The sequence below is a fragment of the Salvelinus alpinus genome, chromosome 3 (assembly GCF_045679555.1).
Source record: "Salvelinus alpinus chromosome 3, SLU_Salpinus.1, whole genome shotgun sequence".
In the NCBI taxonomy this organism is placed as follows: domain Eukaryota; kingdom Metazoa; phylum Chordata; class Actinopteri; order Salmoniformes; family Salmonidae; genus Salvelinus; species Salvelinus alpinus.
This window is the reverse complement of record NC_092088.1, coordinates 52,815,753-52,887,841: the sequence shown is the minus strand read 5'-3', so window position 1 is coordinate 52,887,841 and position 72,089 is coordinate 52,815,753. Positions and strand designations below refer to the sequence as shown.

The 72,089-nt window shown below is 42.4% G+C and overlaps 1 protein-coding gene across 1 annotated transcript; it reads right to left on the bottom strand.

Annotated features, from left to right (window-relative positions):
- Positions 1-37,925: 37,925 nt before the first annotated feature.
- On the bottom strand, positions 37,926-67,809 carry LOC139570925 (wings apart-like protein homolog). Its single transcript, XM_071393259.1, has 20 exons — positions 67,485-67,809; positions 62,549-62,943; positions 58,565-59,300; positions 57,973-58,265; positions 57,639-57,760; positions 53,592-53,687; positions 50,046-50,210; positions 47,015-47,151; positions 45,354-45,465; positions 44,884-45,117; positions 44,673-44,784; positions 43,234-43,331; positions 43,000-43,076; positions 42,605-42,777; positions 42,245-42,360; positions 41,659-41,913; positions 41,324-41,537; positions 41,130-41,218; positions 40,043-40,138; positions 37,926-39,924 (listed from the first exon to the last, which is right to left on the bottom strand). Exons 2-20 carry the CDS (start codon positions 62,919-62,921, stop codon positions 39,859-39,861), a joined length of 3,564 nt encoding a protein of 1,187 aa, XP_071249360.1. The 5' UTR covers positions 62,922-62,943; positions 67,485-67,809; the 3' UTR covers positions 37,926-39,858.
- Positions 67,810-72,089: the final 4,280 nt, after the last annotated feature.

Sequence of the window (72,089 nt, the reverse complement as noted above, 5' to 3'; positions counted from 1 at the left end):
TCTCTCCATCAGAAATTGTTGCAGCTCCGTAAGTTTATGCCATATCTGAGAATCATCTATCTATGCACCCATACAGGCACATATTATACTATTGTGCAGCACCAGCTATACCATTATACCCAAAGCTTTGACCACAAACATCATTCAAATGTTTTTTTTTGCACTAATGCTAAATAACACTCTCTTCCCTTTCCCTTTATTAAAAACTGAAATTATATTATGCAAATAGTTACAGAAAGGAGCGTTATGAATAATTTGTAGTATTTAGATGGTCTTAGGAGACCATTAGCATGAATTGTTTCCTTCCTTGGCAGGGGGAGTCAGAGGAATTCGTTTCAGGGCCTTACCGTGAATTGACGAGTTCTGCTTGGGTTTCAGATTTTCCGATCGGACTGCAGGGTCAGGCGAGACAGCGGAAACGGCCTGTGAATTGTGAGGAAGTGGGGAAGGCGGGTTGTCCTCTGATTCTCTGAAATACATTTGTGAAGAAATCCAGACCATTGCACTCCTATATAATGATGTTTTCTGTTCTGGACCAATTTGATCAAGTGTACCATGACCAGGGCATTCAACCATGAAACCTGACAGGTGTACTTTCTGATGTCTTACATTAGTACACAAAAGAACATAAACAAGGACTCTGTTATACATGATGTGTGACTAGCACATACAGTGCATTCAGAAAGTATTCAGAACCCTTCACTTTTTCCACATTCTGTTACGTTACAGACTTATTCTAAAATAAAAAATACAATAGAAATCCTCATCAATCTATACACAATATAATGACGAAGCCAATACCGGTTTTCATTTTTCTCTGCAGATCCCCTCAAGCTCTGTTAGGTTGGATGGGGAGCGTCGCTGCACAGCTATTTTCATGTCTCGCCAGAGATGTTCGATGGGGTTCAAGTCCCGGCTCTGGCTGGGCCACTCAAGGACATTCAGAGACTTGTGACGAAGTCACTCTTGCGTTCTCTTGGCTGTGTGCTTTGGGTCGTTGTCCTGATGGAAGGGGAACCTTCGCCCCAGGTTCTGAACAGTCTGGAGCAGGTTTTCATCAAGGATGTCTCTGTACTTTGCCCCGTTCAACTTTCCCTCGATCCCGTACAGATGGTATTGGCCAAGTGATGAGCGGTGCCAGGTTTCCTCCAAACGTGACGCTTGACATTCGGGCCAAAGAATTCAATCTTGGTTTCATTAGACCGGAGAATCTTGTTTCTCATGGTCTGAGAATCCTTCAGGTGCCTTTTGGCAAACTCCAAGCAGGCTGTCATGTGCCTTTTACTGAGGAGTGGCTACCGTCTGGCCACCCTACCATAAAGGCCTGATTGGTGGAGCGCTGTAGAGATGGTTGTCTTTCTGGAAGGTTCTCCCATCTCCACACAGGAAATCTGGAGCTCTGTCAGAGTTCTTGGTCACCCTGACCAAGGTCCTTCTCCCGCAATTGCTCAGTTTGGCTGGGCGTTCAGCTCCAGGAATAGTCTTGGTGGTTCCAAACTTCTTCCATTTAAGAATGTTGGACGCCAGTGTGTTCTTGGAGACCTTCAACGCTGCAGAAATGTTTTGGTACCATTCCCCAGATCTGTGCCTCGACATAATCCTGTCTTGCTGCTCTACGGACAATTCCTTCAACCTCATGGCTTGGTTTCTGTTCTGGCATGCACCGTCAACTGTGGGACCTTATATAGACAGTTGTGTGCCTTTCCAAATCACGTCCAATCAATTGATTTTACCACAGGTGGACTCCAATTAAGTTGCAGACACATCTTAAGGATGATCAATGGTAATAGGATGCACCTGAGCTCAATTTCAAGTCTCATAGCAAAGGGTCTTAATACTTACAGAAATTAGGTATTTCTGTTTTTTATTTGTAATAAATTAAAAACCTGTTTTCGCTTTGTCATTATGGGGTATTGTGTGTCGATTTGATGAGAAAAAAAAAGATTTGATCAATTTTAGAATTAGACTGTAACGTAACAACATTTGGAAAAAGTGAAAGTGTCTGAATACATTCCGAACGCACTGTATACAGCACAAGGTTTTCTATAATGACTTTATCCACACAGGTGTTGCTGAAAACCTTTATTACCTCCATTAAATATCACTCTACATGCATGACATGTGAAGACATACTGTATACAATTACTGTAGTCTCTCCTCCTTCAGGCTGTTTCTTCTTCTTCGTTGGACTTTATATGGTGGTTGGCAACCAACTTTAAGGTGCATTACCACTACCGACTGGACTGGAGTGTGGACCTCAGTTAATCTTTCAAACACCCACATGGGTATATGCTCCTAAAAACCAATGAGGAGATGGTAGAGGTGGGACTTGCAGTGCATTAAGCATCACAAATAGAACCAAGTTCTATTTTAGCACCTGGCTACACAGACGCTGGTTGACGCGAGCAGTGTGGGTGCAATGATTGAATAACATGTATGTGTACATTTATTTTGCGACGTGAGCTGTGTGGTCAGCATGTCAGGTTACACTTCAACGTATCAAGGTGATCAATTATTTACTAGGACGTATCCCATGGGATTTGTGAGCAACATAATATGGCAAACCCGGAACTAAAATGTTGTGTAATTGCGTCAGATGCTTGATCAAATTTGGGTTACAAAAGATACTACAACGAGGAGCGGAAGTAGGGCGGTATCTCCAACCTCCTCTCTTTGCATGTTTCGGGCAAGTCTATTGGCGAAATGTTAGTCTGGGTTCTAGTCTTTTTAGCTGACATTCCACTCCTTGCCACGCCTTTCATTTGCCAAATGACAGGAGTGGCCAGGAGTGGAATGTAATAGATGAACAGAGACGACACCCAGGCTAGCAAAATATCTGCACCCCTTCCCAAATTCTAAAGATGCGAACATCTGCGAAATAGTGATTTATTCAATTAATCAGTGACAAAAAAATCTGCACACCAGAACAAAGTTCCTCGTTAGACCTCGCATTCCACAGTCTGTTGACAGATGCTACAATTTTCTTTTATGTTACGTGCATCTGTCCAAGGAGATTCAGAAAATAACTATCTACTTCCACCTGATGGATGCAACATACAGTGGGGCAAAAAAGTATTTAGTCAGCCACCAATTGTGCAAGTTCTCCCACTTAAAAAGATGCGAGAGGCCTGTAATTTTCATCATAGGTACACTTCAACTATGACAGACAAAATGAGAAAAGAATATCCAGAAAATCACATTGTAGGATTTTTTATGAATTTATTTGCAAATTATGGTGGAAAATAAGTATTTGGTCACCTACAAACAAGCAAGATTTCTGGCTCTCACAGACCTGTAACTTCTTCTTTAAGAGGCTCCTCTGTCCTCCACTCGTTACCTGTATTAATGGCACCTGTTTGAACTTGTTATCAGTATAAAAGACACCTGTCCACAACCTCAAACAGTCACACTCCAAACTCCACTATGGCCAAGACCAAAGAGCTGTCAAAGGACACCAGAAACGAAATTGTAGACATGCACCAGGCTGGGAAGACTGAATCTGCAATAGGTAAGCAGCTTGGTTTGAAGAAATCAACTGTGGGAGCAATTATTAGGAAATGGAAGACATACAAGACCACTGATACTCTCCCTCGATCTGGGGCTCCACGCAAGATCTCACCCCGTGGGGTCAAAATGATCACAAGAACGGTGAGCAAAAATCCCAGAACCACACGGGGGGACCTAGTGAATGACCTGCAGAGAGCTAGGACCAAAGTAACAAAGCCTACCATCAGTAACACACTACGCCGCCAGGGACTCAAATCCTGCAGTGCCAGACGTGTCCCCCTGCTTAAGCCAGTACATGTCCAGGCCCATCTGAAGTTTGCTAGAGAGCATTTGGATGATCCAGAAGAAGATTGGGAGAATGTCATATGGTCAGATGAAACCAAAATAGAACTTTTGGTAAAAACTCAACTCGTCGTGTTTGGAGGACAAAGAATGCTGAGTTGCATCCAAAGAACACCATACCTACTGTGAAGCATGGGGGTGGAAACATCATGATTTGGGGTTGTTTTTCTGCAAAGGGACCAGGACGACTGATCCGTGTAAATGACAGAATGAATGGGGCCATGTATCGTGAGATTTTGAGTGAAAACCTCCTTCCATCAGCAAGGGCATTGAAGATGAAACGTGGCTGGGTCTTTCAGCATGACAATGATCCCAAACACACCGCCCGGGCAACGAAGGAGTGGCTTCGTAAGATGCATTTCAAAGTCCTGGAGTGGCCTTGCCAGTCTCCAGATCTCAACCCCATAGAAAATCTTTGGAGGGAGTTGAAAGTCCGTGTTGCCCAGCAACAGCCCCAAAACATCACTGCTCTAGAGGAGATCTGCATGGAGGAATGGGCCAAAATACCAGCAACAGTGTGTGAAAACCTTGTGAAGACTTACAGAAAACGTTTGACCTCTGTCATTGCCAACAAGGGTATATAACAAAGTATTTAGATAAACTTTTGTTATTGACCAAATACTTATTTTCCACCATCATTTGCAAATAAATTCATAAAAAATCCTACAATGTGATTTTCTGGATTTTTCTTTCTCGTTTTGTCTGTCATAGTTGAAGTGTACCTATGATGAAAATTACAGGCCTCTCTCATCTTTTTAAGCGGGAGAACTTGGACAATTGGTAGCTGACTAAATACTTTTTTGCCCCACTGCAACTCTGACATGATACACCTACATGAAACCCAACAGCTTTTATAAAGCACACATGTGTTGTTCTGCCTACATCTCCCACTACAAAGTTGTTACCCAGCACTCCACAGCACATTGAGTGTAGAAACACTTTGACGGAGCAGAACAACTTGTTCTTACTGACACCTACTGTACTTTCCAGTTCACACTGAAAGCTTGATAATCATTACTAACACTTTGACCATATTGCAGCCTGTTACTTGTGGAAAAACATGGCTATTCCCTAGAGATGTTGATCATGTACCTCATTAACACACTGTTAACAGATTAAATAGACTTAAATTGCCCTGGCAAAGTTCAGGAGGATCCCTCTGTGTGTAGTTGACTGTTTTCTCCTTTCAATTGCCAACAGAACACACACAGGAAACAACAATGGCTTTGTCCAAATTCCATCTTGCCTACAAGGCTACTTACGAAAACGGCATAATGTGTAGGCCTACTAATCATATTACATACTATTTAGAACATATTGTAAAATGTATGCAGTAAGCAAAAAATATCAACTTATTAGAATCATACTGGAATTGGTCATCTAATGCGCAATTGCATTGTTCCATTTTGGTACAACGCGTCGCCTTACTTGATTATCGGCTCATTATCAGCTGTTGTCAAACATTTGTGGGTATGAAAAGACGATTCTCTTCCTCAATAGGATGCTACTGCTATTCTACTAGATGAAGAGCCAAAACAATTATGACATCCTGGCATTTAAAGTAAAAGCCTACTCAATTTTAAACATTTCCCATACTATAAAACTTTATATTTTTGCATACCCAAAATTACTACTATTAAGAATGCAAGTAAGGGTATTCAGACACGGCCACTGTGCTATTGCTCCCCTCACCTATAGCCCCTTTATCATTATGCTTAAAAATATGTCCTGTTCCAACAGCCTCCAGACTGCTCAGAGGGCTGCTCTGCTATGGAGATAAATCTGAATCTGTCAACAGATCAGAGGGAGGCCTTGTCCCAAGACTAGTACCTAAAAAATATATTGTACAGTACTTTAGATGAAACAGATAAATCACTGCATCCACTTCTTCTATTAACTTCTGTATTTGATCCCAGGTAGAGACCCAGCGGCATGTGTCTGCCATGGTAACCGCCTGATTTATACCACAGTAGTCTGACATACACCACAGTAGTCTAAATCAGGCTGTTACCATGCCAGACAGACACATCTGGGTCCCAGTCCACTCTCAGCTCTCAGGTGTGAGCGAGAGATTTGCTGTCACTGCTCGGAAATGAGGCGGCGCCTCAATTTTACATTTGCTAGGCCGATTCTTTCTGGAACAGAGGACACTGAGCGTGCCTGGCGCTAGGAATTCTTTAATTGCATCATCAAAATCTTCTCAATCTCCTGATGTACCCTCTTCACAACTGTGTGGGTGTGGACCATGTGTCGACAATTCCTTAGGTATGTGGACACCGAGGAACTTGACCCACTCCACTACAGCCCTGTCGATGTGGAATGGGGGCGTGCTCGCCCCTTCATTTCCTGTAGTCCCTGATCAGCTTCTTTGTGTTGCATACGTTGATGGAGAGGTTATTGTCCTGGCTACACTGCCAGATCTCTGACCTTCCCCTTATAGGCTGCTTCATTGTCGTCAGTGATAGGTCCTACCACTGTCATGTCATCAGCAAACTTGATGATGGTGTTGGAGTTGTGCACGGCCATGCAGTCATGCTGAACAGGAAGTACAGAAGGGGACTAAGCACACACCCTGTGGCGGGGGGTGGTCCACTGGGGGTGGTCCGTCAGTAAGTCCAGGATTCAGTTGCAGTGGGAGGTGTTCAGTCCCAGGGCCCTGAGGTTGGTTATGAGCTTGGAGGGGACTATGGTGTTGAATGCTGAGCAGTAGTCAATGAACAGCATTCTTACATACTGTAGGTATTCATTTTGTCCAGGTGGTTGCTGGCAGTGTGGAGTACAATAGATATTGTGTCATCTGTGGATCTGTTGGGGCTGTATACGAATTGGAGTGGTTCCAGGGTGTCTGGGATGATGGTGTTGATGTGAACCATGAGCATCCTTTCAAAGCATTTCATGGCTATAGAGTCTGTTTTACGGGGTGATAGTCATTTAGGGAGGTTCCCTTGACATTCTTGGGCATGGGGACTATGTTGGTCTGCTTGAAACAAGTTTAGATTACTGACCGGGTCAGGGAATGGTTGAAAATATCAGCGAAGACACTTGCCAGCTCGTCGGGAAATGCTGTGAGTACGTGTCTTGGAATTTCATCTGGCCCCACGGCCTTGCGAATGTTGACCTGTTTAAAGGTCTTACTCACATCTGCTACAGAGAGCAAGATCATACAGTTGTCCGGAACAGCTGGTGCTTTCATGCATGGTTTAGTGTTGCTTGCCTCAAAGCAAGCATAGAAGGCATTTAGCTCATCTGGTAGGCTCAAGTTGCTGGGCAGCTCACGGCTGGGTTTCCCTTTGTAATCCATGATAGTTTGCAAGCCCTGCAACATCCGTCGAGTGTCAGAGCCGCCATAGTAGGATTCGATCTTAGTCCTGTATTGACGCTTTGCCTGTTTGATGGCTCGTCGGAGGTCGTATCAGGATTTCTTAATGTCCCGCTCCTTGAAAGCGGCAGCTCTAGCCTTTAGCTAAGTGCGGATGTTGCCTGTAATCCATGGCTTCTGCTTGGGGTATGTACGTACGGTCACTGTGGGGATCACGTCGTTGATGCACTTATTAATGAAGCTGGTGACTGATGTGGTAAACTCCTCAATGTTATCGGATGAATCCCAGAACATATTCCAGTCTGTACTAGGGAAACAGTCCTGTAGCTTAGCAGCTTATTCATCGGACCACAACTGTATTTGGCAAGTCACTGGTACTCCCTATTTGTGTTTTTGCTTGTACGCAGAAAGCAGGAGGATAGAGTTATGGTCTGATTGAGGGAGGGCCTTATGCATTTCTGTGTGTGGAGTAAAAGTGATCTAGAGTTTGATGCCTTTAGTGGCACAGGTGACATGCTGGTAAATATGAGGTAAAACAGATTTCAGTATCCCTACATGAAAATCGGCAACCGTGATAAACGTTGCCTCTGGATGTGCATTTTCTTGTTTACTTATGGCCCTAAACAGCTCGTTGAGTGTCGTCTTAGTGCCAGCATCGGTTAGTGGTGGTAAATAGGCGAGCAAGACTTGAGACTTCCTTAACATTAGAGATTGTGCACCAGCTGTTGTTAACAAAGAGACACACCCCTACTCCCTTCGTCTTACCAGAGTCTGCTGTCTGGTCTTGACGATGCATAGAAAAACCAGCTAGATGTACATCCATGTCCTCGTTCAGGCATGACTCTGAGAAACATAGGATATTACAACCTTTCAGGTCCTGTTGATAGGATAGTCTCGAACTGAGCTCATCCAGTTTGTTCTCCAGTGACTGCACGTTCACCAATAGAACAGAGGGCAAATTTGCTCGCTGACAGAATTGGTCAGGAACCCGTAAGATGGCTGCTATCCAATACCTTATCGTTCTTTATAGAGATATTGAGATAAAGAGAAAGACGACAGACAGGCACCTACATAGAGAGGGAAACAGAGCTTTTCATAGAGGGTAGAGAAGAGAGGAAGATAATGTCCCACAAAAGCCTCCTCAACAGTATGAAGCCTGGCCATGTTCCAACACAGAGTCCTGGGTACCTGACTGTCATCATGCCAGCTCTGCTCTGGGTGTTCCATGGATGTTGATCCAGAAAGGCCAGGCAGCGAGCCCATACAGCCCAGTATGGAGCCCTCTGAGTGGGCCTGGAGCAGCTGCTCTGTGCCCAGGGACTGGTCTGGGTCAGCTAGCTCAGTGGCGCTAATGTGTCTTGACTATTATCACAATCCCCACGGCCCCACAGCCAATGAGCCCAGAGATTGCTGTGCCTCTTTCACTCTAGCAGCTTAGCATCTCAGGCTTCAGAATGGGAGCAAAGACAAATCTGCAGCATTTTATGTTGGAATATAGCTGTTTCTTCAAGCCTGCTATCCCCTGATCTGTATTCAACACCAGCATACCAACACAAAGGATTCCGTCTCCAACTGTTGGAATATTCTATTCTTTCTGCCATCATCCCCTAGGTAAATCTGAATATTAATTACGTTTTCTGCATGGGCCATGTGTATTTAGATTTTTCACAGGTACACTCCCCTACGTATTTTAAATTTGTCTCAATACTCCAGTATTTTGGATTTCAGATGAAATGTTTCATATGAGGCGACAGTATAGAATGTCAACTTTTATTTGAGGGGCACTTTACATATTCAGTCCCCCAATTTGAAGGTGTCATAAGTATTTGGACAAATCCCCTTATATGTGTATAAAAGTAGTCGAAAAGGTTAGTATTTGGTCCCATATTCCTAGCACGCAATGACTAAGTCAAGCTTGTGACTCTACAAACTTGTTGGATGCATTTGCAGTTTGTTTTGGTTGTGTTTCAGATTATGTTCTGCCCAGTAGAAATGAATTGTAAATAATAAATAGTGTCATTTTGGAGTCCCTTTTATTGTAATTAAGAATAGAATATGTTTCTAAACACCTCTACATTAATAACGGATAATTATGAACGAATCATGAATAAATGATGAGTGAGAAAGTTAGAGGCATTAATATCAGCATTACAATCGAACCCTCTTAATTGCTAACCTCCCCTGTTATTGGTAATGGTGAGAGGTTATAATGTCTTGGGGATCTTTGTGCCTCTGCAACTTTCTCACGTATAATTATTCTCGATTCATTCATGATTATCCATGTTCAAGTGTTCAGAAACATATTCTTATTTACAATAAAAGTGACTCCAAAAGGACACAATATACACTGAACAAAAATATAAACGCAACATGTAAAGTGTTGGTCCCATGTTTCAAGAGCTGAAATAAAAAATCCCAGACATTTTCTATATGCACAAAAAGCTTATTTCGCTCAAATTTTGTGCACAAATTTCTTTAAATCCCTATTAGTGAGCATTTCTCCTTTACCAAAATAATCCATCCACCTGACAGGTGTTGTCACGTTTGCTGGAATAAATGTTGGACCAAGGCGCAGCGGATGTTGAGTTCCACATTATTTATTAGAAAGTGAAACTAAGCAAAGACAAAAAACAAATAAACAATAAACTAACAACGAACCGTGACTACAGCGTTGCTACGTGCACTAACTCAAAACACAATATCCCATAAAACACAAGTGGAAAAAGGCTACCTAAATATGATCCCCAATTAGCGACAACGATTACCAGCTGCCTCTAATTGGGAATCATACCAATCACCAACATAGAAATAATAACCCAGAACCCCACATAGAAATAACTAACTAGAACAACCCCCAGTCACGCCCTGACCTACTATACCATAGAAAAACAAAGGCTCTCTATGGTCAGGGCGTGACAGGTGTGGCATATCAAGAAGCTGATTAAACAGCATGATCATTACACAGGTGCACCTTGTGCTGGGGACAATAAAAGGCCACTATAAAATGTGCAGTTTTATCACACAACACAATGCCACAGATGTCTCAAGTTTTGAGGGAGCATGCAATTGGCATAATAACTGCAGCAATGTCCACCAGAGCAGTTGCCAGAGTATGAAATGTTCGTTTCTCTACCATAAGCTGCCTCCAACGTAATTTTAGAGAATTTGGCAGTACGTCCAACCGGCCTCACAACCATAGACCACGTGTAACCACACCAGCCTAGCAGACACAACCAAAACAAACTGCAAATGCATCCAACTATTTTGTAGTCACAAGCCTGACATTGCGTGCTAGGAATATGGGACGAAATACTGAACCTTTTACTACTTTAATACGCATAAGTGAATTTGTCCAAATATTTATGACACTTTCAAATCGGGATCTTTTATTTTGTATTTTTTTACAAATATTATGTGTCCCTATTCTTAATGTCATTGTCATTGGCGTTACCGCCGTCAAAATCCCTCATTACAAACATATACAAGGACCTTGAGCATTCCCTCCAGTGGCAAACCGTTATTGGGGGAGGTGTCTATGTTAAAAAACATTAACCATAAATGATCAGACCTTTTAGTATGTCAGAAATATGAGGATTTATCACTCATCCAGAGTAGTGGAATGCTCTTTTCCTATGCCTATTCCACGACTATTGTTTTCTCATTATTTCCATTTAGCAGACCTGAAAGGAAGGGAAAGTAGAGGGATAAGAGATTATTGTGACTAAGTTAACGCTTTACATTACGTTGCCCCTATTACCATGTAACTACACAGTAATAACTGTAGTAACACATAGTAGTTACATAGGCGTTACTATGTAAGTACATGGTAATAAGGTTGCAGCTCTCTCAGTAAGTACACATCCACTTGCTGAAGGTTATTCCGCAAATGTAATTATTGACATTATTACACATTTTCTTGATATACTATGTTAGTAATGTTTTTGTAATTACACATTTGAAATTAAGCTGTGAATTACTATGTTTTGAATTACAAAATCAGACTTTCTTACATGTAACTAGGTGCCACTACCATCAAATCCACATGTAATACCAGGGTTAATAAATAGGTCAGGACTTGGTGACAACAATTGTAACAAGGCACACCCTGTTATGAACTACCCTTCATTTTCAATTAGTTTATTTCTATATTACGACCTCGAAGGCTATACCGAATGAGGAGTAATGTAAGAACAATGTAGTTACTTAGGATGTACTTGTAATGACCATGTACCTACCGACGAGCAAGCAACTTGTAAACCCAGTAGGTTCAACTTTATAATTACTATATTGTGACAATATAACAACCTCTGCAGACAATAGGCTGACCAGGAGAAATTAGTAGACAGGAGAACATTAGGTAGGACCCTTTCTCCCCTGTCCTCAGTGGTCCTCTCTCAGTTCTCTCTCCTGTGTTCTCTCCACAGGACAAAAGGACAGCATGTAGTTTTATGACCCAGCCCTAGCCTGTGGTTGACCAATTAGAATGCCTTGCAATAAAATTGGGCCAACGGCCAAATAACAAGTATCCAATTTCAGACTCAATATATAGACAAATTCCTCCCATCTCCCTGCATTAATCCCCTATTACAGAAATACCACTATTTCCATTGATAATTCCCTATTACAGAAATAACACTATTTTCATTGATCGTTATTACTCTATTGACCTCTCGTCCTCTGTCTCTCCGTTATGTATTTATCTTCAAAATATTCTTATACTCCCCCTAGACCATTTTAAAACGAGATATACTTAAAATGTATTTTTAGAAAACAATAGAAAACATGAAAAAATAGACAGTATAAAAAACATTAGCGGTAAGCATAAAATCATTTACATTAAACACCTTGCATTTCTATAAAACACAAAGCGCATATTGTACTTGCTGTTACAATAAGAAATAGATTTCAAGCAAAGTTATAGAAAATAAGTATTAACATCCTGTATTAGGAGGAAACTCACAAAAAAAGTATTGTCTACAAGACAATAATATCCAATCGTCCGATTGGGAAGGTAATCATTCACCAAGTCCTTTAAAAGTGACCAGCTCTTCCTCACTGGTATCAGTCCCACATAGATAACTATTAGACATGATGTTCTGACAGTCTGCCGGTAGTGAGGAATTCTTCTTCCGTTCCACTGGCTGCACTTTTCTAACGAACACTTCACCGGTGATCTTCACCGGTATCATTTCAGGTACTGTCCTTGGGTCAAGAAATATTGCTATTCTCATAACCTGTAACGAAGGAAACAAAAAAGTGAAAGTAACATGTCCTGGTTTCAAGAGAAATTGATATTTCACATAGATTTCCTAAGAAAGCATGTCCCACTTTTCAGGAAAAAGTTCGACATTTCACCTAGATATCCCTAATATGATGACTGTGGTGTACAACATAGAAGCTTACCAGGTTCTGATCATCTCACTATCATTCTTCACCTGAAATTGGCCCCCAATTGCTAATCAACCAGTTATTTATTCTGCGGGCTCTGCTTTGTCATCAAAATGGACAACCTTGCAATGCTTGAACCGTCTGTGTATAAGATATACTCCGGGTTTTCCAACGGACGAGTCTTAATTAACCCATCAGAGAGCTGATCCAAAACCAACTCACAACAGTCGTGTTCAAGTAATGTGGTATATGGAGGAAGCATCAGAGTAGCTGGATTACATGGTGTGCCACGTTGTAGGATGATGTTAGGAGCCTCCACTACTTTAGTAGCAGCCAAAGCTTTCTTTGCTAATGGGATATTGTTTTGTGCAAAGTGGGGCAACACCTGTCAAGCACACTGGTTCCATATCCAAAGTTCCACACTAATTATTCTTCATAGTCCAAATAGGATGGTTCTGAACTGTAGAGCCCTGCAGTTGTCTAATTGTCAGTTGTCACGTCACCTTCCCTTCAGAAATGTTTAGTCAGTCAAGTTGCATAATAACATCAAGGCCTAAAATAGGTTGTTCAAATGAGCCTATCCTCACCCCTGCATCAATCTTCATTGGACCAATATAAATTGATAATGGTTTGGTTTGTTTCATATCTGTCTTCCCCCCACTCCTGTTGCTCTCATCTTCTTGCCCGTGTACTGAGGAGATATATGTTTTGCATACTGAGGGCATACGTGTACTTAGGACATACGTGCACTACTACATGTTTTGTATCTACTAAAAAATCTACTGCAAAGTTATTAACCATCATGTTCACATTTATTCCATCCGATGTCAACAGTACACCAGCTGAGATGGGATGTAAGAAGGGGTCTATTAGTTTCCCTCCACAGCATCCAGCAAACTCTGCTGCTGAGCTGGAGAGAACTTCCAAAATGTATGCATCAGCATTGTATCATTGGGGCTGTTGTCCTGTTTCCATTTTCCCTTAGACGGACCCTGCTTCTCCTGGCCACTTCTCATAAAACCCTACTCAATAAATTGGATGCAGTCTATCACAGTGCCATCCGTTTTGTCACCAAAGCCCCATATACTACCCACCACTGCGACCTGTACACTCTCGTTGGCTGGCCCTCGCTTCATACTCGTCGCCAAACCCACTGGCTCCAGGTCATCTACAAGACCCTGCTAGGTAAAGTCCCCCCTTATCTCAGCTCGCTGGTCACCATAGCAGCACCTACCTGTAGCACGCGCTCCAGCAGGTATATCTCTCTGGTCACCCCCAAAACCAATTCTTCCTTTGGCCGCCTCTCCTTCCAGTTCTCTGCTGCCAATGACTGGAACGAACTACAAAAATCTCTGAAACTGGAAACACTTATCTCCCTCACTAGCTTTAAGCACCAGCTGTCAGAGCAGCTCATAGATTACTGCACCTGTACATAGCCCATCTATAATTTAGCCCAAACAACTACCTCTTTACCTACTGTATTTATTTATTTATTTTGCTCCTTTGCACCCCATTATTTCTATCTCTACTTTGCACATTCTTCCACTGCAAACCAACCATTCCAGTGTTTTTACTTGCTATATTGTATTTACTTCGCCACCATGGCCTTTTTTATATTTTTATTTATTTATATATATATTTTGTTTGCCTTCACCTCCCTTATCTCACCTCACTTGCTCACATTGTATATAGACTTATTTTTCACTGTATTATTGACTGTATGTTTGTTTTACTCCATGTGTAACTATGTGTTGTTGTATGTGTCGAACTGCTTTACTTTATCTTGGCCAGGTCGCAATTGTAAATGAGAACGTGTTCTTAACTTGCCTACCTGGTTAAATAAAGGTGAAAAAAATAAAAATAAAAATAAAATAATCTTTGCCGACATTCTATTTGCCAGTCACCAGAAATCCCGCAATAATGACATTCACCAGGTTTCTCTTCTACTGAACAAATAATGTTGTTGGTTTCACTTGGAACCTGCACGACTATGATAACAGCCGGTTAATTATGTTGATTGATGTGTCTGTTCAGTGGTGACAACCTGTCGATGATGTTGCTGTAGTTTTGTCTCTCCCAGTCATTCGTTGTGGAAACCATTTTTTTCTCGCAAATCATCATGTATGGATTGCATCAGCTGATGGGTGATTGGAGGAATTGAGTCTTCATCCTCCATGTCAGGTAACCCACTGTGTCTAACCACATCTGCTCTAAACCTTTCTTCAAATTCAACAAACTGTTCTTTCGGTTTTTGAACACATTTGGTTATCTCTCCCCACTTGGTGGTTGTATTGGTCAGACACTTAAGGAAAACATGTATGGCTCTCCATCCATCGGCCACATCTTGCTCTTCACCACCCACAGCTCTATAAACCATTTCTTCAAGTACACCATGTTCACGGTTGTTCAAAACAAAGGTTAGTAACTTAACCATCATAAGGATGTAGATTGTAGAGTTTCTTATAACGCTTCAAACGGTCCCATGTTTTCATACCCACTTCTCGCGGATGTTTCAACGTTTTTGACCATTCATCCAACTGTTTTGGAGATGCTGATTTATGTGTGATTACTGTCACCGGAGGTTTGTCTTTACTACCTTTTACAGTCTGTGTTCTGATTGGCCTAAGACATTGTTTTTCACCACTGTTAGCATCTGTTGACTCAAAGCCAGGCAATGCTGACCAGTTGCTTGAAACCCGATCATCCTTGCACAACTCAGCCTGAGGGTAAATTGAGGGAACAAATGGTCCACATGCTGGAGCCAAGTCTTTTTTTATGACCCTTTGTAATTGTTGAATCTCTGTTCACCAAGAGCTTTCAAACTTTCTTTATCTCTTTCAATGTCCTGTCATGATTCTCCAGAAATAATTGCTCATCCTGTTTTCTTACTTCAGCTAGAACAGTTAAAGACTTTCTTGTTTTTGTCAAGGATTTAGACATCCTCTGTATTTTTCCCCAAGCTTTTTGTATATCAGACAGAATCCATATTCCATCTTTGTCAACAATGATGGAATATTTATTTATTACCTCTTGCCTACACTTAGGCAAGAGAGTTCTTCATATCACTAGACAGTGAATTTAAAATCTCTTTCATGCTCACATCCGGAGGAGCTGTTCTGCCCTTTTCCAGAGTGGTTTTCTCACTTAACAATGGCATTATATTCACTTCAAAAGTTGTATAATATATATCTCTATGTTTATATATTTATTTAACCCCAAAATATAGCCCCTTTTAAGGACTCAAACGTCTTCTAGAACACAAATTGTTTCTGTAGGGCCTGGCTACCCATACAACTTATGTTCACTTCAAAAATCTTATTGGAGACTTACATTAACCACACGTGTAAAATTGCAACTCAACTAGCAACTCACTTCTATGCAACAAGAAGGTTTTAAAAAATGAAGGAATCTAACCTTTTAATAGAGGCCTTAAACCTATATAATAGAGAACAAAGACAAAGTCCTCAAACCTTTCAATAGAGAACAAAGCTGCAACAGAGGACTCAAACCCCTAACCGAGCAAACAAAGGAAGTCTGTAATAAAACAAAGGACCGGAACCCTTATACATCACAGATACATATCACTCATCGCATGCACTATTTTTTACCTAATTTGGTTATTTTAAAATGATATTGGTCTAGACTCACCGAGCAATCATGTCATCAATCAGGAGATTAAGAGTTGATTCCCAAAGTGTGGGTTGCGCTCAGCCTTCTCTCTTTCTTCTGGATCAACACAGTTTAGTTTTTCTTGTTGTTGTTCAGACCAATTCATCTGGGTCACGGAACCAAGTGTTAGCAGTTGATGTTATTCTTCAATAACACAGATCCCAAAGCAAATCAGGGGGAGGAAAGTAGGTTTATTCAAATAGGACAAATTATGCTTGGAAGTAGATGGTCATTCTCCCCTGTCCTCAGTGATGCTCTCTCAGTTCTCTCTCCTGTGTTCTCTCCACAGAACAAAGGGTCAGCATGTAGTTTTATAACCCATCCCTAGCCTGTGGTTGACCAATTAGAATTCCTTGCAATAAAACTGGGCCATTGGCCAAATAACAAGTATCCAATTTCAGACTCAATATATAGACTAATTCCTCCCATCTCCCTGCATTAATCCCCTATTACAGAAAAAACAGTATTTCCATTGATTGTTATTACTCTATTGACTTCTCGTCTTCAGTCTCTTTTAGTACTCTGTTGACCTCTCATCCTCTGTCCTTGCTCGCACATGCTTTTTCAGTTCTGCCCACAAATTCTCTATAGGATTGAGGTCAGGGCTTTGTGATGTCCACTCCAATACCTTGACTTTGTTGTCCTTAAGCCATTTTGCCACAACTTTGGAAGTATGCTTGGGTCATTCTCCCCTGGAGCACCTGTGGATATATTTCAATTACCAAATGCCCGAAGGTACCACGTTCATCTGTACAAACAATAGTATGCAAGTATAAACACCATGGGACCTTGCAAAAAGTGCTGTCTGGCTGTTTGTTTCATCAGACCAGAGGACATTTCTCCAAAAAGTACGATCTTTGTCCCCATGTGCAGTTGCAAAACGTAGTCTGGCTTTTCTTATGGAGGTTTTGGAACAGTGGCTTCTTCCTTGCTGAGTGGCCCTTCAGGTTATGTCGATATAGGACTCGTTTTACTGTGGATATAGATACTTTTGTACCTGTTTCCTCCAGCATCTTCACAAGGTCCTTTGCTGTTGTTCTGGGATTGATTTGCACTTTTCGCAAAGTACGTTCATCTCTAGGAGACAGAACGCATCTCCTTCCTGACCGGTAAGACTGCTGCGTGGTCCCATGGTGTTTATACTTGCATACTATTGTTTGTACAGATGAACGTGGTACCTTCGGGCATTTGGTAATTGCTCCCAAGGATGAATCAGACTTGTGGAGGTCTACAATTTTTTTCTGAGGTCTTGGCTGATATCTTTTGATTTTCCCATGATGTCAAGTAAAGAGGCACTGAGTTTGAAGGTAGGCATTGAAATATATCCACAGGTGCTCCTCTGATTGACTCAAATGATGGCTTCTAAAGCCATGACATCATTTTGCGGAATTTTCCAAGCTGTTTAAAGGCACAGTCAACTTAATGTATGTAAACTTCTGACCCACTGTAATTGTGATACAGTGAATTATAAGTTAAATAATCTGTCTGTAAACAATTGTTGGAAAAATGACTTGTGTCATGCACAAAGTAGATGTCCTAACTGACTTGCCAAAACCATAGTTTGTTAACAAGAAATTTGTGGAGTGGTTGAAAAACAAGTTTTAATGACCCCAACCTAAGTCTATGCAAACTTCCCACTTCAACTGCACATGAAATGAGTTGCAAAATGAATAGGAAATATAGTCAAGACGTTGACAAGGATATAAATAATGATTTTTAATTGAAATAATAATTGTGTCCTTCAAACTTTGCTTTCGTCAAAGAATCCTCCATTTGCAGCAATCACAACCTTGTAGACCTTTGACTTTCTTGTTAATCTGAAGAGATTTCACCCCATGCTTCCTGATGTACCTACCACAAATTGTATTGGCTTGATGGGTACTTCTTACGTACCATACGGTCAAGCTGCTCCCACAACATCTCAATAGGGTTGAGATCCGGTGACTGTGCTTGCTACTCCATTGTAGAGAGAATACCAGCTGACTGCTTCTTCCATAAATAGTTATTGCATAGTTTGGAGCTGTGCTTTAGGTTATTGTACTGTTGTATGAGGAAATTGGCAAAAAACTAAGCACCGTCCACAGGGTATGGCATGGCGTTGCAAAATGGAGTGATATCCTTTCCTTCTTCAAAATCCTTTTTACCCAGTACAAATCTCCCACTTTACCACCACCAAAGCACCCCCAGACCATCACATTGCCTCCACCATGATTGACAGGTGGCATCAAGTACTCCTCCAGCATCTTTCCATTTTTCTGCGTCTCACGAATGTTCTTCTTGTGATCCGAACACTTCAAACTTAGATTTGTATGTCCATAACACTTCTTTCCAATCTTTCTCTGTCCAGTGTCTGTGTTCTTCTGCCCATCTTAATCTTTTCTTTTTATTGGCCAGTCTGAGATATGACTTTTTCTTTGCAACTCTGACTAGAAGTCCAGCATCCCAGAGTCGCCTCTTCACCGTTGACGTCGAGACTGGTGTTTTGTGGGTACTATTTAAAAGGCAGTGTGTAGTGTGATTATGATTGCGTTGTCTGTCGACCTATTGGGGTGGTAAGCAAATTGGAGTGGGTCTAGGGTGTCAGGTAGGGTGGAGGTGATATGATCCTTGACTAGTCTCTCAAAGCACTTCATGATGACGGAAGTGAATGTTACGGGGCGATAGTCATTTAGCTCAGTTACCTTAGCTTTCTTGGGAACAGGAACAATGGTGGCCATCTTGAAGCATATGTGTACAGCAGACTGGGATAGGGATTGATTGAATATGTCCGTAAACACACCAGGCAGCTGCTCTGCACATGCTCTGAGGACGTGGCTAGGGATGCCATTTGGGCCGGCAGTCTTGAGAGGGTTAACCTTTCTAGGACACACGTTCCGCTAGCGGAACCCCCCCTCCCGGCTGTATGTAATAAGACTTAAGATTTCCTGGGGTAACAGTGTAAGAGATAATACATTTAAAAAAAATACTGCATAGTTTCCTAAGAACGCGAAGCGAAGCGACCATCTCTGTCAGCACCATTCCATTTACAATTAGCCTTTTAAAATGATATACTTGTATCAGCTAACACAGCGTGCCATTGGAACACAGGAGTGATCGTTGCTGATGAAAGGGCCTCTGTACGCCTATTAGATCAGCCGTTTCTAGCTACAATAGTCATTTACAACATTAACAATGTCTACACTGTATTTCTGATCAATTTTATGTTATTTTTGTGCATTTTCTTTGGGGCTTATCTTTCAAAAACAAGGACATTTCTAAGTGACCCCAAACTTTTGAATTGTCGTGTATTCTCCCTGCCATTTGTCTTTGTCGGTCATTGCAAATGTTACTGGTTTTCCTGAGAGGAATCTCTCCTACTATTTCCTGAGTACTTTATATTCTGCACTTTGGGTTCGCCCTGTGCCTTTTTGTTTATGAAGATATATTTTGAGCACAACAGCGTTTGGGTTTCGTCCCACTTTGATCTATGGTGCTTAAATAAATTCAGTAGTTCTAAACCTGCGACTGCCTCCTGCCTACTCTCTATACCAGTGACAGCTCTAGATAAAACCCAAGTAAAGACGCAAGCTTAAAGCACTGTAACTGGTAGCCTAGCAACAAGAATCACATGTTTTCTGTTGCAGAGTTCCAACTGTCATTTTTTAAGTTGGGGGTGTGCAACTTTTATTTTCTGTTAAATAAATTAAAACATGTTCGCAAAGATTAGCCTACGTTTCCATCTTTCCAGAAAACGAGTGTTGTGATTGGAGCTCAGGATTTGCCCTGCAGCACATTCACATATAATATAAAGACATCTATTGAACTGGTAATTTATTTAAAAATACGGATACATAAATGATCAGGTAATGACTACAGATATTATACACTTCTGAAAATATGTGGATTCATCCCTGAATATAAAGGCTTAGATATGTCAGCATGTTGACACATACCCTTTCCGGAGTTAGAATATTCAACAAATATGTAAGCGGGTGCACACTCATCAGGTGTGTGCCTTGTACGTATCTCACCCCAGATATGTCCCTGGAGACAGGGAGATTTTGGAGGTCCGGATTGGATGCATGTAGAAACTGTTCCATTACGGAGAGTATCTTAGCTCCGTATATGAAATTAAGCACATGCATAACTGGAGAATGTATACTCCTGTCACGCCCTGACCTTAGAGATCCTTATTTTTTCTCTAGTTTTGGTTAGGTCAGGGTGTGACTCGGGTGGGAGATTCTATGTTTTCAATTTCTTTGTTGTTTTTGCCATGTGTGGTTCGCAATAAGAGGCAGCTGTCTATCATTGTCTCTGATTCGGGATCATACATAAGTTGTGATTTTCCGTTTGGGTTGTGTGGGGAGTTATTTTCAGTTTAGCTGTTTTTGTGGCCTGACAGAACTGTGCGCTTTTGTTTTTTCTACTTTGTTATTTTGTTGCTGTGTTCAGTTTATTAAAAATCATGAACGCCTACCATGCTGCACCTTGGTCTCCTTCTTCAACCCACGAGAGTCGTTACAGAACTCCCCACCACAAAAAGACCAAGCAGCGTGGTCAGGAGGAATGGACGTGGGAGGACATCCTGAATGGTAAAGGATCCTGGACGTGGGAGGAGATCCTGGCTGGGAAAGATCGCCTCCCATGGGAGCAGCCGGAGGCAGCAAGGAGGGAGCAACTATACAAGGGGTCACGGCTAGCACGGAAGCCCGAGAGGCAGCTCCCCCCAAAAATGGTGGCTCAGCGCTCCTGGCCTCCGGTGCGTCTCTTCGGTCCAGGATATCCTGCGCCAGCTCTACGCACGGTATCCCCAGTTCGCCAGCACAGCCCAGTGCGGCCTGGGCTTATAAATTTATAATAACATCAGTAATTATACATGTGGAATAACCATTAGCAAGTGGATTTGTAATTACACATTGCTTGTTCCAATTGTGTAATAACTGATAGCGCTAAAATAGTATTACCATGTAATAACATAGTAACACCTATATAATGACTATGTTGTTAATACAGTTATTAATGTGTAGTCACATAGTAATAGACGCAACTTCATGTAAAGTGCTACCGTGACATCAAATGAATATCTACTACATACAGTGATACCAGGAAGCACATACATCAAAGTGGTCTGGCTCTGGCAGGGTCAAGAGCTTGCAAGTCAATTTCATAACCCGTCATTAGAGACAGAGATTTTGATTGAACACCCTTCACAGGACCATAGCTTCCTGATCATTCCACCACCCTTAAACCTGATTCTATCCCTGACACCATTTACATTGACATTTTGGTAATTTAGCAGATGCCCTTATACAGAGCGACTTACGAGTCGGGTTAAGTATCTTGTTCAAGGGCACACGTTGGGTCAGCGACCATTCGGTTACTGGCTCAACGAGCTTATCTGCTAGGCTACCTGCTCCCCCTATAGTACATGAGGATTGTTTGCAGTCCTTGGTTTCTGAATGTTTACTTTGCAAGACTAGCAAACTTGCTTCCAGTGGTTTTCTGGTACAGATGTGTGTCATGGCCAATCCTTCATACTTCACATTCCAAAGTAAGGACAACTACTATGCACCCCAAAAATCATAGCTGTAAACAAGTAGCATTAACCTAGGGAAAACCCAAGGCATCCCACCGAACAAGAGGAGACCCTAACTGATCCAGCCAAATGACACATTCACCACAGAAGTGCAACAAACACACAGAAGTGACTGATCCTTCTACATCACAATGTTAACCAAGCAGCTTTGGAATTGGTGTCTAAAAACAACACACACAGACACAAACACAACACACACAGACACAAACACGACACACAGAGCAAATCAGAGTGGATTTTCACTCAAACCCCAGTTTACTGGAGGCTGGAAATTACCACTGTCTCTGAAGAAACAACATGATAGATATATTTTCATCTTTGATGCCTATTGGATTTTGTAAGCGCAATGCATTTCAAAGGGTCTGCCTGGTGAAGGGCATATTTTGGTTATTTTCTGGAAAGGCTTCAGGAATGGACAGCACACCCACAATGGGAGTGCTATGATAGATAGAGAGATTGGGGATGGAGAGAGATGGAGAGTGAGAGATAGAGACAGAGGGAGAGAGATGGAGAAAAAGACGAGAGAGAGGAGGAAAGGGAGAGAAAGGCAGAGATACAGATGTAGGATCTTAATTTGATCACCCTGTTGCAGGAGAACTGTAAAAGGTTTAAAAAGTCTTCTAAAGTTTGTAATTTCCACTTAGAAATGTCAGACTTGATTTTTCCCTTATGAGAGAGAGAGAGAGAGAGAGAGAGAGAGAGAGAGAGAGAGAGAGAGAGAGAGATGAAGGCATACATAACGTACATGGTACAGAGCAACCAGCTTACATCACACAGGGTTTTACATTTCAATCAGCGATTCGACACCGCCATGGAATCAGAGAGAAGAGGTTTTCCATCATCCAGCTCTTTGGTCTTCTGGCTCCAGTCAATGATTCCTCATTTGGTTAACAGCAGGCTACTATTTTACAGAAACTCAGGATGATGTGGTTGGGATAGTAAACAGGATGAACGTAAAGAAAATAATTAGATGCTTTATATTGCTCTCCTATAATCATGGGTGAAAATAAGGCGGTCACGATCTGGTATTTTAAATATTTGCAAGGTCATAGTATTTCCAGGCACTATAAGAATGTGCCTGGGTGACTGGGCTTATCACCACATTAGGGCACCACTATGGCGCCACCAGGAGATGGCAGCTTGAGAACATTCATAACAATGGCATGACGCTACCGAGTGACGGAGTTGCAACCTATGAATAGGCTATTACACCATTATTACTGCATGTCAGCCGCATGAAAAATGTGAAAATTGACTGGAAATCTGGTGCTATACGCTCCAAATTGAGTTGTGGTTCGACGAGAACACTTACACAACAGTGGATTCAATTCAGTCTTTAAGTGTACTGTAGGCCTAATGACAATTGCAGAATGTCATTACAATACACATAGGTGTTTTGTAACAGATGTCTCTTTCCCTGCATCAAATTGCAGGTGCACAGTACATTGTTGGGGTTTGGGTTCTGAAATTATTTGTGGACGTGGAGTGCCTTTGTGAAGTGATTGTTTGACAACCAGATGAAAACATCATGACTGGTTGTGTTCATGCCACATTAAAAGGCGGCGTGTCCATAAGGATAGAGGAAGCATTCCCTAAAGTAAATTGAATTTAATAGCCCACATTATATAGCCTAATTAGCTTATTCCTATCTATACAGAAATACATCAAATCTTCACAAATAAGCTTCTACACCAGAAAACATAATTTGGCTACAGAGGATCATTAGCTTCTTTTTTGTTGTTAAAATGTGGATTGTTCTAAATCTCATTTACTATAGTCGGAAAAGCCCTCAATTTGGGTAGCCATATAGATTGTTGAGTTGCAACTGTCAGTGAAAATCAGAGAGACCCAGCCAGGCATATTGCAATATTTTAAAATACAATCGTGAAAAAACTGATTGGAAGCAAATGGCTGTTGCTGTAAACAGATGACACTGAAAAGACTCCAATCTGTCTATTAGTCATCAAAATGCTCAACTTAATTGAGCAAACAGTAGCCTTTCTTATTGGCACCATCGGAGAACATCGGCCATATCCCCGGTGAGTGTGCATATTCACTGTCTATATCATTGGATCAGTGTCACTTTTGTTTGTTTGTTTTTGAACAATAAGTTCCTCCTCCAGGTTAGATGGACGTCATATTATTGGCTATTTGTATCTCCCCTTTTCGTGGACGGATTATACGGATTTAGAAATTTTTATTTTTTGTATTTTTTGTGAAGAGTGATTGAGTTAGGACCCTATATTGCTCTTGCCTTTCTCTACATTTTACTTATTCTAAAATAATTTCATGTCTCTCCAGAGATGTTTGATTGGGTGCAAGTCCGGGCTCTGGCTGGGCCACTCAAGGACATTCAGAGACTTGCATTCTCTTGTCTGCGTTCTCTTGGTTGTGTGCTTAGGGTTGTTGTCCTGTTGGAAGCTGAACCTTCGCCCCAAGTCTGAGGTCCTGAGCGCTCTGGAGCAGGTTTTTATCAAGGACTCTCTGTACCTCGATCCTGACTAGTCTCCCAGTCCCTGCCGCTGAAAAACATCCCCACAGCATGATGCTGCCACCACCATGCTTCATTGTAAAGATTGTGCCAGGTTTCCTCCAGAGGTGACACTTGGCATTCAGGCCAAAGAGTTCAATCTGGATTCATCAGACCAGATAATCTTGTTTCTCATGGTCTGACAGTCCTTTAGGTGCCTTTTGGCAAACTCCAAGCGGGCTGTCATGTGCCTTTTACTGAGGGGTGGCTACCGTCTGGCCACTCTACCATAAAGGCCCTATTGGTGGAGTGCTGTAGAGATGGTTGTTCTTCTGGAAGGTTCTCCCATCTTCACAGAGGAACTCTGGAGCTCTGTCAAAGAGCATCGCGTTCTTGGTCACCTTCCTGACCAAGGCCCTTCTCCCCAGATTGCTCAGTTTGGCCGGGTAGCCAGCTCTAGGAAGTCTTTGTGGTTCCAAACTTCTTCCATTTAAGAATGATGGAGGCCACTGTGATCTTGGGGACCTTCTATGCTTCAGACATTTTTTGGTACCCTTCCCCAGATCTGTGCCTCGACACAATCCTATCTCAGAGCTCTACGGACAATTCCTTCAACCTCATGGCTTGGGTTTTGTGGTGTGTGCCCTTCCAAATAATGTCCAATCACTTGAATTTACCACAGGTGGACTCCAATCAAGTTGTAGAAACATATCGATGATCAATGGAAACAGAATGTACCTGAGCTCAATTTCGAGTCTCATAGCAAAGGGTCTGAATACTTACGTAAATAAGGTATTTCTATTTGAAAAAAATTCTAAATGTGCAAAAATTTATAAAAACCTGTTTTTGCTTTGTCATTAAGGGCTATTGTGTGTAGATTGATGAAGAAATCAATTAATTTAATACATTTTAGAACAAGGCTGTAACGTAACAAAGTGTGGAAAAAGGGAAGTCGTTTGAATACTTTCTGAATGCACTGTAATACGAATTTTAATTTGTAACATATCATACGAAATGGGTCATGGACATCAATAAATTAATACACACCATACGAAACAGAACACATCATACTACACTGAACAAAAATGTAAACGCAACATGCAACTGTTTCAAAGATTTGATTGACTTACAGTTCATGTAAGGAAATCAGTCAATTGAAATAAATTCATTACATTTACATTTTACATTTTAGTCATTTAGCAGACGCTCTTATCCAGAGCAACTTACAGTAGAGTGCATACATTTTATTACATTTTTACATACTGAGACAAGGATATCCCTACCGGCCAAGAGCAGACGCTCTTATCCAGAGCGACTTACAGTAGAGTGCATACATTTTATTATTTTTTATTTTTTTTACATACTGAGACAAGGATATCCCTAACGGCCAAACCCTCCCTACCGGCCAAACCCTCCCTAACCCGGACGACGCTATGCCAATTGTGCGTCGCCCCACGGATCTCCCGGTTGCGGCCGGCTGCGACAGAGCCTGGGCGCGAACCCAGCCCAGCCTGGGCGTGAACCCAGAGACTCTGGTGGCGCAGCTAGCACTGCGATGCAGTGCCCTAGACCACTGCGCCACCCGGGAGAGACATTAGTCCCTGATCTATGGATTTCACATGACTGGGAATACAGATATGCATCTGTTGGTAACAGATACCTTACAAAAAATGTAGGGGCATGGATCAGAAAACCAGTCAGTATCTGGTGTGACCACCATTTTCCTCATGCAGCGCGACACATCTCCTTCACATAGAGTTGATCAGGTTGTTGATTGTGGCCTGTGGAATGTTGTCCCACTCCTCTTCAATGGCTGTGTGAATTTGCTGGATATTGGCGGAAACTGGATCACGCTGTCGTTCATGTCAATCCAGAGCATCCCAAACATGCTCAATGGGTGAGAATGCAGGCCATGGTAGAACTGGGACATTTTCAGCTTCTAGGAATTGTGTACAAATCCTTGCGGCATGGGACCGCGCATTATCATGAGGTGATGGTTGCGGATGAATGGCACGACTATGGGCCTCAGGATCTCGTCACAATAACTCTATGCATTCAAATTGCCATTGATAAATTGCAATTGTATTCGTTGTCCGTAGCTTATGCCTGCCCATATCATTAATATCATTACCCCCCCGCCACTATGGGGCACTCTGTTCACAACGTTGACATCAGAAAAATGCTCACCCACACAACGGCATCTGCCCTGTACAGTTAAAATTGGTATTCATCAATGAAGAGCACACTTCTCCAGCGTGCCAGTGGCCATCGTAGGTAAGCATTTGCCCACTGAAGTCGGTTACGATGCCGAACTGCAGTCAGGTCAAGACCTTGGTGAGGAAGACGAGCACGTAGATGAGTTTCTTTGAGATGGTTTCTGACAGTTTGTACAGAAATCCTTCAGTTGTGCAAACCCACAGTTTCATCAGCTGTTTGGGTGGTGTCTCTCAGACGCTCTCAGATGGTCCTCGGCTGGCATGGTTACATGTGGGCTGCGTTTGTGAGGCCGGTTGGACGTACTGCCAAATTCTCAGAAATGAAGTTGGAGGCAGCTTATGGTAGAGAAATTAACATTCAATTATCTGCCAAAAGCTCTGGTGGAAATTCCTACAGTCAGCATGCCAATTTCACGATCCCTCAAAGCTTGACACATCTGTGGCATCATGTTGTGTGACAAAACTGCACATTTTAGTGGCCTTTTATTGTACCCAGCACAAGGTGCACCTGTATAATGATCATGCTGTTTATTTAGCTTCGTGATATGCGACACATGTCAGGTGGATGGATTATCTTGGCAAAGGAGAAATGCTCACTAACAGGGATGTTAACAAATTTGGGCATAAAATTTAAAATTTATAAAATTTAAAAGAAAAAAGCTTTTGTGCATATGGAACAAATATTTTATTTCAGCTCATGAAACACTTTACATGTTGCGTTTGTATTTTTGTTCAGTGTAAATGGAATGTCTCAGATTTACATATAGAATAATAAAAAATGCTCTGAGACCAGGTTGATATCTGGGTTGCATCCGGTTTACATGATCCAACTTTACATGCGCAATAGCACTCTGCGCACAGGGAGCTGTGACGACTTCATCACATCATCCAAAAACATGGCAGACATTGGATGAATATAAATGTTAATATCTTTGGCTGTAAGTGAATACAAAAAATCTATTCAATTTATGTTTTGTGCACAAAGGTGATGACTAAAGTGTCTTAGTAGGAATGTTCAAATCTGACTTCTCTATGTGGCCGTTTATGGAAATATTTTGGGGCGGAGTGACTTAAAAAATTGTGATGAGACAGATGTCATTTTTTGTTGAGCAAGAGTAGTGGCAACCAGGGAAAATTGTGACACATGAAATACAGGAAAAGGGTTACCCCGTTTGGCGGTGTACCCCAAGTTATCCTACAATTGACCCAATCTATATCATATTCACTGTGTTTTTGGGACATGTAATTCATCAATAGGATACTAACTAGTTAAAAGATCACATTTGGGTTCTAGCTAATGATTTGCCCAATAGGATAAATGCAGATAGGCCACCCCATGCTTCAGCCTATAGTTTTTCTAGAGCCATTATGCTGCATCAATTGGGCTACAGGTCATAATGTTTATTGCCAATAGCAAACTTGATAATATGGACCATGCATAGGCTACATGCATAATTAAAACAAATAATTTTACCAATATGTTACTGGCTCATATCTGGACATGGAAATTATATTTTAAATGGTGTCAGCAACATTTTTTACATTTCACTGAGCTTCTCAGTCCTTCTACAGAACGTAAGAAATAAATAACTACACTAACTGATCACTAGCTCAATGAAGAGTGCCAAGTCGTCTTTGCCATGTAGAGGAAAAAGCACCCCTCAGAATCCTGGGCTGGGGGGGTTTGACAGTGAACGCTGGAAACCTGTCATGCCATGGAATGGGGGAGCGGAATGGTTAGGGTTACCTTACCTTGTACAGAGTAGCAATGCCCTCTGGCGAGAGAACTGGAGCAGCACATACCCTAACTGGCTTTACTGTGATAGCTCTCGCCATATCAGTCAGAGGCAAAAGGCCATAGGCATGGGGAAAACAGGGATGGTGAAAGGCAGATTGCCATCCTACTCCGTGTGACGCTGAGACCGGAGGGAGGGCTGACATGTTGACTTCTGCCCCTGGCCATAAACCTGAGAAGGCGCCGGGGGGAGAGGCTGAGGGAGGGAGGCACTCCTGGGGAACAAAAAAACGAAAACTCGGAGAGGGGAAGGAGAAGCAACAATTACACCCAAAGAGAGAGTTTCTTACCTCCCCTAGGAGGGACAGCCGGGTCGATCCTTGCTGCGTGTATGACTGCTTCCCTACAGGTTTGGCCTGGATCAGGGGCCTAGCCTGAGTCTTGGTAGATTGCTGTGTCGCCGGGGACCTCAGTCCACCAAGGCCAGCTTGTTGCCCCCTACCAGCTGTGAGGCTGGGGAGAGATTCAGGAACCGACTGGCTGCCAAGGAGCCCGGGTCTGCGGGGCAAGCAGAAGTTGAAGGCTTCACCTTGCTTTTTGGCGGTGACAGAACAACTCATTGGGTATCACTGGGGCATCAAGGAGGAACACTTTTTCTTTGTCTGTTAAGCTGGATAAGCTCAGCCAAAGTGTCCTTTTTGGATGGCACTACGGGAGGCCCGGAGGCTCAGGTCTGTAATCATACAGATCTCCTCCCAAGGATCTGGGTCTTGGGTTTCCAAGTCCAGTTGCTTCCCCACCTCCTCTAGCAACTCAGTCTAATATGCCAACAACAAAGAGGTCACGTTGAGAGCTCTAATTTCTTGGGCTGTTGCCTTGTGCGTCTTCTGAAAAATGAAGGCAGTAAAGCGCTCCACCTTCCCAGGGAGTGAGGTGCTGGTGTCCTTAGTAACACGGCACAGGGGGCTGAGGTGGTAATCCAGTGACGTCTCCACCATGGGAGGGTTTCCAAACCCGTAATATTATATATGTCCAGGCTTGGGGTACCGTTAGCAAGAATCCTTCTAGTTAGTTTTTCACACAAGCTCTTAGCTTCCCTGAGGCAAGCTAGTACTGCAGGGAGCAGTTCTTTTAGGGGCTGTATGGGACTGCAGTCTCTTCCCATCGTATAGGTCCCTTGAAGGGCGCTGAGCCCCTACAGAAGACGGCCACTCAATGTCAAATATTAGCTTGTGCAAATGGCGTACCAAAATATATAGTTAAGAGCCTTGTGGCTAACATTTACTGTAACAGTATTGAGCACTGTATAACCCTATAGCAGTGAGGCTAGTGGGGCATTAGCTCAGAAGCTACCTCTTGGTGAAAGTATGCCATGGCTAGCTCAGTGCTGGCTGAAAGAAACCGAATGAACGAGTTAGCTTTCAGAAAGAGTGCTCCCGCGACCAACAGTGCTGTGAAGGCTGAGATGGTCTGTCTAGTTAACACAATAGGTGAAAGTACATGACATGGCCAAAAGTATGTGGACACCCCTTCAAATGAGTGAATTCGGCTATTTTGCCTCACCCATTGCTGACAGGTGTATAATATTGAGCACACAGGCATAAAATCTCCATAGACAAACATTGACAGTAGATTGGCCCATACTGAAGAGCTCAGTGACATTCAACGCGGCACCGTCATGGGATGCCACCTTTCCAACAAGTAAGTTCGTCAAATTTCTGCCCTGCTAGAGCTGCCCTGGTCAACTGTAAGTGCTGTTATTGTGAAGTGGAATGCAGACAGCGAGCCAGGCCTAATCGCCCAACATCAGTGCCCAACCTCACGAATGCTCTTGTGGCTGAATGGAAGCAAGTCCCTGCAGCAATGTTCCACATCTAGTAGAAAGCCTTCCCTGAAGAGTGGAAGCTGTTATAGCATCAAAGGGGGGACCAACTCAATATTAATGCCGATGATTGATGTTTGACAAGAATGTGTCCACATACTTTTGTATAGGTTAACTAGACTAGAGAAGGGAGCTAGCAATTCTACCATATTGCAGATAGGGTATGGTAGTGAGGTGCTTCATTCTATAGCTAGGGGACTCCTGATATCTCCTGATATCTCCAGGAGTGATAAGTATAATTTTTGTCTTTATCTGTTGTGTAGTATTGCATTTTTGATAGCTGGGGCCATCTTCTGGCGTCAGCTAGCACAACATCTTGTCGTTCTCTGCAAACATCAAAGCAGTAACTCGCTCCTGCAGGTTTATGCTCTACAACCTCCGTAGTGTACAACCCTACTTCACACAGGAAGCGGCAGAGGTCCTAATCTGGTCTACCTGGTCCTACCTAGCTATCTTAAGATGAATGCACTAACTGTAAGTTGCTCTGGATAAGAGCATCTGCTCAATGACTCAAATGTAGAAAAAGTATTGCAGGCCAACTAGGTCTCAATAGCTAGCAGTGACGCTAGCTACCAACGGAGACTGAGAAGTAGAAAAGGAATTTCTACTCGAAAACAAAAGCCTTCCGGTTAGTACTCAACCTCTTGACAAGCTCTGAAGACCTACGCTCGGCAGTGATATCCTTCACTATTAGATTGTGCGCAGATTAAGCAGACAAACGGGTATCTAGTCGATATGAGGAGAGCTAGAGTAGTGACACTCTTTGTGAGGAAGAGAAGCGAGAATAACCAGAGGGTGGGAGAGTGGCTCCTGTCTCCAACAGACGCTTTTGATAGGTACTTCCGAGACAGTAGGCAGTCCTAGCGAACCCCCACGTGAGATATCGAAAAAATAATAATAATTGAAATAGAACCCTGCTCTGTATATTTCCATTTTGGATCAAAGCAGGTGTTACATTTATTGTATCTCTGAAGGGTTATGACTAAACCCACAGTGTTTACTCGAGTCTGAATCAGCTCAAGTCGGAGGTCCACACCACTTTCATCCTGCTGAAGCAGAACAGGGCTCACATCACCATCCATTGGTCAATGAAATCATCACAAAAACAGCCCAGGACGACTAGCGCACAGTCACTGTTGTGATGCCCTCACAGCACAGCACAGCATGCCACATCCACCCAGGAGGGCTGTAGAGTCCCAGGACCATGTGGTCCAGGCTGGGCCGGCGCTACTATGATGAAGGTAAGTAAACGTAGAGAGAGAGCTTCATTAATATTGTATGAGGAATAAAATCTGAATCTGAATGCCCAGTGTTAAGCACAGTTCCCTCTGTCGTCCCCAGCTGACTACACACTCAGGGGACCAGGCAGCTGTGTGTTTCACAAGGCCAAATTAGTTGTTCTGCATAAACACACGCACAAACACCTGTATGCACCCACACACGCACATCAGCTTTAATATTGCAGATAGATTGTTGGTTCTATCAATGTAATTGTTTGCATCACACCTTGAGTAACATTCTCCACGACATTGCAATGAATAAAACAGATAAATAAGCAATTATTTGTTCCCCTTTCTATTTGCCCATCTACATTCCGTTTGTGTCCGAGATGGAGAGAATGAGAGGAATTGAATATGTGAGCAGAGGTGAAGGGGGAATAGATAGACATGACAGGAGAGAAGCAGAGATATCTGCTCCTCTTGATGGTTAATTTGTTCCATGTGAGAGACTTATTTGTGGTTCAGGTGTAGTTGTACCTGAAGGAGTTGCTAAATTGGACTAGACAGAATGAAGAAACTCTAAGTGAACTTTCCATACTCTACCGAGCATTCTTAATAGAACCAAGAGCTTATCAAAAAATGGAGAGGCACGCATTGTTTTTGGATTTCCGAGCAAAGGTTTAAGTCTCAAATGACTCCAGGAGCACAATAGTTTATTGTTGACCTGTGCTACAAGATCCCTTTTATGCCAAATAAATTCACATCATATTCTTTAAGGTTAATGTATGCTGTCAAATATCAGTATATTCACTTCCATCTTTAGTTTAATGCATTAAGGGCAGGGAGTATAGCTCCACAATGGGAAACATTAAGGATCTCACTCTGATGGATGTCTCAGTCCCCCTACGTGACCTCCATGCCAAATACAGTACTAGCTACCATGCACTGGAAAGCCTCTGGGTATGAAGGCTTTTGCTCCAGCACTGCACAGAATAAGGTGTGTTAGAGCAGGGTTGGAGGAAAATCCTGCACGACAGTAGCTCTTCAGGAGGAAGGTTGGAGGAAAGTTGTCCACCCCCTCCACCCCCTGCTAGTTAAGATGGAAAGAAACTTCCGTTGGCCTCCCCGTGTGTGGTTGTCTCCTCTCCCCCAGGCAGCGCAGCTTCACAGGGCACCAGGCAGAGGGGAGGATTAGTATAAATTTCCTTTTGAATTACTCACAGATTCAATTATGCAAGATAATGCAAATGCAAGGCCTTTCAGGTCTGTTTTTCTTCTCAGAAATACGCCTCTTTAAATAGCATCCCCTGGATAACTGACACAGCTGCTCATCCTTTAGTCCCACACTTTTCTCTTTGTACTTCCAGTGTGACATGGGAACGAATGGGCTTCTCTGTGAAGTGTCTCACTAAAGGGGGGCTAGCATCTTAGGGGTATTACCGGTGCTAATGCTACATAATACAACTAATATCTGGCACTGGCTTCTAACAGAACTCAATATCAAACATTCTGCTGCCATCAAGGCTCGTCCCACTGAATGTCCTGTTCAGATCAGTCCACTTCCCTGTGTATTACTTCTGAGACTCGAGTGCCCCGAGATATGTTTCTGACTGTCAGCCCCTCTGAAGTCAGTAGAACCTCAGCTATTTCATACAGTCAAGCTAGTAGCTGGGCCTTCAGATGTGGTGTACTGGCAGTCAATCAGAAACATCTCCAAAACATGCAGGGTCAATTAAACAGACAGTAGAACATGGAGGAGAGAGGACAGAGTTGAGAAGGGATCAAGAGACAGAAAGCTTACAGAGAGACAGACATTGATTGAGAAATGGAGACAGAGTGAAACAAATAGCATAAGCAAAGAGTAAAATAATACTGAGTAGAGAGAGAGAGAGAAAGATATAGACTACAGTCTGCACTCTCTGGTCCTTGTATGAGATTGTTCAGTACATGAGGCTTTATGTCTAAGATTATTCCATGTTCCCACACATACTCTCATAAGAATTATAAAGTCTCTCACCTTCCTTAAGACCCTATCCACACACTTAACCTCTGTTCAGGGAAACGAGTGTCAGGGTCAACTAGGATTATATCAGAGAGGAATGGAAAGTCTGTGTATTTAACATGTACAGTGCATTCGGAAAGTATTCAGACCCCTTGCCTTTTCCACATTTTGTTACGTTACAGCCTTATTCTAAAATATATATTTTTTTTAACGAATCTTAGCAATATTCACACAATAACCCATAATGACAAAGCAAAAACAGGTTTTAGAAATGTTTGCTAATTTATAAAAAAGAATAATAAAAAAGAAAAACATTTACATAAGTACTCAGACCATTTACTCAGTACTTTGTTGAAGCACCTTGCGCAGTGATTACAGGCTGAAGTTTTCTTGGGTATGATGCTACAATCTTGGCACATCTGCATTTGTGGAGTTTCTCCCATTCTTCTCTGCAGATCCTCTCAAGCTCTGTCAGGTTGGATAGGGAGTGTTGCTGCACAGCTATCTTGGCTGTGTCTTTGTCCTGTTGGAAGGTGAACCTTCACCCCAGTCTGAGGTCCTGAGCACTCTGGAGCAGAATTTTATCAAGGATCTCTCTGTACTTTGCTCCGTTCATCTTTTCCTCGATCCTGACTAGTTTCCCAGTCCCTGACTCTGAAAAACATCCCCACGGCATGATGCTGACACCACCATGCTTCACCGTAGGGATGGTGCCAGATTTCCTCCAGACGTGACGGTTGGCGTTCAGGCCAAAGCGTTCAATCTTGGTTTCATCAGACCAGAGAATCTTGTTTCTCATGGTCTGAGTCTTTAGGTGCCTTTTGGCAAACTCCAAGCGGGCTGTCATGTGCCTTTTACTGAGAGGTGACTTCCGTCTGCCCACTACCATAAAGGCCTGATTGGTGGAGTGCTGCAGAGATGATTGTCCTTCTGGAAGGTTCTCCAATCTCCACAAAGGAACTCTAGAGCTCTGTCAGAGTGACCATCGGGTTCTTGATGACCTCCCTGATCAAGGCCCTTCTTCCCCGATTGTTCAGTTCGGCCGGCTGGACATCTCTTGGAAGAGTCTTGGTGGTTTCAAACTTGTTCCATTTAAGAATGATGGAGGCCACTGTGTTCTTGGGGACCTTCTATGCTGTTGACATTTTTTTAGTACCCTTCCTCAGATCTGTGCCTCGACACAATCCTGTCTCGGAGCTCTCTGGACAATTGCCTTCGACCGTATGGTTTGGTTTTTGCTCTGACATGCACTGTCAACTGTGGGACCTTATATAGACATGTGTGTGCCTTTCCAAATGATGTCCAATCAATTGAATTTACCTCGGGTGGACTCCAATCAAGTTGTAGAAACATCTCAAGGAATATCAATGGAAACAGGATACACCTGAGCTCAATTTCGAGTCTCATAGCAAACGGTCTGAATACTTATGTAAATAAGGTATTTATTTTTATTTTTAATACATTTTACTAAAATTTCAAAAAATCTGTTTTCGCTTTGTCGTTATGGGGTATTGTATGTAGATATATGAGATTATAAAAATAATTTTTTTTTTAGAATAAGGCTGTAACGTAACAAAATGTTGAAAGAATTGTGGTCTGAATACTTTCTGAAGGCTCTGAATGTAGTGTTCCTTTTTACTATGCATTGAAACTGTGTTCAATCCCACAGGTAATCTGCTGAGGCTGAACCAAGACACTCTATTGGGTTGTCCATCTCACATCAACACTCTTATACTGTACATGAACGCAAACACACATGCACGCACATCCCTCTCCTTCTCCTCCCCACTCAATTAAGACTGACTCACCTCTGCCGTGAGAAATGCGTTAACTAACCTCCAGACGAGCTTCAACGCCATACAACACTCCTTCCGTGGCCTCCAACTGCTCTTAAATGCATGCTCTTCAACCAATCGCTGCCCGCACCTGCCCGCCCATCCAGCATCACTACTCTGGACGGTTCTAACTTAGAATATATGGACAACTACAAAGACCTAGGTGTCTGGTTAGACTGTAAACTATCCTTACAGACTCACATTAAGCATCTCCAATCCAAAATTAAATCTAGAATCAGCTTCCTATTTCGCAACAAAGCATCCTTCACTCATGCTGCCAAACATACCCTTGTAAAACTGACTATCCTACCGATCCTTGACTTCGCCGATGTCATTTACAAAATAGCCTCCAACACTCTACTCAGCAAATTGTATGCAGTCTATCACAATGCCATCCGTTTTGTCACCAAAGCCCCATATACTACCCACCACTGTGACCTGTATGCTCTCGTTGCCTGGCCCTCGCTTCATATTCGTCGCCAAACCCACTGGCTCCAGGTCATCTATAAGTCTTTGCTAGGTAAAGCCCCACCTTATCTCAGCTCACTAGTCACCATAGCAGCACCCACCCGTAGCACGCGCTCCAGCAGGTATATTTCACTGGTCACCCCCAAATCCAATTCCTCCTTTGGTCGTCTTTCCTTCCAGTTCTCTGCTGCAAATGACTGGAACAAATTGCATAAATCACCGAAGCTGGAGACTCATATCTCCCTCACTAACTTTAAGCTTCAGCTGTCAGAGTAGCTTACAGATCATTGCACCTGTACATAGCCCATCTTTAAATAGCCCATCCAACTACCTCATCCCCATATTGTTATTATTTTATTTTGCTCCATTGCACCCCAGTATCTCTACTTGCACATTCATCTTCTGCACATCTATCACTCCTGTGTTTAATTTCTAAATTTGTATTATTTCTCCACTACGGCCTATTTACTGCCTTACCTCCCTAATCTTACCTCATTTGCACACACTGTATATAGACTTTTCTATTGTGTTATTGACTGTACATTTGTTTATGTGTAACTCTGTGTTGTTGTTTGTGTCGCACTGCTTTGCTTTATCTTGTAAATGAGAACTTGTTCTCAACTGGCCTACCTGGTTAAATAAAGGTAAAATAAAAAAATTGAAAAGTAGAAACAACCCTAGCCTTCAAATAGCCATTCATTACAGTGCAGGTCATACACACTCAGGAATAGATGGTCTATTGACTCTCTCTGCTGTGCCAGTCAATAATTTAAGGTGCAAGATTAAAGAGCCCCGAAGTGTGTGTGTTTGTGCATTGATGACGGTCATGGGAAAGTGTATATTTTCCACTGGTTCCTAGAGTGTATACTTCTGCGTGGGTATATGTCTTCTTCATTTGGTGTTTTCAGCCTGTGAGAGAAAAGGCAGGTAGCACCACTTATGAGGCTGCTGCGTGTGTGAAGGCACGAATGAGAAACTCAAGTCTTCCAGTGTGAGATCAATTCTAGAGGGTCTCCCTCTACCTGTTCACCATTATATTGAGGCACATATGGTTAGAGATTCAGTGCTCTCGCCACCTGGTGGCCATTCTGCCCAATTGAAAACCACTCAGAGAGAGATGAAGAGAGAAAGACGGGCAGATTGGGAGACTGACAGGAGAGAATGATATTCCTTTCTCTTCCCCCCTCCCTTCACCCAGCAGGATCTCCATGCTCATTGAGGGAATTAACATCAATCCAATTAGCCTCTGGGTAAAACCAGAGACAGAAGAGGAAGCGAGACATCTCACTCGCTCCTTTTTTTCTGGTTCATATACAGTCACTGAACTAACCAGACCAGACCCAGCTGCAATCACATTGGTGTCTATGGTAAACAGCCTGAGTAAGACATCTTAATTTATCCGCCATCTTTGGTAATACTACCTCTCCATTCATATTCATCCACATTTTCTACACTTAAGTATCCAGCATCCATCACTTCTGATATTGATTACATTTGAATTGAGAATAGATCTCTCGCTTGCCTGGAATTCAAACACAATAATGAGCTATGAAAAAAAAAGAAGAGAACACTTGGAACTCCTGTGGCTTTCATCCCTTCCATTGACATACTGTCGCCATCTTGACGTTGCACTGCAACCATGATCTCACATTGGCCTCGTACATTAAGTCAAGGTAGTTGTGCTGCATGGCTACATTTTCACAGCTTATGTTGCCCTGTCTTGTCAGGTTCAGACATAATCATGTGTATTTGTCTCCCAGATACACCCGTCAGGTTACCAGACATTCAAATAATTCCCAGAAGGCTTCCTTTAGCATTTTGTTGGTTTAAGAGAATGGGGTATTAACACATACAAGCATATTTGTCTCTATTTAACAGCTGCCAGTCAAGCAGAAAGCCAACTGTCAATATGTGGTGCTTTGTTAAGTATAAAACGCTTGTTTCTATTGTGTAACTCACTCGGTCTGTGTACAGTCGAAGTCAGCTCTGTGAGTCTGTCAGGGTGAATGAACACACACAGAGAGACAGAGAGAGGGCGAGTGAGAAGAGAAGCATCACACACGCACACTGCCAGAAAACACAGTCATGGCCTCATAGGGGTGAGAAAATAAGGATAAACAAGATTGTATGCATGACTGTATTCTGTCTCCTCTTCACACGAATACCAATATCAAGTTCTATTACATATAAAAAGTGTCTGCCTCCTGAGGCTAAGCACATCAGTATGGTAATGTCAGAATGCATACACAAGTATTTCTAAAACAATACTAAAACAATACATGAGAAAGATACAGTAGTATACTGAAAGTAGCAACTTTTTATTTGAGTTACAATTCTTTACATGTAGCCAAAGAATGTCCTCAAAACCAGTACAAACATTTTTTTGCCCTGCAGTTGTCTTTTTTTATACATTTTTTTTGTTTTGACTTCAAATGACAACTCAGAAATGTTGTATAAAATAAAAATATCAGCTTCAGAAAAGTAGTCTAGCATTCTAACATCCATTAACCACTATTTACAGATGTTTACATCTGTTTACATTATTTACATTCTGAAATTCCATCCACGACCAGATTTGCAAATCAACTCGAAAGAAACATGTCTGTTCAACTGCAGCTCTACAAATCAGAGGGAAATGACATGAAACGGCTATCAGTATAGCTGTCACTCAAACACCATCTTCTTGGAGGACAGGACTAGTTATAGTGTAGCTGGAAGGATGATAAGGGGATTCACCGCTCAGAGTAGGAAGGTCAGGTCCAACTTGACATAAGACACAACAGCTGGTAAAGAAACACTACAGCCTGTCCAGAGCCAACCACTACCACCACAAACACTTGTGTAGAGCCGAAAGGATAGGTATAAACAATATGGTAGCAACTTCACTTTTCCCTCTGTTAGGCTAGGTAGACTTTTACCATCCAGTCCTCTCCGACCTCCACAAGTACCTAGGGGGTTGGGGCTAGGACAGGGGTCACCAACACAGGGTACTAGGTATGTGGGCTTGCAATCCAGCCTTGCAGTAACAATTGATTAGATTTGATCTTTATTATATTTTAATCAGGTGTGTTATTGCAGGACTGGCTGGACCCTGCAGCTCTCCAGGACCAGAGGTGAACCCTGGGCTAGGCGTTCGTTCTGGATAGGCACTACTTGAAGTGGTTAGATACAATGCCCACAGAACAAATGTTACAATATAATAGGCAAAGAACAATCCTTTTCAGTGAGGATTATGCCAGTTGGCTGAGGTTTGGTTATTATTAATGTCAGGCCGGTTTACGAAGGACTCTCTGAGTCTAATGAAAACCCTATATACAGCAGTTATTATACCCAGCCACTTCAAGCGACATGTTCGGTGGAACATGTAAAAGGTCAGGAAGTGCAGAGACTTGAAACATCTAAAGCAGCAGCAGATCTGGATCATTAATGGTCAAATAAATACATGAAAACCACAATCATTAAAATCATCTGAACTGCTATTTTAAAACAAACAACTCAATTTCTTTACTGTAAAGTCAAATTGGGAAAGGCAGGAAGGAAAACAATGCCAAGTGCCATTATTTAAAAACAAAAGATTTAAATAACGTTAACAGTCATCCAGACCTGCTGATCTCTTTTAAATCAATTTAGATAGTTAAATGACATGCCATTCTAAGAACTTAAACAAGCATGATGCACTGACAGTAAGCTTATACAGATAATGGACATATTCAGAGCTGAAACGTAGCTTAGAGAGAACTACAGGGGCCTTCCACATTGACCTTCCCTTTTCTACAACCATCAGAGGCAAACATGTAAATGGCTACACTGATCTTTTGCATTCAACCATCCCACACAACTTAACAGACATTGTTGACACGTCCATGAGTGCTATTATCAAGCTAATCAATGATTACATCCTTGATTCAATATATATATATAAAAAATACAAAAACTCACTCCACATGCCAGCAGTCTCAAGCTGTCCTCTGCAACTAGGAATATTAACAGTAGTTGGATAGGGGGGAAGATTTAGAAAAGCATTGATTAAAATCAATGGTACATGTTAACGTGGCTTTGGTTCAGAAAGTGCTGAGTTTGTGTGTCTTGCTCTTCAGAATGAGGACGCAGGTTGAAGCGTTGCCGGGGAACACTGTTGACCTCTGGTGGATTCTCTGTACAGCCCCTCCTGCTGGGGTTGCCAGATCTAGCAGGACCGTTATGTGCATTCAGAGTGCAAAGAAGGATTCGCTAACAGTGCTCCAGGTAGTCTATGACACGAGAGATGGATTTATGCCCTGTGGTTCCAAATGCACACTGATGAAAAAGAGAGGGTAGAAAGCAAGTTAGCTTGTATTGTGTTTGTGTGTCTGGTACATCTTTTTTTAAGTAATGTGAGACACTAGGCCATTATCAAAAGACATTTCCCACTTACAGTGAGGTTCATGAAATTCAAGAACTTCTTCAGCATTTCCGTCATGATGGAGAAATCTCCCTTGGGTAGGTTTTCCCGCACAATAATCACATTAACCTGAGGAGAGATGAGCAAATACACATCAAGTGGCAATCTGCAACATTTTCCTCTCGCGAAAATATATGTGCAACCAGCTACAAAACCTGAGCAATAACAAGCTTGGTTTTTGGAGTCTGCAGAGCTCTTGGTCAACTCTGCACCGATGTAGGTGGAGCAGAAAATCCGTGTCACAACGAGATGTTTAGGGGAGTAGGATACTAGCTTTTCCCACAGATCCACATATTTCCATTTAGCCAAAGGCTACAACGAGACACTTAAGCTTCAAACTAGTTTTTTAAATTTTTTATACCAAAAATAGGTTGTTTTAATGTGAATGTATTGTTTCATTATGTTCTGTTTAATAGCTAACTATTAACACAAGTGAATTCTGATACAGCATTATGCTTCAGTGATCAGGTTTACTTTTATATTGTAATTTTTCCTTTTAAAGTCCCACTCCTCTTGTATTTATGTTTGTTCATTGGATAGGACAGAGGTAAAGAGGAAAGATAGAGGAGAGATTTGCTGAAATAAAAGTGGGCCGGATCCGAACACATGCTGCAGTGGTATATGGAGGCGGAGTCAGACCACAGCTAGACCTCGATAGGCCACGATCATGTCCTCTTTAATTAACCATGAACAAAGTACAGCACTGCAGCTGCCTTACCTTTTCACTTATTTGTTAATATGTATACTTTATTTATTTTGTAACTAATATTGTAATAGCCTTTCGCTACACCCGCATTAACATCTGTTAAACGTACGTGACCAATACATTTGATAAGCTTCAACTTCACGCACAAGTGTGAAGCACCCGAAGAGATCTGCCATCAAGACAGAAGAATGGCACTGGTTTGCAGAAGCCTATACTTCAATCCTGCAACCTCAGAAATCAAGCCCTTAATTGATTCATTGAATCAGGTGTGTGGGTGCTGAGATGGAACAAAAGCCTGCACCCACAATGGCAGGATCGAGGAAGAGGGTTATAGCTAATTTGCTGGAAGCTTACCTGACTGCCCTGACACAGACAGCCCAGGAGCAGAGCTGTGTAGGAGGCCACGATGCTGTCCTCCATGTGCTTCCCAGCATGCTGTAGAGCTACAACACCACAGAGTGAGATCAACACTCAACATGGAGCAGTGATAGCATTGAAAACTGCTGTTGCAAAAATAGGATTTTACACACAGAGACACACATCTTTACCTTTGTTGAGGTCCAGCTCTTCCTCTTCCTCCTCTTTCTTTGTGTCCTTCTCCTTGTCATTTTCACTGTCGTTGGTTTCCGTGGCGACCCACTGGATCTCGCCCGACGTCTCCTGCCACTCCCCGCTCTGGTCCTGGGGTTTGGGCGCCTCGCTGATGAGGTCATCAGTCTTCGCCTCGGCCAATATGGCCGCTCGCTCCCGCTCCAGGAAGAACTGTGGACGGAGGAAAAGACAGACACAAAACCACAAGAGTAACTCAATATCCTGTGTTATTTGGCCTAATTTCTCTGTAAGTTATTCTGAAGTCGTGATGTAGTTATAACAAAACTCTTACCTGCACCAGAGCAGCCAAGGCACCTGAAGAAGAGTCCTTGGGCTTCTCCTCAGCACCCTCTGAAGGGGCTGCTGTAGGTGGCTCTGCCCCGTTCTCGATCTCTGTGGAAGCTGGGACTGGTTCAGGGGTCTGGGTCTCATCTCCTCCTGCCTCTCCCTGGCTGCATTCAGGGCTGGATGTGTTGAACTCCATGTCCACCAGACCGTGGCGGTTCCTTGCACTGTACTCCACCAGGTTAATCAGCAGCCCCAAGCCCTATACCAGCACACACACCAGACGAGAGATGCTGTTAAAAAAAGCTCTCAAGGACATACACTTCAATAAGATCCATAACAAAACATTGTGAGTACAAACAACCCTGAAATTACAACATTTAAGCGTCGGTTTTAATAACTACTTAGTCATTCATTAAGATTAGAGAACCGCCAAAATATTTTGGCATTCAAGCTATTGTCAGCGTTCAAGGTCTCCTCAACCCGTGGGCACTTCAAATAAAGTGGGTACAAAGGACCCACATTTTTCTGAGATCGTACAGGTAATTGGATTTGTGTAATCATTTACATAAAGGCCTCTCACACACGCTCACCAGGACTCGGATGTCAAAGCGTTGTTCCTGAGGTATGTAGCGTGGGACCCGTAGGACGCAGTTGAGTGCAGTGATGATAAGCTGGTCCTGCTCTCCAGTCTTAGTGCTTCCCCACTCTAAAAACCACAGTACAGTACATAGTTACCACACTCCCTCCACCCTGCAGTAGTCAGCTGTGGCCTGAGACCAGTCAGGCTTAAGTACTACAGCCCGAACACACCTTTATGGGGACTCTAGCACAGCTGTGATGAGGTCCGTGGGACAACGGAGAGCAGAGAGCACAAGGCACTAGCTAGGGACCACAATGCGCTAGCTACAGTGTTGCCGAATGTAGAAGTCGTGCTGATGCAGTGATATTACCATTGTCGTGGGTGAGGTTGAGCAGCACCCCTATGACGGCCCTCATGCAGTCCTCCACGGCCTTGCCCACGTTGCTAAAGCTGGAGTGGGGCAGCGGCGTGCCTGACGAACACAGAGAGCTGTTCACCTCCCGGCTGTAGCACTGGATCATGTCCACACAGTACCGCAAACCTCTGAGTGAGAGAGAGAAATTAGATGGGACTTCCTCGGCCACCTAACGGTGTCAAAGCCTCTTTAAGTCCCAGGAAAACTGAGGGCACAGAGATTTAACACGGAGTCCTTTACAGGTACTGGTCTCTATACTAGAGGTGGGGACTGGGCAGAGCGAGTAGAGGTGGAGTGAAAGATCAGGGCTCTGTCACCAAAAGATTAGCATGTGTTCCAGTCGCTCTCACCTGGCAGAGGACATTATGAGCTGAGAGTCCTTGTAGGCGATCAGGTAGCCCTGGTTCTCTGGGTTCTGGACAGTCACCTGCAATGGAAGGACAGGAAGACATTGAAATGCCTTTTAAAATTGTCAAATAAAAAGGTGGTTAGATGAGGCTGAGAGTGCAGTCTATTTACTTTCCCATTTTGTATTCAATGAATGGATTTAAAACATCTGAGACACTCCTTGATGTTGTACTTACACTCTCTAGTACTCTTAGACACCTCTCTGCCCCCCATAGCGACGACACCAGCTTCTCCTTGTCATCCTCTTGGCTCAGGTTCTGGACACATTCTTTTACTGCAGGAGACACACACAATGAATGAATGAACATACATACAGTTGAAGTCGGAAGTTTACATGCACTTCAGATTATTTCACTTATAATTCACTGTATCACAATTCCGGTGGTTCAGAAGTTGACTGTGCCTTTAAAACAGCTTCAAAAACAGCTTGAAAAATTCCAGTAAATAATGTAATGGCTTTAGAAGCTTCTGATAGGCTAATTGACATGACGGGTACTTTTGTACCTGTTTACTCCAGCATCTTCACAAGGTCCTTTGCTGTTGTTCTGGGATTGATTTGCACTTTTCGCACCAAAGTATGTTCATCTCTAGGAGACAGAACACGTCTCCTTCCTGAGCGGTGTGACGGCTGCGCGGTGCCAACGTGTTTATACTTGCGTACTATTGTTTGTACAGATGAACGTGGTATCTTCGGGCGTTTGGAAATTGCACCCAAGGATGAACCAGACTTGTGCAGGTCTACAATTTTTTCTCTGAGTTCTTGGCTGAGTTCTTTTGATTTCCCCATGATGTCAAGCAAAAAGGCACGGAGTTTGAAGGTAGGCCTTGAAAATACATCCACAGGTACACCTCCAATTGACTCAAATGATGTCAATTAGCCTATCAGAAGCTTCTAAAGCCATGACATCATTTTCTGGAATTTTCCAAGCTGTTTAAAGGCACAGTCAACTTAGTGTGTAAGTTGTAAACAAGTAAACTTCTGACCCACTGGAATTGTCTGTAAACAATTGTTGGGAAAAATACTTTTGTCATGCACAAAGTAGATGTCCTAACTGACTTGCCAAAATATATTTGAATATATTTGAGATTCTTCAAATAGCCACCCTTTGCCACTCTTGGCATTCTCTCAAACTGCTTTTCCATTGAAGGAGTTCCCACATATGCTGAGCACTTCTTGGCTGCTTTTTAAAATAATAAACCTGGATTAGCTAACACAACGTGCCATTGGAACACAGGAGTGATGGTTGCTGATAATGGGCCTCTGTACACCTATGTAGATATTCCATACATAATATATATATATTTTTTTAAAGTAATCTGCCGTTTCCAGCTACAATAGTCATTTACAACATTAACAATGTATACATTGTATTTCTGATCAATTTGATGTTATTTTAATGGACCAAAAAAAAATATATATTTCAAAAACAAGGACATTTCTAAGTGACCCCAAACTTTTGAACGGTAGTGTATATGCCAATGAATATAGCCTAACAAAGTGAGTTGAACTTGATAAGATGCAACTCTCAAATATAGGAACTAGGACAACTAAAAAAAAGTATGCTTCTGGCTGCTCCGACAGTTCAACAGAACATGCACACAGACAAACACCCACCTTTGTCTACAATGTGGTCCAAGCCTCCCAGTAAGCGCAGCTCCTCTTTGAACCAGTCGCCGGCTCTCTTTGAGGTCAGCGACAACAGGGTCTCCATGGCCAAGTGACACGACTGCAAAACAAACAAAACAAAGTGCTGTAGAACTCTAACCCACAATCATCATCAATATAAATATTAAACATAATCATTATTCTGATTGTCCCTGCATACCGTGATGTTCTCCAGGTCCAGGTGCTTGTTGTGGACCGTCTCACACAGCTTGCGAATCTTCTCCTTGACCTTGGTCATCTCCTTGGCAGTCAGCTGGTCCTGGTGGTGGCCCGAGTGGTCGTGCTCCAGCTCCAACAGTCTGATCATCAGCTCTAGACTGGCCCGGTCCAGGTCCATGTTCAACCTGTCTCTGCTTAGGATGTACATTAGAGAGGCCGTACACAGGGCAAGGTTCTGGAGACGAGTGAAGGGAGAGCGGGGAGGGGCAACAATGAGTTCAGAAGCAACTGGTGTCAGGGGAAGTCCTTGAATCTTTTCCTTATATATTCAAATAGCGAACTTTGAAGTATCTACAGAACAAATAGTAGGTCATGCTGCCACCACAAATAAGCAGAGGGAGGTTAATTGTAACCCTACTGAAACCCTTTATTTTGGGTCAGTTGTGGTTGTAGATTAGAACAGATTCCTACCGGATGCTGCGGGGCATCATTCAACATCTTGAAGACCTGAGCCACCTTCCCTCTGGCCCGTAGGTGCATCCGGAAACTGGGCATTGCACACCTTGCAGCTAGACTGATTATACTAGACAGAGAGCAAGAGAGGGGGAGGTTGTTTAACTTCTTATGGCTGGGGGGCAGTATTGAGTAGCTTGGGTGAATAAGGTGCCCAGAGTAAACTCCCTGCTACTAAGGCCCAGAAGCTAAGATATGCATGGTATTAGTAGATTTGGATAGACAACACTCTGAAGTTTCTAAAACTGTTTGAATGATGTCTGTGAGTATAACAGAACTCATATGGCAGGCAAAAACCTGAGAAAAAATCCAACCAGGAAGTGGGAAATCTGAGGTTTGTAGGTTTTCAAGTCCTTGCCTACCCAATATACAGTGTAAAATCTGGTCCAATTGCACTTCCTAAGGCTTCCACTAGATGTCAACAGTCTTTAGAACCTTGTTTCAGGCTTCTACTGTGAAGGGGGAGAGAATAAGAGCTGATTGACTAGGAGGTCTGGCAGAATGCCATGAGCTCAGTCTCGCGCACGCCCGTGAGAGTTAGCTGCGTTCCTTTTCATTTCTAAAGACAAAGGAATTGTCCGGTTGGAATATTATCGTTTGACATGTTTCTACGAACTGTAATGGAACTGTCGTCTGAACTAAACGCGCAAACAAAAAGGAGGTATTTGGACATAAATGGACTTTATCGAACAAAACAAACATTTATTGTGGAACTGGGATTCCTGGGAGTGCATTCTGATGAAGATCATCAAAGGTAAGTGAATATTTATAATGCCATTTCTGACTTCTGTTGACTCCACAACATGGCGGCTATGTGTATGGCTTGTTTTGGTCTCTGAGCGCAGTACTCAGATTATTGTATGGTGTGCTTTTTCCGTAAAGCTTTTTTGAAATCTGACACAGGGTTGCATTAAGGAGAAGTTTATCTATAATTCCATGCATAACACTTGTATCTTTTATCAATGTTTATTATGAGTATTTCTGTAAATTGATGTGGCTCTCTGCAAAATCACCAGATGTTTTGGAAGCAAAACATTACTGAACATAACGCGCCAATGTAAACAGATTTTTGGATATAAATATGAACTTTATCGAACAAAACATACATGTATTGTGTAACATGAAGTCCTATGAGTGTCATCTGATGAAGATCATCAAAGGTTAGTGATTCATTTTATCTCTATTTCTGCTTTTTGTGACTCCTCTCTTTGGCTGGAAAAATGGCTGTGACTAGGTGCTGACCTAACATAATCGTATGGTATGCTTTCGTCGTAAAGCCTTTTTGAAATCGGACACTGTGGTGGGATTAACAACAAGTTTATCTTTAAAATGGTGTATAATACTTGTATGTTTGAGGAATTTTAATTATGAGATTTCTGTTTGAATTTTGTGCCCTGCACTTTCACTGGCTGTTGTCATATCGATCCCGTTAACGGGATTTCAGCCATAAGAAGTTCAGAGGAGAAGAGTACATAGAAGATTGAGTGGACAAGTGTAAATAATACTAAATCTGCTCATGTCTTCTAGACTTGAGCATATAGCTGGAAATGTATTGAAGGGATGTTAAATCAGGTAACATCCTTCCCCAAGGTGGACAATTTTGAGTGGATTTGTCTTACCTAAGGCACCGTGTGTTGAGTGGCTGGCTGCTCTTCAGGCCAGTCTCCAGGTACTCAAAGTCATCAGTAAACTCCTGGTTCTCACCAAACTCTACCACATCGTTGAAGTGCTTCACATTATGCACAACCGTGTACAGCTGCAAGGGGGAGCGATAATGACATGATGAATGACATTTACACAAGCAAATGATACCGAGCATAGAGCAACAATAACCGCCTATCCAAGGCGTTTGGACAGGGCTGCCTGTCCAAACAGTAAAATATATACAGTGGGGAGAACAAGTATTTGATACACTGCCGATTTTGCAGGTTTTCCTACTTACAAAGCATGTAGAGGTCTGTCATTTTTATCATAGGTACACTTCAACTGTGAGAGACGGAATCTAAAACAAAAATCCAGAAAATCACATTGTATGATTTTTAAATAATTAATTTGCATTTTATTGCATGACATAAGTATTTGATCACCTACCAACCAGTAAGAATTCCGGCTCTCACAGACCTGTTAGTTTTTCTTTAAGAAGCCCTCCTGTTCTCCACTCATTACCTGTATTAACTGCACCTGTTTGAACTCGTTACCTGTATAAAAGACACCTGTCCACACACAATCAAACAGATTCCAACCTCTCCACAATGGCCAAGACCAGAGAGCTGTGTAAGGACATCAGGGATAAAATTGTAGACCTGCACAAGGCTGGGATGGGCTACAGGACAATAGGCAAGCAGCTTGGTGAGAAGGAAACAACTGTTGGCGCAATTATTAGAAAATGGAAGAAGTTCAAGATGACGGTCAATCACCCTCGGTCTGGGGCTCCATGCAAGATTTCACCTCGTGGGGCATCAATGATCATGAGGAAGGTGAGGGATCAGCCCAGAACTACACGGCAGGACCTGGTCAATGACCTGAAGAGAGCTGGGACCACAGTCTCAAAGAAAACCATTAGTAACACACTACGCCGTCATGGATTAAAATCCTGCAGCGCACGCAAGGTCCCCCTGCTTAAGCCAGTGCATGTCCAGGCCTGTCTGAAGTTTGCCAATGACCATCTGGATGATCCAGAGGAGGAATGGGAGAAGGTCATGTGGTCTGATGAGACAAAAATAGAGCTTTTTGGTCTAACTCCACTCGCCGTGTTTGGAGGAAGAAGAAGTATGAGTACAACCCCAAGAACACCATCCCAACCGTGAAGCATGGAGGTGGAAACATCATTCTTTGGGGATGCGTTTCTGCAAAGGGGACAGGACGACAGCACCGTATTGAGGGGAGGATGGATGGGGCCATGTATCGCGAGATCTTGGCCAACAACCTCCTTCCCTCAGTAAGAGCATTGAAGATGGGTCGTGGCTGGGTCTTCCAGCATGACAACGACACGAAGCACACAGCCATGGCAACTAAGGAGTGGCTCCGTAAGAAGCATCTCAAGGTCCTGGAGTGGCCTAGCCAGTCCCCAGACCTGAACCCAATAGAAAATCTTTGGAGGGAGCTGAAACTCCGTATTGCCCAGCGACAGCCCCGAAACCTGAAGGATCTGGAGAAGATCTGTAGGGAGGAGTGGGCCAAAATCCCTGCTGCAGTGTGTGCAAACCTAGTCAAGAACTACAGGAAACGTATGATCTCTGTAATTGCAAACAAAGGTTTCTGTACCAAATATTAAGTTCTGCTTTTCTGATGTATCAAATACTTATGTCATGCAATAAAATGCAAATTAATTACTTAAAAATCATACAATGTGATTTTCTGGATTTTTGTTTTAGATTCCGTCTCTCATAGTTGAAGTGTACCTATGATAAAAATTACAGACCTCTACATGCTTTGTAAGTAGGAAAACCTGCAAAATCGGCAGTGTATCAAATACTTGTTCTCCCCACTGTATATATTTTTTTACATTTCAGGGATGGAATTTCTTGGGGTGTAACCTTGAACTAAAACAAGATAAAGTATGAAGAAAAGATAATCAACTTATATATTTTGAAAAAACATCCTATTTGAGAAGTAAAAATCCCCAAAATAAAAGCTTTTAGTCAGTAAGATTCTAAAATTCAGAAATGATGCATTCAGGAGTATGGCATGGGCTCCCATTGATTTTGTTATAATGTTTGAGTCACTTAGTTATGGCAAAATGCGTAGAATTGCAGGAAATTAATTAGCTTAAAAACGGCTATATTGTGTCATTGGGCCAACAGGAGGGCCTCTAAAATGTTCGGTCGGCGACACCCCCATCATGCCTTCTGCCACGTCCAACCACCTAAGACTCGTTTTGATCCATAAAAAAAACCGATATTTAAAATAGAAGGGATATTATCCAATGCAAGTTCCAAAATGTTTCTCTGTGTATTCGTGTGTGTCCAGAGAAGGAAAGAAAAGTCACCCAGCATGCAAAGCAGCTCCACTCCATCAGTTCTATTAGCTGACTGGGATAATACTCCCTCATCAAGAACACCGCTGGGAGTGGAAGTGTCTGATCAGCTGTGTGTGTTTGCTTGCTAGAGATTAGACCATGTCTGTGTTTGCTGGCTAGTGATTGGACCTAGACACACGATTGTGTGTGTGGCCAAGGCACTGCCCAACGAGATAGCTTAGCTTCAGTCCCTATTGGCAAGGGGGATGTGCAGCTAACCGTATGGTCAAGAACCAGAAGGCAGATCTGCTAGCTATAGCTAGGCCTTAAAGGGGGGCTGAACTTTCTGACACTAGAATAAATGTTTGCCTCATAACGATGCCACATAGGCAATTTTTTAAACGAGAAGTTGCTTTGTAGGGGCAGTGGTGCTTTAATAAAACAAGATGCTCCTCAGGCCCTGACCAGCCCATGCTGTGTTTTAAATGAACAAAGACAAGCTTTACACTGCGCTCCAAATGGACATTAACAGGCTAAACTGTGTCTGAAATGAATAAAGAGACTAATAAATCTCTAACAGCATGCAAACAAGTTGTGAAAATAGCAGATGAGCGTTTGGGGGATGTTTACAGTGAAAAGATAATGTTGACTGTCTTGAGGGCGTGAAATATCCCGCAGCATGGCTGGCTCACCTCCTTGTGTTCTTTTCTGCATTTGAGAGCTGTGACGATGTCCTGGTAAGGCTGAGTGGGGATGGTCACAGACTTGATGACTTTGGGCGGTGGGGGAGGAGCTTTGAACAGACCGTCATCCTTGTGGGAGTTGGTGTCCTTGCTGCTTCCGCTCAATACGCTGGCCTGGAGAGTCAAAAAGCAGAAAACATTTGAAAAAGCTAAAAAGACAAACAACTTTCATTCCAGTTGCCCTTATCTGAATTGTTTTCAAGTCTTGACTAAACAGAATACGGTTAATATTGATTTAGATTTCCTCCTCTGAAATGTAATTTAGGTGAGGCTGCTATTGGGTTAATGTAGGGCTGCACGATTATTCAAATTTTAATAAACATTGCGACATTGACATGTGCAATATCCATATCGCAAGAGGCTGTGATATTATGAAGGGAGTGGCTCCTATCCGTGACCAGATTTTAAACACATTAGCACGCAAAATCTCGCAGTATCTTGTGGGAATTTGGGACTTCAAAATGAGATGCAAGGTTCTAATAAGTGCCATTGTGTAGAAATAGCAAAGAAAATACTGTTTGATGAGCTAAGTTAGCTAGCAAGGTATACCAGTTATCAAAGAGGTTCTAGCTAGCTTTGCATGCATGGCCGTACCAGCGTTGTCAAAGAAGTTAGACCGTCTCTGGTGTCGTGTCAACATTACAACCAGGACGGACTGTCGAATGGGACGCTAAAACGCTGTCCCCAAATGAATGTCCCCAAATGAATGTAATTGGTTCAGAGTTTGTTTTGATATTTTAACCTGCGTGTCGTGATCACGTTTGGTGTAGGGGGACAAAATACATTTATGCACGATAGCGCACGCGCGCAGCCAGTTTGTGTTCCGTGTCAGAAATATAAGATCTGCACATGGACTATGAGTCCCTCCCTATTTTGAAATGCCACTTAGCTGTCTAACACCTGTTTGTTTCATTTTACTTTTGATTTATTGCGCGAGTTCCCACTCATTGCTCCTCTTTTTTCTGCTTCCCAGTCCCACACACCAAGCCCCACCCACTGTCACTCAAGCAGGCAGTTCCTCGTGCTCAAGATTCACTCTGTATGCGTTGAGCAAAATACGCATGCAGTCAAGATTATTACAAACCAAGAACGATGCAGCTTTTCACTTTGCTTATTCTGCAAAACGCTATTTAGTTGATTTTAGCAAGCTGCAAATGTTGCCAAAAATTGTGATAGCTATTGATTAGTATTAGGGGCTAACTAGCTGGCTCGCTAAATCCATTGAGAAACTTTTGCTCTAATACAGGCCAGTATCTGTGGGAGTATATCAGCATTGTTTGTGTAACAACTTGTTCTTAGAGAGGAAAAGGCAAAGACTATTCTAAAAATCAGTCTGAATGTACCTATTTAAATCTGATTAGTTTCCCTGGGAAACACTGACCAACACTTTGGTTCCTACTCGGTCACAACTATAGAATTAAAATACTAGAATGGACATGAACCTTCTTATGATATTCTAAAGGTCATCCACTTGGTCAACCATGGTTTTCCAGTGCTGTGAGAAGTGTAAAATAATGCATTTTAAGAAAGTATCTGCACTGTATGTTTGTTAGCTAGCCAGCCAGTTTAAGAGGAATGACTCCATTAATGTTTCAAATGAACTGCCAATGTGCCAACAATTCTATTACACAATTTGATATATCACACGCCTTACTATTATTTTCCTGCAGAAAAAAAAAATCTGGATTATGCCTCTACTGCCATTCATTCCAATTAGACTGGTTGGGATTTATCCCTGAACTTTTAAGGTTTATGACATGGTCCCTCTAGTAATTTAATAGACCAAAATCAGAATATTTTTGAACAAAGCGTTCTGGTAGTTTCGGGTTCCGCGCGTCAAAACATAGGAAATCATATGCAGACCACCGTCGGACTAGCTCGATTATCTAATGCATAATGAATCTAGTCAGTTTTCTAGCATTTATATACAATCATCAACACTACGCTTGTTATCAAGTGTCCATTTTTCTGGAGGTCAGCTAAAATCGGTTCCATCTATGAAAATATTGACAATTACCTCACCGTATTTTAACTTATCCAATCTTCAGCCACTGGCACTTTGCAGCATCCATTACTCAAAAACAGTAGCTAGTTAAATGTTAGCTAGCCCATCTGTAGCCCCCAACTACCTAGCTAGTTAGCTAGCTGAGTTCCAGTTATTGTCGTTATTTTTCAGCCATCTTGTTGGAACACCGAATGACCACAAGCTGCCTGCCAGTGGGTGCAGTAGCTAGCTAGTCCTGCCTTGCCATTGCATTGGCTATCTTGCCAGCACGCATGGATGAATGCAGATGTTAGTCATGTAAAGTTAGCAAGCAAAGACAACCCTTGTTTTCAATTAATAAGATGGCTTGGTAGCTACATCAGCACACAAATGTATCCTTACCCAGTGTCGATGATGGTTCCATAGCCTGCATTCGCTGAGCTGGGGCTACGAGGTTTTCAGGAAGTGTACTAGCTAGGTACTTGTCTGGCATAAGCCTAGCCTACATGTTGACCTGTAATCATTGCAATTTGACTGTTTTCCTCTGTTTGCCACCAGGTTTGGACTAGTTGCCTGCTTGCTTGCTTGTAACTGAATGTTACACACAGAAAATAACCTCTGTTTAAAATATTATTCATTGACTGTAATATCCATCTATGAATGAGTGAACAGGACGGCTATCATTGTTTGTTGTTTATTGAAAACAAACAGGTTTTGGACTTAGTCAATTAATGTGAGGCTGTGTGTCCCGAGTGGCGCAGTGGTCTAGGCACTGCATTGCAGTGCTTGAGACATCACAACAGACCCTGGTTCGATGTGATTGGAGTCCCATAGGGCGGTGCACAATTGACCCTGCGTCGTCTGGGTTAGGGTTTGGCCGAGGTAGGCAGTCATTGTAAAATAAGAATTTGTTCTTAACTGACTTGCCTAGTTAAATAAAGGTTCAATAAATAAAACATCCCCATCATCTGCTGGATAATTCCAAGATTACACCATGAAATAGCACTGCAACATTGCAATAACATAAACCATTGTCAAAGTCGATTTTGCCGGCTCCTTACCTACGTGATTACCGATTTGTAAATACAGAGCACAACCATACAGAGAACCATGCACAGAATGCAACTTTCTCCACGCGGAACTACATCCGTTGTGAGACATTGTGATCTCTATGGTTACAACCATCTCCTCCATTAGTTTTTTAATTTGTTGTAATGCCAAACAAAAACAGCATTCCATGTGCACACTTGTCCAACCACACAATTTGAATGACCATTCTATTTCAGCTAACCCAAGCTGTTTTGATATAAAATTGCAAGTACAAATGTAATTACCTTCCAATGTCGTGCAGCCCTAGTTCAATGCATTATTCTAGGACAACACATTGTTAGACAACACATGGTTATCTTCGTGCTAGAGATGGCAAATTCAATAGAGAGAGGGAGAGAGAGATAATGTGTGTGCGACCAGTGTTAGGCAGAGCCTTGCTAGTGTCCTAGAGTAGTTCTCACCGGAGCAGTGTGTGCACGGGCCAGGGGTGGCAGGGGCATCTCTTCAGGCTCAGGCTGGTTCCAGTGGCGGGCATTGTACACAGCTTTAGCAGGGGACTGCACACAACAAAAACAACAACAGATCCAGGGTAAGTACAGTAGCAGTAGAAATTATGACAGAGGTTTCAGTAGCAGTGGATATGATTCAACATGAATGCCTAAAACCAAGACATACCTTGACCTGTGTCCTCAGTTTTGGGAACAGTGAGTAATAGACACATCTGACGTGTTATTATTAGCATCATAATCACCATACGAGCAAAATGGTGGAGACTGCTGAACGCAACTTCATATCGTCTACACTTATGACCCTTCATGGCTCGTTTCATCAACAAGTTGCTTTCAGAATCAGACTCCAGGACAATATGGTCAACTAGACCTAGGTCACTTCTTTTAACATTTACCAGAAACTAGACTACTTCCAAAATAAATACATTAATCCCCTACATTTCCATTCTGAGACATTTATGTTCATCCTATCTTATCATTCTAGCCTATCCAGGGCTGAGGAGGCTCACTTCGTCATTATCAAACCATTAGATCTGATAGTGGTGAGTTGGTGACGGAAGGAATACAAAATCAGAGATCATTTAGACATAAAAGTATCTTAATTTCATAGGTACACCTTTCAGTATGTTCTAACATTGCATTCTAATGAAAAACCATACACTTTTTAAGTAGTCCAGAGCATGTCCTGAATATGAATGGCCTATATTGAGAGGATGTTATGATTATATAACCCATAAACCATGCTTCCATCCAACAATGTAAGTACATGTCAGAAACTCATGACAGGCCTGATGGAAACAGCAAATATCTGTAAACTTTCCAAATGTCGACAAAACAAAATACACTACACAGGGGTGGATAATATTTTGTCTGTTAAATAGATAGTGACAAATGGCATTGGAAATGCTTTTTTGAGCAATTCTTGATAGAATAACATAGGGTCGGGACAATACCAGTATTGCGATACTCGTTAGCATCGTGGCAAGGAAACAAAACATGAAGCAGATTTAACTTTTTTGGGAAAACAGCCCTAATGTTTGAAACAAACATCTGTGGTCATTCAGAGTCACATTTATTTATTTATTTTCCAAACTATAGCACAATATTTTACATACAGCAGGTTTTTAAAGAACCAAATAGTTTCCATGGGAAAAAATATTGCGATACTGGTATCGACCCAGCCCTAGAACAACCCTAACGTCGAAGTAAACTGCAGTCACTATGTTGTGCAGTCCACTAGGACATGGAAAAGCATGCACAGTTTATTATTTAGGCTACATATCAAATAAATGGATGTTGAACTTAACAGGGTGGTGAGCAATGAACTTTGTGCTCATTTCCCAGAAATATAATTATGTATAAAAGTCTTAATTTGTATGCTGGTGACATGATTATCGGTGCTTGGCTGCCAAATGACAAATAAAATGATTGCGCTCTGATCCATAGTCTCATCATGTACAGTTGAAGTCGGAAGTTTAAATACACCTTAGCCAAATACATTTAAACTTTTTTTTTTTTACAATTCCTGACATTTAATCATTGTAAAAATTCCCTGTCTGAGGTCGGTTATGATCACCGCTTTATTTTAAGAATGTAAAATGTCAGAATAATAGTAGAGAATGATTTATTTCATCTTTTACTTCTTTCATCATATTCCCAGTGGGTCAGAAGTTTACATCCACTCAATTAGTATTTGGTACCCTTCCACAATAAGTTGGGTGAATTTTGGCCCATTCCTCCTGACAGAGCTGGTGTAACTGAGTCAGGTTTGTAGGCCTCCTTGCTCACACACGCTTTTCAGTCCTGCCAACAAATTTTCTATGGGATTGAAGTTGGTGCTTGGTGATGGCCACTCCAATACCTTGACTTTGTTGTCCTTAGGCCGTTTTGCCACAACTTTGGAAGTATGCTTGGGGTCATTGTCCATTTGGAAGACCCATTTGCAACTTCCTGACTGATGTCTTGAGATGTTGATTCAATATATCCACATAATTTTCTTGCCTCATGATGCCATCTATTTTGTGAAGCGCACCAGTCCCTCCTGCAGCAAAGCACCCCCACAACATGATGCTGCCACCCCCGTGCTTCACGGTTGGGATGGTGTTCTTCGGCTTGCAAGCATCCCCCTTTTTCCTCCAAACATAACGATGGTCAATATGGCCAAACAGTTATATTTTTGTTTCATCAGACCAGAGGACATTTCTACAAAAAGTACGATCTTTGTCCCCATATGCAGATGCTAACCGTAGTCTGTTTTTTTTTAATGGCGGTTTGGGAGCAGTGGCTTCTTCCTTGCTGAGTGGACTTTCAGGTTATGTCAATATAGGACTCGTTTTTACTGTGGATATAGATACTTTTATACCTGTTTCCTCCAGCATCTTCACAAGGTCCTTTGCTGTTGTTCTGGGATTGATTTGCACTTTTCGCACAAAAGTACGTTCATCTCTAGGAGACAGAACGCGTCTCCTTCCTGAGCGGTATGATGGCTGCGTGGTCCCATGATGTTTATACTTGCATACTGTTGTTTGTACAGATGAACGTGGTACCTTCAGGCATTTGGAAATTGCTCCCAAGGATGAACCAGACTTCTGGAGGTCTACAATTTTTTTTCTGAGGTCTTGGCTGATTTCTTGTGATTTTCCCATGATGTCAAGCAAAGAGGCACTGAGTTTGAAGGTAGTCCTTGAAATACATCCACCGGTACACCTCCAATTGACACAAATGATGTCAATCAGCCTATCAGAAGCTTCTAAAGCCATGACATCATTTTCTGGAATTTCCCAAGCTGTTTAAAGGCACAGTCAACTTAGTGTATGTAAACTTCTGACCCACTGGAATTGTGATACAGTGAATGATAAGTGAAATAACCTGTCTTTAAACAGTTGTTGAAAAAATGACTTGTCATGCACAAAGTAGATGTCCTAACCGACTTGCCAAAACTATAGTTTGTTAACAAGAAATTTGTGGAGTGGTTGAAAAACGAGTTTTAATGACTCCATCCTAAGTGTATGTAAACTCCCGACTTCAACTGTAGCCCATCTCTGCATTGCATCTGCGAGCTGTTGGCTAGAGCGCACTGCCAAGACCAGAGTGGACACATTTACTGTGTTTGTGTGTGTGTGTGCCAAAACCATTGACAAAGTTATAAATGGAATGGAAAGACGTAGAACTTCTGTTTTTTAGCTATACAGTCTTAAAGGCCAGGATTCAAACAAACGCAGATAAACGACCTTTGTGAACTGCGATTTACTTTTAAAGGAGATTGATGCTTGAGATGATATCTGTAGCATTTACAGTGAATCAGAGAAACAGCCTTTTAAAGTCTATAGCAGTGTGCAGGCCATTAATCTGAGTTGGTTTGAATCTCGGCCCAAGAGTAAAGGATCTTCAAATCAAAGTTTATTCGTCACAGGCACAGAATACAGCAGGTGTAAACAGTAGTGAAAAGCTTACTTGAAGCTCTTCCTTAACAGTGCCGAATAAACAGTTCCTGAATAACTCCGCTACTGTGGGGGGTGCAGTTAATACTTATTATTGGAATTCAAATAAGCTAGTGGTCCTCTTTCAAATCTTAAATCACTCGTTTTGATGGTCAGTCTAGACATATGTGCTATGACAATAGTGTAACTTTGCGCTTGATTTGGTCAAATGCTTGAGTTGAGGCGAGAGGTTCTTGTGATGTTTCTGAAGATTCATGTAATTAGGCCTATCCCATTCATTTGCCTTGCAAAAAAAGCAGTGTTTTATATCCAGAGACGCAAAGCAGAAGGAATCAATAACAATATCACAGCACAAAAACCCCTTTATTGGGAACGTTCTCCCACTGCTCACCCGTGACTGCTTGAAACATTATTGAACATGTACTCCCCTTAGTGACAGCAATTCTATCTGGGTTACCTCATGAGCACCGCTACAAATACACTGTGAATCAAACAGCTCTTTCCATACACACTCTCCATCTCACACACATTCAAAAATCAGACTTCATAGGTCCCTCACCTTTTTGGGCCCACTGAAGATTTTCCTGCCAACCTCCATGGATTTGTCCCCGTGTTTTCCTGAGCGACCCTTCTGCCCTTCAGACCCACCAGGGATCGAGTCATCAGAAAACTCCAGAATATCTGAGAGGGGGGAAACAGCACAATAAGGTGGAATCAACATGTTGGAAATACATGTACAATAGAAATCCTGTTACATGTTGTAGGAAAACTGACTAAGTAACGCATCCTATTTTGACTGTACATGATATAGCTTATCAAATCACCTGTGTTTTTCATAGAGCTAACCTCTTTATTGCCTTTAGACAAACACAAACATCAACAGTATATGTCACCTGTACTGCTGCTGCTGTCCTGAGAGTCGCTGGGCTGGGGGCTGTCCACAATAGCTGCCATTGCAGCTGCTGCAGCCTTCTTGGCCTTCCTCTTCTCTTTGGCCTGGGAGCCCTCCTCTTCATCACTGTCGCTCTCACTGGGGTCGTCAAAGCCAAAGTACTTGATCTTGTAGCTGCTGCTTCCGCCGGCCGTGTGGTCCGCTCCCTCCTCCCCCTCCTGGTCACCTTTGTCCTCGAAGCCAAAGAACTCCAGCTTGGTCTCCTTCTTGGTCTTACTCTGGGTGGTTCGGGACCTGACGGTTACAAGAGGAGAATCGATTCATTTCAAATCAGCAGCTGAGTGTCTTCTTAAAACAGAAGAGGTGCTTAAATCGAGAAAACAGATTCACCTAGGTTTAGGTGTAGTGGAAACATTTGGTAACCACATATGAGGGTGAGCTGAGTGGGTATAAGGGACGTTATGCGCTTACCTGTAAATATACAGTTGTACAATATTAAGCAGTATCAAGCATGTCATGAAGGACCAGTGGGAGGCAACTCAGGCAAGAGTCTTGAGTGTACTGTCTGGGCCACAGCCAGTGGAGTCGTTTACCTGGTGGGTTTGGCTGGAGGTATGTCTGCCTTCTTCCTCAGCCGTCCCGCCTCCCCCAGGTCAGCGGGGGGTGCGCTGGTGATGAGCTCGTCCATGCTGCGCTCTATGGAGTCCTGGATGGTGACGTTACACACCGACAGGCAGGATGGGTGCAGCACCGTATAGTCCCGTACCCGACCCCTGCCAGCAGGTTTAGTCGCCGGTTTGGCCACTGTTGTGATAGCATTAGTGCCACCGCAACTGCTGGCAGTGGACACACTTTTGTGAATCAGTGCAGCCGGACTGCTGGCGGCTACGGGCAGTTTGCTGTCGCTAGTAGCAGAAGCATCTGGAACATCGGAGGCCTTGTTTGGCTTGGGCCGGATGTATTTCCTAGTATTGGACGGCCTGAGGAGGAACGGGGAGGGAGGGATGTTGTCAACAACCAGCTCGGCCGGAGAATCGTGTTCAGCACTTTTCATCCCACCTGAGGAGAGCCCATCCTTGGAAGATGAGGACTGGGAGTCCCCACTAAACCCTGGTGCCTCAGCTGAGTCTTTTTCCTGGAGAGGATCCATGCTAGGGGAGGAGGTAGACAACTCCTGGGTTCCTATTAGGCTCCATTCCACATATGGGTCCTTGAGCACAGTCTTTGAAACAGAGGACTGAGCAATAGGCTTCTGGTTACTCTGTGATGTATTTCTGAACAAGGACTGGCTACTCTTTTCTGCACCCTCATTGAACAATGTTTGCTTGCCTGTGAGCACAAAAGAGACAAAAAGAGCATGTTAACAAAAAGGAAGCATTATAAGACAAGCATTATATTATAAATTACTGTTTCAGATGTTGTTCAACACAGCTGTTTGGTTTGTGTAATTTCTAATCAGTAATCTAATTCTAAATGAAAGGGGTACAGGCCTATTGAGACGATGGCGTCGCAGTAAAGCCTGATTTATCTTTAGTGAGCCGTCAGGGACAGATAGAGACGAGATAAGCTGACACAGAAGCTGGCAGCAGAGACTAAAAGCCCACAAGGGAGCCCATCACTTTATCTTCTCCAGAAACATCCACACACCACAGCTATCATCACCATTATCACAGACACACAGTGTCTTCCTTCCATAATAAAAGAAAATGCAATAAATAAAGTGAAATACAAGAGACAGGCAGGTGTTCTATACCTACTGTATACACACACACACTATTTTACAAGCACCTGTGGAAACAAGACCAGGTTTCCATCCAACCTTTTAATTAAAGTATAGTACATGTCGAATAATTATGTTTTCTTCACAACAGGCCTGATGGAAACACCAAATTTGTCAGTAAACTGATCATTGCTAGACATCCATGTTCAGGTCTTACCCTACAAGTCAAAACTAACTCGGCCACTCAGGAACATTCACTGTCTTCTTGGTGAGCATCTCCAGTATAGATTTGGCCTTGTTTTAGAAGGTTATTGTCCTTCTGAAAGGTGAATTAATCTCCCAGTGTCTGGTGGAAAACAGACTAAACCCAAGATGTCCTCTAGGATTTTGCCTGTGCTTAGCTCCTTATGTTTCTTTTTTATCCTGAAAAACTCCCCGGTCCTTAATGATTACAAGCATACCCGCATTGGAAAACCTCCCTGGTCTTTGTGGTTGAATCTGTTTGAAATTCACTATTCGACCGATAATTGTGTGTGGGGTACAGAGATGAGGTAGCCATTCAAAAATCATGTTAAACACCATTATTGCACACAGAGTGAGTCCATGCAACGTATGAGACTTATTAAGCAAATGTTTACTCTAACTTATTTAGGCTTGCCATAACAAAGGGGTTGAATACTTAGACTCAAAACATTTCAGCATACATTTCTTTATGAATTTGTAAACATTTTTAAAAACATAATTCCACCTTGACATTATGGGGTATTGTGTGTAGTCCAGTGACACAAAATGTAATTATTTCAATCAATTATAAATTCAGGCTGTAACAACAAAAATATGGAAAAAGTCTGAAGGCACTGTATGTTGTGTGGTCCTCCCACTACGACTCGGGAAAAAGCATGCAGTTTATTAGGCTACAGGTGAAATAAGTTATGATGAACTTCACAGGGTGGTGAACGTGCACGGTGATGACCTTGATTATCCTTTCCAATAAATATCAAGGGACTAATTCTGGTGACATGACGATCGATGCAGTTTGACAAATAATAATCTCATCATGTCGGCTATACCCGCACAGTATCGGTGAGCTGTTGGCTAGAGCGCACGTGCCAGGACCGGAGTGGGCACATTCACTATATACCCAGGGCTCTAAATGAATCTATTTGGTAGCACAGGTGCTCCCAAATGAAAAATGTTAGGAGCAGGAGAACATGAAATTCAGGCGCACCAGAAAATATGATTTTCTTTTATTGATTAAGATACAGCCTGCACCGAGTATACAAAACATGAAGGACACCTGCTCTTTCCATGACAGACTGACCAGGTGAAATCTATGATCCCCTAAATCCACTTAAAATCAGTGCAGATGAAGGGGAGGAGACCGGTTCAAAGATTTTTAAGCCTTGAGACAAGTGTGTGTGTGCGCCATTCAGGGGGTGAATGGGTAAAACTAAATATTTAAGTGCCCTTGAACGGTGAATGGTAGTAGGTGCCAGGCGCACTGGTTTGTGTCATGAACTGCCACGATGCAGGGTTTTTCATGCTCAACAGTTTCCTCTGAGTATCATGAATGGTCCACCATCCAAAGGACATCCAGACAATTTGACCACTGTGTGAAACATTGGATTCAACATTGGCCAGCATCGCTGTGGAACGCTTTTGAGACCTTGTAGAGTCCATGCCCCGACAAATTGAGGCTGTTCTGAGGTGGGGACAACTCAATATTAGATAGGTGTTTCTAATGTTTGGTAAACTCAGTATTTATTGGGACTATATGAATTCTAGCTACTTCTGAAGCACATGTGCCCTAGAAACTAATATGTAACACTGTAAAAGACATTTGTTTATTATAAAATCTAAAATGTTGATACGAATACCTGTCATTGAAATTACAAAGTCATTTGTGGAAAATTTGGTGTCCACATTGTGTAATTAAAAAAAATATATATAATACATTTAAAAAAAGCAACATTTTCCTATTGCGATGCATTACATTCAAAATTGTACAGTCTCTTTAAAAACGTCAGGTTTGTGGTGACGACATGCAAGAGATCTGTCATTCATTCATTGCTATGATCATTGATCTGCTGAAGAAGCTATCCTTTCTATTTTCTTTTTGTGCCCCCAAATGTTTGGATATACTGGTAAGGTTACCAGGTTGCCAGCTAGCTAGCCAATGAGGTAACGTGATCAAAGTGTAAACAAACAGTTAACGACACACAAGTCGTTTTAGAACAGCCCACGACATGGTTAAGATTTTTTTAAAGCAAGCAATTTTCACTCTAGTAATGGTGCAAACATGACGCTATTAAATAAGCATTTACTTTTTTTTCTAGAAACAACAGTACAGTGAAGCCTTATCAGTACTGGGAGATATTTTTCCTAGTCGCACAGTGCTCCCAAAATAAAACTCCTGATCGCACAGCAAAATATTTTGTTGCATAATCAACCAAATTGGTCGCACTTTAGAGCCCTGTATATAAAGCAAAAATGTTTTGTAACAAAACCCCTCAGTATAGTTTAAAAAGCGATGGAAACCCATTTAACTTGGATTTTATATATTTGGTACATGGGAATTTAACCGCAACTTATTTTTATGTGCACTACGGCATCAAGCACAGCCTTTTATCCACAACAACTCAATTTGATGGAAACATCTCTGGAAAAGCCACATATTGTTTTTATTCAGATTTCAGAATGTTCTCAGGAAACTCTGTTGCTAATTGGATGGAAATCTAGCTAGTGACAAAGTGCACACAACATCTCATTCTAAACTTCCGAGAGCATCCTCTCTAATGAAAACATATCCAACATGTTTATGGCCAACAGTCAGAGTTATCTGCCATCCAGTTCTTACCTGTAGATGTGCTGTTGGAGTTCCTACTGGTATCCACTGGTACTGTGGCTGTGACTGTAGCAGAAGGCAGTTTACTGGCCTCTCCCTCAGCCGGTTTAGACTGGAGCACACTGAGGGAGGTGACAGGCTTGGACTCATCGTCGCTGTCAAAACCAAAAGGATCTTCTGAGCTGTCACCATCCTCAATCCGGGGCCTCTTGAGTAACTCGACTACTTCAGGCTTCAGAGTGGGCCGCTTAGAGCCCAGTTGGGCCTTGTAAGTGGTCTCTCCCCATTTGGTGCTCAGTGTGGCCTTGTTGGAGAAGACCTCTTCAAATTTGGAGTTTGCCTCCCCTCCCTTACGGCTGTAGGTTTTACCAAATCTGGATGTCATGGTGATGTATGTTACATATTCTCTGTAACACCAGAAAACAATATTAGTTTATCAATATTTATCTCACACAAAGCTGGTGGAGGGTGTGTAGGCCTACAGGCAAAATAGGTTATATGTTTTTCCCTATTTGTGATCAGACAATTAGCATACCTACAGATAGTTAATAAACTGGAGGGGGTCACATAGTGCATTTAGCTAGCCAACAGATCCGACCCGCTTGCATACAACTGCACTAGGGTCGGAAGCGCCTTCCAGTGTAGATTAAGGCACAGCAGAGCCGATGAGAAATGCTAAATAGTCTACCTACCTACAACTGGTAAAAAGCTATCATGCGTGTGCTGCTCTGTCTCCTCTCACTCACGTGACTCAGCTGCCCGCTGCACTGCTCTCAACACACACCCTCTGCCCCCCCCTTTCCCCACCACTCACGCAACAGCCTGCTTCACTGCCTGAGTCAGCAACAGCAGGTAACAGTAAAAAACAAATATTAATAATGAGAAAGGCACATTATCCTTACTGTTAAACCAAGAAGATGGAACGACTGCTAGTTTTTCCCGGAAACTGCCGTTTTAGTCCTCATGCTAGCTAGCAGTATACACAGCAGCCATTACGAAATGGCACGTCGAGTTGAACAACAAAGGAGCTGGTTGGCTGACACTGCCATTCCAAAATGGCTGCTGTGACTTCCGATACCTAGCATGAGGACGAAAAGGAAAAATTCAGGTCACGTGAGTGACAGGAGACAGAGCAGCAAGCGTGCACATCGTGACAGCTTTTTACCAGTTGTAGGTAGGTAGGCTAATTAGCTTGTCATTAGAGACGCACATGTCCAATGGTCAGTGCTATCCGGGATCCTTGGGACGCCTCTACCTTAAACTAGAGGTCGACCGATTAAATCGGAATGGCCGATTAATTAAGGCCGATTTCAAGTTTTCATAACAATCGGTAATCGGCATTTTTGGACACCGATCGTGGCCGATTTTTTACCTTTTATTTAACTAGGCAAGTCAGTTAACAACACATTCTTATTTTCAATGACGGCCTAGGAACGTTCTGCCTTGTTTAGGGGCAGAACGACAGATTTTTAACCTTGTCAGCTCGGGGGATCCAATCTTGCAGTTAACTAGTCCAATGCTCTAACACCTGATTACATTGCACTCCACGAGGAGCCTGCCTGCTACGCAAATGCAGTAAGCGAAGGTAAGTTGCTAGCTAGCATTAAACTTATCTTATAAAAAAACAATCAATCAATGACTGTCATCGCTCCAATGTGTACTTAACCATAAACATCAATGCCTTTCTTAAAATCAATACACAAGTATATATTTTTAAACCTGCATATTTAGCTAAAAAACATCCAGGTTAGCAGGCAATATTAACCAGGTGAAATTGTGTCATTTCTCTTGCGTTCATTGCACGCAGAGTCAGGGTATATGCAACAGTTTGGGCCGCCTGGCTCTTTGCGAACTAATTTGCCAGAATTTTGTGTAATTATGACAACATTGAAGGTTGTGCAATGTAACAGGAATATTTAGACTCATGGATGCTACCCGTTAGATAAAATACGGAACGGAATAAACGTTTTGTTTTCGAGGTGATAGTTTCCAGATTAGTCAAAGGTATATGGTTTAGAGAGAAATAGTCGACGCGTTATAATTCCTGTAATAACTTGCGGTTGAATTTGAAAGGAGTTCCTTCGTTATTTTACCGTTCATGTCTTCCATAGAGAATGTCTTGATCTGCTTCAAATAAGGTCTGTGTTTCGTGCAGGCTTAAACCGCCTCGACGTTTTGATACCCGTGTAAATCTCACTAGGATAAGGTAACGTTTGTCAACATATTTTCATAAATCCACTCTACAAAAAAAATGATCTTCGCTTATATTAAGCCAATATTGATCAGAGTTACCTTGTCCTATGGATATCTACACAGTTATAAAATTGGCACGGTGATGTAAGCCTACACGAAACACAGACCTTATTTTAAGTGAATCTAAAAATATCCTATGGAATAAATGAAGGAACCGCTTTTCAGATTTTGCTAGAAGGTGTCATGGGAATTATGACTCGCACTTTGGTTGTCAATTCTTACCATGCCCAATATTAAAATAGGATTTCCTGCATATAGAAATTAAAGTTTTTGTTTCCAACATTCATCACAGGTAACTTAAACTCTATTTTTATTCAAACAGTTGAGAGTATTTGTCTCCTAAGCAGACTCTTCAGTATCATTGTCACTTCAGAGCTGTGTGCGTATTTATGTATTATATTAGGTTTTTTAAAAAGTGTTCATTGTTCATTCAGTATTGTTGCAATTGTCATTATTACAAAAATGTGTGTGTGTGTATGATAAATATTTTGCCTAGGCTACTGTATCTAAAATAAGATGTAGACCAATCAGGGGCTAGTCTAACTGAATCTAGCTAAGCAAACCATCAAAGTTGAATTACAATCATAAACCCACTTTTGTCAGTAGCCTATGCCAATTGAAATGACAAGTCAATCCCGCAAACAGGACATTTACAACAATTTGTACTTTGTAGTCTCAACATCTGGCACATAATAACGGCAGAATTACCAGAAAACAGCAGGCGGGAGAGACACTGTGTGCTAGCTAGTTAACTAGCATGCTAGCTAGCATACGGTGTTCCTAACTAGCTAACATATGTGTTGTGCTAGCGGGAGGCGGGGGCAACCGGTAGACAGTGTCCTTCGCCCCTGCCTGTCAGGCACAATGTTCTCCAGTACACAGTAGGCCGGAGGCAGGGGTGACACCGTGTGGTAGCTAACTAGCACACGGTGTCGCCCTAGCATCCCCCCCGCTGTGCTTGCGGGAGTGACCTGTAGACAGTGTCCTTCGCCCACGCCTGTCAGGCAGCGTTTTTACATAGTTCTGTTAACGACGGTGAGGGCAGGTTTTCGGGCGGGAGCGAAGGACACCGTCTGCCGATGTCGCTCCCGCTAGCTAACGAGGACTACAGGAGGCAGGGGCAGAAGGAAAAAAAAGTCTGATTATACTTTTATTTCCCTTTTGAACCACATTCAAAAGTGTCACAAGCATGAGGATGTCATGCTCGAGGCGAGGGGTGGTTCATGCAGGAACCAATGGGGTGCACCCCAAATTGCACACTATTGGGTCCTTGGGATATACATTTGTGCTAGACCTGGCAACCCTGCTCTACAGTGTCTTTAATCTACACACTCACTTAAGCGTCATGTCCACCAGACTCGTCAAATTCTTTGCATTCTGGCAGAAGTCATTCAGTGTCAATGAAGCAGTCCGCAAAGCTACGTTTGGGATGCCACATTAGGCTACGGTGCGTTCTGTGTAGTGCATGTGTTCAATATTTTCAACTAGTGCGCTGCATTTCCATGCGGTGGTACAAACAGACGTTCATAAAAGTTCCATGGCCGGGATGGAACCATACAGAGGCCAAATTATGATGACTATTGTGTAGCTAGAGAGGAGAAGATACATACACTGGCTGAATGACTGGAAATTTGTCTCTGGTAAGAATGACACAATTCAACATTACTACACTTGGGTAGTGTGCCCTGTTGGCTAGTTTTCACAAAACCAGCCAGCAGAATGGCGTGCAAAATGAATATGCACAGAGCTGTTCTGTGTGTAATTTTGCATGCCATCATGCAGGGCAAGCTAGTGATTTGAAAAAAAATCTGTACTCTCTTTGGGAACAACCAGTTTAATTTATTGATGTTGCTAGAGATGAGTGACAGAAGAATAGAAACAAACTAGATTTATTGTTCTAAATGTGCCCTTATGCACGCCGTCTGTTTGTAGCTCTGCGAGCCTATGAAACCAGTAGATCGATAGGAAAATAACTTCACCCATTGTAATTATTAGCTATGGTCGAAAATGATCTTTTACATGCTGCAAACCATTCTGCATCAAGTACGGAAAACACGGTCTAGACATCCAGCAAAAACAACATAAGGCAGAATGCATGTGCATCTTGTGGACATTATGGCATTAGTCTGTTCGACCCTAATGCAGCTGTAAGCAAACGGGTCGGATCTGCTGGCTACATACTTAACGGTAACGGCGTCAGTTAGCTAACGGTAGCCTTTTAACACTATATATTTAGCATTTATCACTAACAGTTATAGCTATTTAGCTAGTTCTAAATGTAACTGAGCAATAACGTCGTTATTTTCCTCATTGATGTAGCATAGCCAGCTAACTGGCTAGTTAGCTAACTACACAACTTTGACTGAGTTAGTAATTGCAAACCATGGCACGACTGACTGGTTGATTGGGCCAATACAAGGATAAGCCAGGCAGCTGTGAAGAAGAGCGACAGAACAGCCATTAGCAAGATGGTTTAGAAACGCTGTCATTAGTTAGTTAACGTTAGTTAGCCATGTTTACATTTTAGCCTAGTTAGCTACATTTTCTAACGTTAGCTAGCCAGTAAATGCAGCCTTGAAGACGATTGGTTATTTTCCGTAACAAAACGTGTGGAAATGTATTTCTCAAAATTAGCAATGATACACATTAAAACAAGACATGCTGCGAACAGCGCTAACACCGGAAAAACACTCACCTCTCTCAACTCAGACAGTGGGACCGCTTCTTCTGCACCCGGCTAGGCCTCTTCTTAGACTTCGGCGTAATCACACAAAACAAGCGTTAACTCCGTGCAAAGATAGCCACAGTTTACAAACACGATACAGAATGTACCAATGGAAAAACTGCGCTTATAGCGGTACATAGATGACCGGCATTGTTTTAATTATTTCCAGATTCTGGACTTTATTTATTTTGTAGTGCCAATGACTCCCATTCTTCTGCTTCTTCTTCGTGTGGTTTTCCAGCAGACTAGACGATTTCTTCTTCGATGATGTTTCACTGCGGTTGGCATCCAATAAATGTTGCATTACAGCCACCTATTAGACTGGAGTACAACTCCCTTATACTTTGCTTGAATAAAGAAATATCCTACCATCAAACACTACACTCACAAAAAAGGAATAATAATACAAAAATAACACCACCCTACTCCACTATTTAAGTCTATTTAGTACTACTTCAGGCCAACAGCCTGAAAGGATGGGAAACCACCACTTAACACACCCTGTAAGTCTCCTGACATCAAGTCTCACACACCTAAATACCACTCTGCAGCTGCCACCACAAACTCAATTTTCTGCAACTTATATTCCATCCCTGCAGTACAGGTGATAACCATTGCTATAAATGCTAAAAATCAAATTTTACTGAAACATACAATACCAGTCAAAAGGGTTTTCCTTTATTTTTACTATTTTCTACATTGTAGAATAATAGTGAAGACATCAAACTATGAAATAATACATATCAGGTAGTAACCAAAAAAGTGTTAAACATATATTTGAGATTCTTCAAAGTAGCCACCCTTTGCCTTGATGACAGCTTTGCACACTCTTGGCATTCTCTCACCAGCTTCACGTGGAATGCTTTTCCAACAGTCTTGAAGGAGTTCCCACATATGCTGAGCACTTGTTGGCTGCTTTTCCTTCACTCTGCGGTCAAACTCATCCCAACCCATCTCAATTGGGTTGAGGTTGGGTGATTGTGGAGGCCAGGTCATCTGATGCAGCACTCCATCCCTCTCCTTCTTGGTCAAATAGCCCTTACACAGCCTGAAGGTGTGTTGGGTCATTGTCCTGTTGAAAAACAAATGATAGTCCCACTAAGCGCAAACCAGATAAGATGGCGTATCGATGCAGAATGCTGTGGTAGCCATGCCATGCTGGTTAAGTGTGCCTTGAATTCTAAATAAATCACCAACAGTGTCACCAGCAAAGCACCACCACACCTCCTGCTCCATGCTTCACGGTGGTAACCACACATGCAGAGATCATCCGTTCACCTACTCTGCATCTCACAAAGACACGGCGGTTGAAACCAAAATTCTCAAATTTGCACTCATCAGACCAAAGGACAGATTTCCGTCAGTCTAATGTCCATTGCTCATGTTTTCTGGCCCAAACAAGTCTCTTCTTATTATTGATGTCTTTTAGTAGTGGTTTCTTTGCAGCAATTCGATAATGAAGGCCTGATTCACGCAGTCTCCTCTGAACAGTTGATGTTGAGATGTGTCTGTTACTTGAACTCTGTGAAGCATTTATTTGGGCTGCAATTTCTGAGGCTGGTATCTGTAACTCTAATAAACTTTTTCTCTGCAGCAGAGGTAACTCTGGGTCTTCCTTTCCTGTGGCAGTCCTCATGAGAGCCAGTTTCATCATAGCGCTTGATAATTTCTTCAAGTGCAGTCACAAAAACCTTCAAAGTTATTGACATTTTCCCAATTGACTGACCTTCATGTCTTAAAGTAATGATGGACTGTCATTTCTCTTTGCTTATTTGAGCTGTTCTTGCCATAATATGGACTTGGCCTTTTACCAAATAGGGCTATCTTCTGTTTGCCACCCCTACTTTGTCACAACACAACTGATTGGCTCAAACGCATTACGAAGGAAAGAAATTCCACAAATGTACTTTTAACAAGGCACACCTGTTAATTGAAATGCATTCCAGGGGACTACCTCATGAAGCTGGTTGAGAGAATGTCAAGAGTGTGCAAAGCTGTCATCAAGGCAAACGGTGGCTACTTTGAAGAATCTCAAATTATAAATATATTTTGATTTGATTAACACTTTTTTGGTTACTACGTGATTCAATTTATGTTATTTCAAAGTGTTGATGTCTTCACTGTTATTCTACAATGTAGAAAATAGTAAAAAATTAAGAAAAACCCTTGAATGAGTAGGTGTGTCCAAACTTTTGACTGGTACTGTATATCACTTGTTGGTTGATCTCTCTGTACTGGTACAGATCTACTACTCACACCACTCCTCTGAAGATCCCTCCGCTTTGACCAACTTCCATCCTACTCCAACCCTGGAAACCTCAACCTGCCTCTCTCGCACGGGACATTTCTGATCCCCACCCCATGGGCACCCCTACAATTAACACATACCACTACTTTCCCCAATGCTACACATTCCTTTGTCTCATGCCCTTCTGCACACTTCTCACACCTAGGAACCTCCCTCCTACACACTGCTGCCACATGCCCATAAGCATGACACCTGTAACAGCGTAATGTATCCTGCACAAAAGCTTGTACATGATAACTTATATATCCTAACATCACTTGGTCGGGCAAACACTCAACATCAAAACTCAAAAGAACAGACAACGTCTCTTCTTTTTCACCACTCATGCCACCTTGTCTGCGTCGCACTAAACGACGAGCATCACAAACACCGGGAATCTTCCCCTTCAGTTGGTCAACTTTTACATTTATCGCTACCCCAGTAATCACTCCTTTCAATGGCGCCCTTTTCTTGAGAGCAAAACAATTCACATCTCTTGCACCCACTCATTTAACATGGGGGGCCTGCTCCCTCTGATCAGCAGAAACACAAACAATTATCACAAGACTACTTCTGGTTACCCTCGCCGATTCCACAACACCCAACTCTGTTTTCACACACCCTGAAACCACAAATGGATCAGTCAAAAGGCAAGGGTCCACTTTTTCCAAATACTTCACTCCTAGGGCTCCCGAGTGGCACAGCGATCTAAGGTACTTCATCTCAGTGCTAGAGGCGTCAGTACAGACCCTGGTTCAATTCCAGGCTGAATCACAACCGGCTGTGATTGGGAGTCCCATAGGGCGGTGCAAAATTGGCCCAGTGTTGTCTGGGTTAGGTATTGGATGGAGTAGACCGTCATTCTAAATAAGAATTTGTTCTTAGCTGACTTGCCTAGTTAAATAAAAGTCAAATAATTTTTGTTGTTGTCACAGACTCATCTTTATCCCGACCCTCGGGCTCCGGGAACTTCACCACACCTACCACCTCCGATACTTCGCCCTCATTCACTTCCATTTCTCCTCCTGTCTTCAGCTCACTCTGCTTACACTTTCTACTATTCTTCTTTAACAAACCATCTCCTTTTTTCCCACAATTTTTAACCGACTCAAGCTCGCCCTCTTCCTCCCTCCCTCTCTTAGACCTTCTCTGCCTCTCTTTTTCCCTCCATTCCTCCTCCGTATTCCAAGTATACGTCTCCTTATGATAATATTGCACTTCTCCTGAAATACATCTTGTTCTTGCCTTCTCAAGGGACGCCATTTAATCGGCTGTCACAATCTCCGTACAATCAGCACAAACCCCTCGGGATGTAGCGCTCGCCAGCGCATCCCACTTATAAAGCAGCTGCCTTGTGTTGATGTTCTTCTTTATCAAAAGCTACCGCGACGCTTTAATATTTTAAACAACCGCGCTCTTCCAACCACCATCCACCGTCTCGCTTCCTTCACCCTCCCTTTCCTTGACCCAACACGTTCATCTTCTTCTTTGTTGGGGTTTTACAGCGGACTACATCCAAAAGTTGTACTGCTGCCTCCTACGGTGTGGGATGAAAATAAAAGATCCCAAAAGACAACAATTGCAGCATGTGGAAAAAATACTCATACTGACAACCAGAAAGTCACTCAATATGCTCTATCAGTCTGCTAATACAGGACTAGTAAAGGCCCAGTGCACTACTTTTGTGGGGGGGGGGGGGGGGGGGGTACTTAGGAGCCTGGGAGGGGGACACATCTTCTGTTGTTAATAACCCTTGCAACTCTTCCGCTGTGAATTCATGAAGCCCCAGATACTTTCCCGCCGCAGCCACAATGATGTCCAATTTCTTTGACTTCCATGCTACTTGAGCCTTGCAGTTTATCACAGTTGCAATGAACGCCACAAAATCCACTTTCTTTACATACTGGTTTTCTTAGTTGACAAACATTCACTATGCATTCACAACCATCTCTTAAACACTAGTGCCACTTTCTCTCTCAATACTTTTGATTGCCTCCACATAGGAGATCCAATTGACCTTTAGCCACCTCAACTTCCTTCACCCTTACAGGGCACTCCATGAACACTGGGTCATGATCCCCACCACAATTGCAACATGGCCGTTCTTCATTTCGATCTCTCCGTATACTCCTTCCATCTGCACACATTTTAAACAATTTAGCATTTTAGTGGTTTTGACACAAAAGATCTTACTCCTTACCTCTTATATTCTAGCTTTACATGGGTAGGGGGGTATTCACTATCAAAAAACAATAGCACCGACAAACTTTCTTCCTTTCCTCCATTCA

What these genes read in the sequence shown, in the direction of transcription:
- LOC139570925 (XM_071393259.1), bottom strand. Translation starts at nt 62,921, where the DNA reads ATGACATCCAGATTTGGTAAAACCTACAGCCGTAAGGGAGGGGAGGCA. An exon ending in CCCGTGCACACACTGCTCCG is followed by an intron (nt 50,211 to 53,591) that starts GTGAGAACTACT and finishes TTGACTCTCCAG; the next exon opens with GCCAGCGTATTGAGCGGAAG. An exon ending in GGACCACATTGTAGACAAAG is followed by an intron (nt 43,332 to 44,672) that starts GTGGGTGTTTGT and finishes TGTCTCCTGCAG; the next exon opens with TAAAAGAATGTGTCCAGAAC.